Raw genomic sequence first — 72089 nt, 5'->3', positions numbered from 1 at the left:
CACTTTGGGAGGCCAAGGCAGATAGATCATTTGAGGTCAGGAGTTTGAGAACAGCCTGGCCAACATGGTGAAACCCCATCTCTACTTAAATACAAAAGTTAGTTGGGTGTGGTGGTGGGCACTTGTAATCCCAGCTACTCAATACACTGAGGTAGGAGGATTGCTTGAGCCCGAGGAGCAGAGGTTGCAGTGAACCGAGATCACGCCATTGCACTCCAGCCTGAAGGACAGAGCAAGACCCTGTCATTAAATAAATAAATAAATAAACTAAAACCTATGAATTGTTTATTTCTGGAATTTTCCGTTTAATATTTTTGGACCACAATTGACTGTGGGTAACTGAAACCATGGAAAGTAAAACCACAGATAAAGGGGACTACTGTACTCTGAAGCATCATTTTTGATCTTTCAGAGCCTTAAAGGATTTTACCCTCTGACTGGGTGCAGTGGCTCACACTTGTAATCCAAGGCTGGTGGATCACCTGAGGTCAGGAGTTCAAGACCAGCCCGGCCAACATGGTGAAACCCCGTCTCTACTAAAAAAAAAAAAAAAATTGCTGGGCATGGTGGCCTGCACCTGTAACTCCAGCTACTCGGGAGGCCGAGGCAGGAGAATCACTTGAACCTGGGAGGCAGAGGTTGCCGTGAGCTGAGATCGAGCCGTTACACTCCAGCCTGGGTGAAACTCTGTCTCAAAAGAAAAAGTAAAAAGGATTTTTACCCTCATCTTTCATATTTCTGCACCTTTCTTTAGTGCCCTGGATATAACCTTTGCTTGGGAGCAGTTAATTTTAGCATCTTTTGCCATCTGGAAAGACTGGGAATTTTCAAAACCAGCAGGTACTGGCTCTTGGCTCTTTTTTGTTTAACACTTCTTCCCTTAGCTTGTTTCTGTCCCCTCAGATTTTACTATAAGCAGCAAGAAGAAACCAGTCAGCACTTTCAGCATTCTGGCTGGAAATCTCAATTAGATGACTCAGGTACATTTTCTACTTTCACCCGACTAGGTGATAGTCACTAAACTTTCTGCCACTACGTAACTACGTAACCCCTTGTTCAATTTTCTAATAACATGTTCCTCACTTCATTTTAAGCTACACCAGAGCCTTCTCAGAGTCCAGTTTTCTACTAAGGCTTGCACTAACAATCTCCTTGAAGATTTTTTAGCTTCTGCCCACTGCCCAGTTTCAAAGCCACTCCTACATTTTAGGTATTACACCAGCACCTCCCTTCCAGGTACTAAAATCTGTATTAGTTACCTATTGCTGTATAATATATTACTGCAAACTTATCAACTAAAACCACCACTATTTGTTATCTCATGGTTTCCGAGGTTCAGGAATTTGGGGTCACTTAACTGAGTGGTGCTGTCTCAGCTTCTTTCATGAGGTTGCAGTTAAGATGTTGACTGGGGCTATATCATGTGAAAGGCTTGACTAGGGCTTTCAAACTCACTTGGGTATTGGCAGGAGGCCTCCCTCTGTTCCTTGTCATATGGTCCTCATGACATGTCAGCTGGCTTCCTACAGAATGAGTGATCCAAAAGAGAACAAGGAAGGCATTGCAATGTTTTTTATAATAGCCTTGGAGGTAAAATAACTTCACTCTGTTGTATACTCTTGATCACTCAGAGCAACCCTGATGCTATGTGGGAATGGACCATAAACAGATAGGAATACCAGAGGGTGGGCAATCACTGGAGGCCATCTTGGAAGTTACCACAGGGAAAATGGAACATTAGAAGTTTTTATGATACAAGGAAGGCAGCTAAAACTGAGTTAATGGTCATTGTGTTACCTTCCCACTCTCTGGTGTGCCATTGTGGCTGACACCATTTTGAGAGGATTCTTTTTAAAGTTCATTTATTTTAAAACATTGAGTATATAATATATTCACATTCTTCAAACATCAAAAAAGTAACAACTCAGATTCTTTTTTTAGCCTTTCAGATAGTTTCTTATTTTTTCTTTTTTTTTAAATAACCGATTTATATTATGCACAGTCTTCTGCACCTTGCTTTTTTTATTTGACGGCGTAACATGTTCACATTTTATGGCATATAAACAGGAAAATTATAGCCTGAGATTATGAAAGGGCTAATTAAAAATATTTCTGAAGTGTTTCCAAAGATTACTAAGAAAAATTGGGGGCCGGGTGTGTTGGCTCACGCCTGTAATTCCAGCGCTTTGGGAGGCCAAGGTGGGCAGATCACAAGGTCGGGAGTTCGAGACCAGCCTGGCCAACGTGGTGAAACCCCGTCTCTACTAAAAATACAAAAATTAGCTGGGCATGATGGTGGTGGGCCCCTGTAATCCCAGCTACTTGGGAGGCTGAGGCAGGAGAATTATTTGAACCCAGCAGGTGGAGGTTGCAGTGAGCTGAGATCGCGCCATTGCACTCCAGCCTGGGTGACAGGGCCAGACTCCATCTCAAAAAAAAAAAGATTACTAAGAAAAATCTCTAATGCACTATTATAAAATTGTTGTAAAGAAAAAAATCCCTGTCCATTTCACAAAGAATAAATATAGCTGATTAGTAAATAAATGCAAAATATTTAGTCTCCATAGCAAAAACAAAAATGGAAATTAAAGCAGTGGTAGCGTACTGATGAATATTATATAAATTGTAATGTTTACTGTCAGTGACGATGTATTAAAAGGAGTTTCAATTGGCATAAGCCTTTTTGGAAGTTATTTCAATATATGAATAAAAAGGTAATAATTTCATTTTTTTCATAGGATGCTTTTTTTTTTTTTTTTTTTTTTGAGACAAAGTCTCACTCTGGTGCCCAGGCTGGAGTTCAATGGCGCAATCTCAGCTCACTGCAACCTCTGCCTCCAGGGGTCAAGCAGTTCTCCTGCCTCATCTTCCCAAGTAGCTGGGACTACAGGCACCTGCCACCATGCCCGGCTAATTTTTTGTATTTTTAGTAGAGACAGGGTTTCACCATGTAGGCCAGGCTAGTCTCAAACTCCTGACTTCAGGTGATCCACCTGCCTTGGCCTCCCAAAGTGCTGGGATTACAGGCGTGAGCCACTGCTGGCCTCATGGGATGCTTTTAACATATCCAATAAAAATTTACAGAATGAATGTTTATGTATATATCCAAAATTGAGTATGTAAGATAATTCATCAATACTTTGGTTGTACTAATGTAAATGTAAAGTAGAAATAATTTTTTTTTTTTTTTTTTTTTTTTAGTAGAGACAGGGTATCTGCATGTTGGTCAGGCTAGTCTCAAACTCCTGATTTCAGGTGATGCGCCCACCTCGGCCTCCCAAAGTGCTGGGATTACAGGCGTGAGCCACCAGACCCGGCCAGAAATAATTTTAAATGCCTGGAAACTGAACAGTTTTGTACTTTTCATTTAATAGCTGCACAATCTACTTTTTTTGTTGTTTTTCGTTATTGTTGTTTTGGTTTGGTTTTTTTTTGAGGCGGAGCCTCACTCACTCTGTCGCCCAGGCTGGAGTGCAGTGGCACTATCTTGGCTCACGGCAACCTCCGCCTCCCGCGGTCAAGCGATTCTCCTGCCTCAGCCTCCTGAGGAGCTGGGATTACAGCCGCGGGCCCCCACGCCCGGCTAATTATTTTTTTGTAATTTTAGTAGAGATGGGGTTTCACCACGTTGCCCAGGCTGGTCTCAAACTCATTGGCCCCAAAGTGGTCAGCCGCCTCTGCCTCCCAAAGTGCTGGGATTATAGGCATGAACCACCGTGCCTGGCTGAAATAGCTGCACAATATACTTTTTTAAAAGAGATAGATTGCAGTAATGTGAAAGAAAACTAGCAGGAAAAAAATTTGTATACATTGTGATCTGAACTATGGAGAAAATATGTGAAAGAACAGCCAGGCGCGGTGGTTCACACCTGTAATCCCAGCACTTTGGGAGGCCGAGGCGGGGCAAATAACTTGAGCTCAGGAGTTCCAGACCAGCCTGGCCAACACGGAGAAACACCATCTCTACTAAAAATACAAAAATTAGCAGGCGTGGTGGCAGATGCCCGTACTCCCAGCTGCTCGGGAGGCTGAGGCAGGAGAATTGCTTGACCCCCTCAGGAGGCAGAGATTGCAGTGAGCCAAGATTGCACCACTGCACTCCAGCCTGGGTGACAGAGTGAGACTCTGTCTCAAAAAAAAAAAAAAGAAGAAGAAGGAAAAGAGACTAAAATTGGAACATCTAACTTCTGAACTATTTGGTCTTTACGGCGTAGTTAAATATGCTCCTTGAAAAAAATACTTCTAGGTCAGGCATGGTGGCTCATGCCTGTAATTCCGGCATTTTGGGAGGCTGACGAGGAAGGATAGCTTGAGCCCAGAAGTTCAAGACCAGCCTGGGCAACACAGGGGGATCCAGGCTGTACAGAAAATAAATAAATTAGCCAAGTGTGGTGGTACACACCTATGTTCCCAGCCACTTGGGAGATTGAGGTAGGGGAGGACAGCTTGAACCTGGGAGGTCAAGCCTGCAATGAGCAGTGATTGTGCCACTGCACTCCAGCCTGAATGACAGAGCAGGACCACATCGTAAAAATAAAAATAAAAAAAAAGAAAGCCAGATTTTATGTAGTAAACTTGCATTGTTTTGAAAAATTTTTTAGGCCGGGCGCGGTGGCTCATGCCTGTAATCTCAGCACTTTGGGAGGCCGAGGCGGGTGGATCACGAGGTCAGGAGTTTGAGACCAGCCTGACCAACATGGTGAAACCCTGTCTCTACTAAAAATACAAAAATTAGCCGGGTGTTGTGGCGGGCGCCTGTAATCCCAGCTACTAGGAGGTTGTAATCCCTAGGAGGTTGAGGCAGGAGAATCACTTGAACCCAGGAGGTGGAGGTTGCAGTGAGCCAAGATCATGCCATTGCACTCCAGCCTAGGTAACAGAGTGAGACTCCATCTCAAAAACAAAAACAAAAAAAAGAAAAGATTTTTATATAAAATAAGGAGCTTGTTTTCTTTGCTATTATCAGTCAGAATTACATCATAGAGAGATTTTTTTTTTTGAAAAAATATTTGACCATAAACTCTTCATCTAGTATACCTCTTATTGTTCCCTATGGATTGGAAAAATATTTGCATTCTATTTTTCCTAGACCCACTTTCTCCCAAAAGAAGGCAGAAGAATCATTCTAAAGGCTGATCTGAAATCTCCGTGAACCTGGGCAGTGACTGAGTGAGGAGGAGGAGAGGAGTCTAGACCATGGTGCTGAAGTTCCAAGGGCCCACTGGCCTCACAGCTAGTGTTGGACTCTCTAATGGCTCTTTTATGCCCTCCTCAGCTCTTGCATAAAGGTTAGGTATTTGTGGGACACATTATGCAAATCTGAGCCTTTTATCTCTCCCTACTTCTCCTATTCTGGTCTTTGTCCCAGGGAGCAACTCCATTGTCATGGGGAGGCCTAGGTGGCTGTGAGATCTGGCTTTGCCCTGTGGGAGGGAACAGCTGCTGTAACCTCTTGCAGGGCCTATGAGCAAGTGTCCAGGGTACCTAAAATATGAACAACCTGAACGTCAGGCTTCAGAGAGGATCCACAGCACCTTGCTGTGGTTTCCTGGGGTGGAGGATTGTAGTACCCCTCTCGTTCATTTAACTTTTTTTGACATTTCTACTGTATTTCCTAGGCAAGCCCACATTCATTGTTTGTCTCTTTGTTCAGTCCCTTTTGTAGTTATTGTTGAAAATCCACTGCATTGTCTGTATTTCATTTCAGTGTTATCCGTCTTGTTTATCTGAGTGTTTTGAATGACTAAAGAAGTTATATTCATGACCATCTGATTTGAAGTTATTTACTTTGAACCTCATGCTGAATAAACTGCTTGCTTAAGATGAGAATTATTTAAATAATTTACTTTAGAGTATCTTATTTTATTTTAGTTTTTTAGACGGAGTCTCCCTCTGTTGCCCAGGTTGGAGTGCGTGGTGCAATCTCAGCTCACTGCAACCTCTGCCTCCTGGGTTCAGTGATTCTCCAGCCTCAGCCTTCTGAGTAGCTGGGATTACAGGCACCCGCCGCCACCCCTGGCTAATGTTCTTTTTTTTTTTTTTTTTTGAGATGGAGTCTCGCCCTGTTTCCCAGGCTGGAGTGCAACGGTGTGATCTCAGCTCACTGCAACCTCTACCTCCCGGGTTCAAGCGATTCTCCTGCCTCGGCCTCCTGAGTAGCTGGGATTACAGGCATTTGCCACCACGCCCAGCTAATTTTTTGTATCTGTAGTAGAGATGGGGTTTCACCATGTTGGTCAGGGTGGTCTGTAACTCCTGACTTCGTGATCCACCCACTTCGGCCTCCCAAAGTGCTGGGATTACAGGTGTGAGCCACTGCACCCAGCCTAGACTACTTTAAATAGAAAATACAGACACATAACCAAAGACTGACTATGCTAGTCCAGCACAGACATTAGGCTCTGAGAGACCAAGACAGGGAAGGGAAATCTTCAGCATTTCAAAATGGAGAGGCACAAACTATCTCTGTTCTGACTTAAGACAATAGCAGCCCCTCCTAAAGGTGCTCATCAACAGGAGCCATCAGAGCTTTTGATGAGGTTTCCTGTAGGCTCTGCACCTCAGGAGCTTTTGCTCTGTGTGTATGTGTGTAAGGTCCTAGTTTGTGGATTACTCTATTATCTATTATTTTAATAAAAGACATCTAGAGTGTACTACTGTCGGTAGATCAGTTGGCCATGTCAGGGTTCATCTACAGGGTGAAAAGGGTACCCTAGAAAGGATGTATCCGCCTTTATGCACTTTGGGGGGATTTCAACTTAAGTACAAAGCAGGAAAAGCCTTACTTTGTGACTGGAAACATCTGTGAGGTGACTCCTATATTATTATAATTTATTACTATTATTTTCATTTAATTTGTAGCCATAGTTCTATGGTAAATAAAATCTGTACAAAATTTGGCATACTTGTGTTGAACCAGATATTTAAGTTTAGGGATTGTTGCAAAGTAAATGACTTGCTGTATGAATGGATGTAGTTTGAAAGAAGTTCAACAACATGTAGTTTATAATAGAGAAAACATAGAATCCCTGTAATACTATGAATAAGCAATGATCTAAGTAGCTTTATATACTTGAAAACATGCAGAGATGTTGATTATGTATTACTAAATGGGAAAACGCATCGTAAGATAAATTGCATTCTGACCCTTCTTTCCTTGCCTCCTCCCTTAACCCCTTTCCCTGTCCCGCCTCAACTAACATCTGACAGAGCAAATGCAGAAATCCAGAAGGGTATTTGTTGTCAAAATATATATAATGGTTATCTCTAAGTAGTGAGATATGGATAATTTTTGTTTTAAACTTTTTTTTTTACATTGGCTATTACTTTTGTTCTACACACTCTTCCTTTTTACATTATTTAACCTCAAAAGAAAGTTTGGGAGAGGGGCCAGGTGAGGCGGCTCATGCCTGCAATCTCAGCACTTTGGGAGGCCAAGGCAGGAGGATCATTTGAGGCCAGGAGTTCAGGACCAGCCTGGGTAACATAGGGAGACCCTATCTATACGACACATAAAAAAAAAAAAATAGCCAAGCATAGTGGCACATGCCTGTGGTCCCAGCTACTTGGGAGCCTGAGGTGGGAGATTTGAGCCCAGGAGGTTCAGGCTGCAATGAGCCATGTCTGCACTCCTGCCTGGGCGACAGCAGTGTTTAAAAAAAAAAACTGATCCTGGACAAGTCACTGGTGCCTACATCTTTCCTCTATGGCTCAACACAATTGGTCACTCAACACACAGTCATTGGTGCCTTTTATTTTTGGAGACGGAGTCTCAATCTGTCGCCCAGGCTGGTGTGCAGTGGAGCAATCTCGGCTCACTGCAACCTCCACCTCCTGGGCTAAAGTGATTCTTCTGCCTCAGCCTCCTGAGTAGCTGGGATTATAGGCTCCCACCACCACACCTGGCTAATTTTTGTATTTTCTGTAGAGATGGAGTTTCACCATGTTGGCCAGGCTGGTTTCGAACTCCTTGGCCTCAAGTGATCTACCTGCCTCGGCCTCCTAAAGTGCTGAGATTACAGGCGTGAGCCACTGCACCCAGCCCATTGTGCCCTCTTATAGCTTCCTTTCCTGTGTTTGCCAGGCTGTCTTAGTTCAGGCTGCCATAAAAAAAATAGCAAAGACTGGATGGCTTAAACAACAAACCTTTATTTCTCATAGCTCTGGAGGCTGGGAAGTCTAAGATCAAGGTGCCTGCAGATTTGGTTCTTGGCGAGGGTCCACTTTCTGGTTTGTAGATGGCACCTTTCTCTGTAGCCTGGCATGGCAGAAAGCTCTAGTCTCTTTTTCTTCTTATAAGGACACTAATCCTATCATGAGGGCTCCACTCTCATGTCCTCTTCTAAACCTAATTATTTCACAAAGGCTCTACCTCCAAATACTATCACATGGGGGGTTAGGGTTTCAATCTAAGAATTTTGGGGGAGACAGAAATATGCAGTCCATACTATCACACAGTCCCTCTGTTGGAGATGACCTCATTTCCTCCATACTTACTCTTCTTTTTCTAAGATCCCACATCCAAGGCAGACACTTTCTTGATATATCCAGAAAAGGGTGGTTGCTTTATTAGTCGAGCTTTCAAAAATCTGGTAATTCTCTGTAATAGTAATTAGCATAGAAGTTTCTATTTTATTTCTAGTATCTTCGAGTGTGTTCTCCTTGACAGAAGGAACCCTTCTCATTTGTCCTGTATTTATACCCTCACAGTCCAACCTAACATAATATGTCACCCAGAATGGGCCCTTAATAAATGTTTCATGGGCTGGGTGTGGTGGCTCATGCCTGTAATCCCAGCGCTTTGGGAGCCAGAGGTGGGCAGATCACGAGGTCAGGAGATCGACACCATCCTGGCTAACATGGTAAAACCCCATCTCTACTAAAAATACAAAAAATTAGCCAAGCGTGGTAGCTTGCACCTGTAGTCCCAGTTACTTGGGAGGCTGAGGCAGGAGAATCACTTGAACCTGGGAGGCAGAGGCTACAGTGAGTGGAGATTGAGCCAATGCACTCCAGCCTGGGCAATGGAGCGAGACTCTGTCTCAAAAAAAAAAATAAATAAATGTTTGATGGTTGAGTGAATGAATTGATGAATGTATGGATGGATGGATGAAAATTTGGGCCTGAGATATATTTGTGAAAAGAAGGTTTTAGATTATATTATTATTTTAATATTATTATTTTTTAAAAAATTTTCCCATACCTACTCATCTGAGAGAATTTTAGATTAAATGATTATTGCTCCCACCTATAATCCCAGCACATTAGGAGGCTGAGGTGGGAGGATTGCTTGAGCCTAGGAGTTTGAGACCAGCCTCAGCAACACAGTAAGACCCCATCTCTATACAAATTTTTAAAACTCAGCCAGGTATGGTGGCGCACACCTATAGTCCCAGCTACCTGGAAGGCTGAGGTGGGAGGACCACTTGAGCTCCAGAGGTAGAGGCTGCAGTGAGCCGTGATTGTGCCATTGCACTCCAGCCTGGATGACAGAGCAAGACCCCATCTCAAAAATAAATAAATAAAAATAAATGGATTAAATGATGATTAATTTTCTCCTAATATTTTGTTGTTAAAAAAATAAAGATGGGACTTCATGGGTGATAATGAGATAGAATTGGAAAGCGAAAGAAAATTAAAAAAAAAAAAGCAAATTTTAGGGCACCTTAAAATGTAGCCAAATGGTAGAATTAGAGAAAATATACATGCAATGCTTGGAGATTATAAATATTCATTTCTTTCCTTTGCTCTGAAAGTTCTTCTTTTATCTGACAATTTAATACGCACCTGTAATTTTCTTTGACTGATAGGATGTTGGAGAATATATAAATTTTTAATTCTTAATTTTAGTTTTATTCAGTGCTTTAATTATAGCAGTTATTTCCAATTTTAAATAAACATATCCATCTTAGACAATAGAAGAATATAAATAAATCACCCACGTAGCCCGATCTGTCATCACTCTCCCAGCTGCCTCCAGGGAGGCACTTCCAAGTTTCTTGGCCTGTTAGGATGCGTCAGGGCCAGCATAAAAGGAAGAGTTGTTCAGATGGTTGTGCTCACTGCCCTGGTATTAGACTTCTCCACTGCTCTTGGAATTAGAGAAACTGCACCAAATAAGAATCATCCTCTTAGTTGAGTTGGTAATATTGATGACTGCCCTCTGCGGGAGAGGAATCTACATACATACAAGCCTGAGTGTTTTCACTCACCACACCAATATCCAGTGTCTGCTTTATGTTAGATGTATCATTCATATATTGCTATGTAACTGTCACAAATATCAGCATTTATTACTCACACGTGTTTATTTGGAAACCCAGCCTGAAGGGCCAAAAACTATCCAGGACAAGATCTTAGTAATGAGAGTTGCAAAAGAGGGCAAACCAAGTGGTGCAAGGACATTTAAACTTAAGCTTGCATAAGGTCCACAAATGTTCCATTACTCAAAGTGAGTACAGGGCCAAGCACAAAGTCAAGGGGGATAAGTCACATGACAAAGATACACAGACACAGGTAGGAGTAATGTTGATAGGAGTAATATCAACAGGTGATATTTGGTTACATGAGTATGTTCTTTAGTGGTGATTTGTGAGCTTTTGCTGAACCCATCACCCGAGCAGTACACATTGTACCCAATTTATAGTTTTTACCACTTTCCCTCCTTCCCACCCTTTCCTCCTGAGTCCCCAAAGTCTATTGTGTCACTCTTATTATCAGGGGAAGCCACCCCTGATAATTCAATGTGGGTTCTTTTCTATTTTCCCTAAGTGTTGGCCGGTCTGAGAAATAAAGGGAAGGAGAGAAATTTTAAAGTTGGGTGTCTGGGGGAGACATCACATATCGGCAGGTTCTATGATGCCCCCCAAGCCGCAAAACCAGCAAGTTTTTATTAGTGATTTTCAAAGGGGAGGGAGTGTATGAATAGGGTGTGGGTCACAGAGGTCACATGCTTCACAAGGTAATAAAATATTACAAGGCAAATGGAGGCAGGGCGAGATCACAGGACCAGAGTGAAATTTAAAATTGCTAATGAAGTTTCGGGCACGCATTGTCATTGATAACATCTTATCAGGAGACAGGGTTTGAGAAAAGACAGCTAGTCTGACCAAAATTTATTAGGCGGGAATTTCCTCATCCTAATAAGCCTGGGAGCGCTGCAGGAGACCAGGGCTTATTTCATCACTTATCTACAACTGTAAAAGACAGACATTCCTAGAGCGGCCATTTCAGAGACCTACCCCTAGGAACACATTCTCTTTCTCAGGGCTGTTCCTTGCTGAGAAAAAGAATTCAGTGATATTTCTCCTATTTGCTTTTGAAAGAAGAGAAGTATGGCTCTGTTCCACATGGCTGTCAGGCAGCCAGACCTAATGTTTATCTCCCTTGTCCCTGAACATCGCTGTTATCCTGTTCTTTTTTCAAGGTGCCCAGATTTCGTGTTGTTTAAACAATTTGTGCAGTTAACGCAATCATCACAGGGTCCTGAGGTGACACACATCCTCAGCTTACAAAGATGATGGGATTAAGAGATTAAAGTAAAGACAGGCATAGGAAATCACAAGAGTATTGATTGGGGAAGTGACAAATGTCCATGAAATCTTCACAGTTTATGTTCAGAGACTGCAGTAAAGACAGGCGTAAGAAATTATAAAAGTATTAATTTGGGGAACTAATGAATGTCCATGAAATCTTCACAATTTATGTTCTTCTGCCATGGCTTCAGCCGGTCCCTCCCTTCAGGGTCCCTGACTTCCCACAACACTTCTGCCTTTGCATTCTCATAGCTTAGCTCCTACTTCTTTTTTTTTTTTTTTTTAGATGGAGTCTCACTCTGTCACCCAGGCTGGAGTGCAATGGCATGATATCAGCCCACTGAAAGCTCCGCCTCCCAGGTTCACACCATTCTCCTGCCTCAGCCTCCTGAGTAGCTGGGACTACAGGCACCCACCACCATGGCCAGCTAATTTTTTTGTATTTTTAGTAGAGACAGGGTTTCACTACGCTAGCCAGGATGGTCTTGATCTCCTGACCTTGTGATCCACCCACCTCAGCCTCCCAAAGTGCTGGGATTACAGGCTTGAGCCACCACGCCTGGCCAGCTCCCACTTCTGAGTGAGAACATGCAATGTTTTCCATTCTTGAGTTACTTCATTTAGAATAAGTCTCCAATCCCATCCAGGTTGCTGCTAATGCCATTAATTCATTCCTTTTAATGGCTGAGTAGTATATCATCATATATATATTGTTTCTTTATCCACTCATTGAGTTGTGGGCATTTTGGTTGCTTCCACATTTTTGCAGTTGTGAATTGTGCTGCTATAAACATGTGTGTGCAAATATCTTTTTTGTATAATGACTTCTTTTCCTCTGGGTAGATACCCAGTAGTAGGATTGCTGGATCAAATGGTAGTTCTATGTTTAGATCTTAAAAAAATCTCCACACTGCTTTCCACAGTGGTTGTACTAGTTTACATTCCCACCAGCAGTGTAGAAGTGTTCCTTTTTCACTGCATCCATGCCATCATCTATTATTTGTTAATTATGGCCATTCTTGCAGGTGGTAAGGTGGTATCTCATTGTGGTTTTGATTTGAATTTCCCTGATCATTAGTGATGTTGAGCATTTTTTCATATGTTTCTTGGCCATTTGTATATCATCTTTTGAGAATTATCTACTCATGTCTTTAGCCCACTTTTTGATGAGATTTTTTTTTTCTTTCTAGTTTGTTTGAGTTCTTTGTAGATTCTGGATATCAGTCCTTTGTCAGATGTATAGAATGTGAAGAATTTTCCCCATTCTTTAGGTTGTCTGTTTACTCTGCTGATGCTCCTTTTGCCATGCAGCTCACCAGTCACTGTCTGTATTCACACATCCATGTTCTGATTCCCAGACACCGATTTCATCATTCTATAAGTGATTATTTTGATTTCTTTAGTTCTTTAGCTCTTTAGTTTAATTAAGCTCTTTTTTTCTTTAGCTCTTTAGTTTAATTAAGTTCCACCTATTGAACTTTGTTTTTATTGCATATGCTTTTGGGTTCTTGGTCATGAAATCCTTGCCTAAGCCAATGTCTAGAAGAGTTTTTCTGATGTTATTTTTATAAGTTTTATAGTTTCAGATTTTATATTTAAGTCCTTGATCCATCTTGAGTTGATTTTTGTATAAGGTGAGAGATGAGGATCCAGTTTCATTCTCCTACATCTAGCTTGCCAATTATCCCAGGGCCGTTTGTTGAATAGGGTGTCATTTTCCCACTCTATATTTTTGTTTGCTTTGTTGGATATCACTTGGCCGTAAGTATTTGGGTTTATTTCTGGATTCTCTATTCTCTTCCATTGGTCTATGTGCCTATTTTTATACCAGTGTCATGCTGTTTTAGTGACTATGACCTTATAGTATAGTTTGAAATCAGGTAGTGTGATGCCTCCAGATTTGTTCTTTTTGCTTAGTCTTGCTTTGGCTATGTGGGCTCTTTTTTGGTTCCATATGAATTTTAGGATTGTTTTTTCTAGTTCTGTGAAGAATGACAAGAGACCATCACTTCTTCAACGTAGCCCACATCTACACTTGTGCTAATTGTAAATGGCCCCTGAATTTCTAGACTTACAAGGTGCTTTAGTAAATAATCTAGAATCAGGTCACTCCCTTCCTTCAGACACTGTCTCCTCAAGGCATTCAGAGAGATGCTTCTCATTCAGATGTGGCATGTCACTCCCTGGCTTAAACACCTTCAGTGGCTCCTTGTTGTTTATATAAAACCTGAACCCTGTGGCCCCAGCAGCATGACCTGCACGTTGTGGCCCCTGCACACTCCCATGGCCCATCTCACAGCCCCTCGTCCTTCTGCTGCGACTCCGGCCTCACTCACTTCTTTGTCCTGGGAAACGCTGAGCTCCGGTCCCTTCCATAGCCTCCACACCAGCTCCTCCTTTCCTGTTGGGAGAAGATGGGCTTCAACTTGAAGTCAGAATGTAAGCTTACATTTTGTCCATGTTGTTAAAAGCAGATTATATACCACATTGTTAAAATCAGGTTACATACCAATTAAAAGCAGGACGTATACCTCTCACCACAGACATGGATTTTTTTAGACAGCGATTATCATGGAAATTTTTGAGTTATATAAATATACTGAGAATTGTCTAATGAATCCTTGGCACCCATCAGCTAGCTTTGACATCATCAGTGTGACTCATCTTGTTTAATCTTTCAACCCTTTTTACCCATCATCTTACTCCATCGCTGGATGATTTTATAGCAAATCACAAACATGATCACTAATGCCAACATTAGTGATCAGCCTTGTTCTCATCCTGGAGCCCAGAGATGCTCAGGAAGGCCTTTTTGGAAAACTGATAGCTTGAGAATCAGTCCTACATCCCTGAAGGTGTATATTGGCTTCTATGGATCAGAGGTTTGGGGACACTTCCTGTTCATTGTTTGTACCAGGACACAATCCCAAGACCCTTATTGCTGCTGCTTCCAGTGCAGGAGATGGTGACTGGTTTAGCCACAGACAGACTGTGCAGGTTACCAAGTGAGTTCTGACTGCCCAGGACCCTGAGAGTCAGGAGAGAGACACAGGGTGAGGGAGGTGGCTCAGTAAGCCAGGGGAGCAAGGAAGAGCCCTGGTCCTCCCAGTGCCATCCCTGCCTCCCTGTCTCCAGCTACTACAGGAGTTATTAATAAATAATTTTTAGGCAGCAAGAAAGGGTGAAAGTTCTTGGTGGAATTTTCTTTTAATAAAAAGCGACCCCCAAACCATTTCTTTGCTAACAGAAAGCGGCTTGAAACACCAGACTGGCAAGCATTGATACGCAAATGCTGGTGGCTAGAAGCCAGGTCCACCCAATATGGTGGCTTTCGCCCTCTTCTCCTTGTCACCACATGTGCCAGGTGTCACGGCAGCTTCCACATAAAAGCCACATGTGCAGGACATCATGGCAACCTGAATTTGCATATTAAAAGGCTAGGGTGGGAGGGCCAGTTTTTTTACAGGCTGCGTGAATGACACACCTGGTCAAACTCATTCCCTGGGCCCTGTGCAAATCAGACACTGCCTCCTCCAGCCTCCCAGTATAACCAGCTGCTGTCCACCGCATGTGGGGTTTTCCGTTCGGAGCCCTTCTCCCTCTCTATGGGGGAGCTGTTTTTCTTCTCTCTTGCCTATTAAACTTTCCACTCCTTAAAACCACTCCACATATGTCCATCCATGTTGCTAATTTTCTCAGAATGAGACAAAAGACCCTGGTGTTTCTCCAGTCATCAGAGCCGTATCCTTTCTGGTGCCTTCACTGGGAATCCAAGGTACAACATTCATCGACGTAGTGATTAGAGGAGTGAACTCAAAGTCTGTTCTGTCATTCAGAGGTTCTTTGTCTCTATTTTAAAATCAAAAATCAAATCAATTATGGGCATCCATTGGCTGTCTAGATAATGCTTATCATGGCTGTTGTTCTAAAGACTTGAGTGTTAGGCTTGCTGGTAAGAACACGGAGAACCCGCAATACTCACGGGTCTTTGGGAATGTTGGTCATGCTTCAAATCAGTTTCTTTTCATGGGGAAACTTAGCCATCGCGTGAGGCTGGGAAAAGTTCTGAAGCAACTGAGAATTTCTGGCCAGGGCACACCCTGGTGTTATTCAAAGGTTTCTGGACTGGACCCAGCCTCCAACAGCCTGCTCTGGATGTTGGTAAAGGATCCCTAGCTATCCTGTCGCAGAACCTTCTTCCTTTTTTATCCGTGGTCGTTATGTCTCTTACTCTCTCTGTGTGTCAAATGTGCGGGAATTTTTACAGCGTAGGGAAATAATCCTAGTAGGCAAGATCAGAAAATGCTGTAGTAACTGGGGAGATAGCTCAGGAAAATGCTATTGCAATCTTCTAGGTACAGAAGTCTTCCTTTGCCCCTCAGTGAGGTTACTCCCTAAAATTCCTCTGGTGAGCACATGGTATTTCTAGGCCAACAGCGCCACCTAGTGGAAATAAAAATCCTCTTTATGCGACACATTGCTGATCTCCGCGGTACACCGCAGCTTCTCAATTTTTTCTTTTTGCACCTTTCTACTGGAAACCAGGATTTATGCTGCTCCTGTGAACGGGAAAATTCTGCTTTTAACTATTAGGAGTAAAATTCCTCTGCAGCCAAATTTGTGCCCCGATACTGTCCCATCAGCAGGAAAGTCGCCATTAGGTCCTCGCGTTCCTTTAAGACACCTGTTCTCTCTCCGATTAAAACAGTACTTAATTAGTAAGGAGATTTTAAGTCTGGAAGTTAACTGGAACCATTTTTCTAAGGGTAAATGCTTTAGCACAGGCCATAATAGCAGGCAATCTAGCACATTCCCTCCATTAAAGGAGCCTTTCCTTCCATATAGTTTCTGCCAAGATCTATTTTTTGGGGGGTGGGGGTGGGGTGAGACACACAGATCACACAAGTCTAGGAAGTCAAAGGGAAATCATAGGCAGAGGACTAGAGCTGCTTGGGGTAGCGCGACTAGGCCCACAAGCTTAGTTCCTCTGGTGCCATGGCTTGGAGGGTCACGCTTGCAAACATGGGTGGCACATTTAACAGGGTGCCAGGACCTGGGTGATTCTGGAAATTGAAGGAAAGTAGACGTCTTTCTAAATACTAAAGCCAATCTCTCTCTTTTCTTCTCTCTAATCCAGGCCTCCCCTCTTCTCATAGCATCACCATAAGGAGCATCTCAGGAAAAACTCTAGTACAATATTTTTCTCAACCTTAGTTGCAGTTAGGAGGACCTATTTACACATGCTTCCAAGCCATTGTCATGATAGCTTTACAGTTAGAAAAGCCTCCAAATTAATCCTGGGAAAGAACTTAACTGTTTACACCCCACATAATGTGGCAGGATTACTGTCCTTTAGGGGGCTCTTTTAACTAACAGCCGGTAAAGCAAGAAATACATAAGGCAGGATAAGCAGTAGTCACTCTAAATAACATCTCTCCCCAGACACAAGCACTTAATTAGCTGAACTAATAGCTCTTACGAGAACACTTCAATTAAGCAAGGGAAAGGTAGCCAACATTTACACGGACTCCAAGTATGCTTTTTTAGCTCTCCATACTCATGCTGCCATTTAAAAGGAAAGACATCCTCTTACCACTAATGGATTTCCTGTAAAATATCACCAGAAAACTAGCAGGCTATTATCTTCACTTTTTATGCCGTGAGAAATAGCAGGGATACATTATAGGAACACCAAAAGGCAGCAAATAAAGTAGCCAAAGGAAATAGATTAATCAGGCAGCTAAGTCAGAGGCAAGGAAGCCTCAAGGCATTAACACACTTCAAGCCCCCTTCTGATCTAGGAATGCTGCATAACAGAAATTAAACCTCAGTATTTTCCTGCAGAAACAGAATAGGCCACTTCTCAAGGGTATGCTTTTTATCTCTCAGGATGGCTACAGCCAGAGGATGGCAAACTCCATTTGCCAGCCTCCAGCCAATGGAAAGTTCTTAAAATCCTTCACCAAGCTTTTCACTTAGGAAAGGATAAAATTTGTCAATGTGCTCAGAGACTGTTTTCAGGCAGAAAACCTATAAATTGGTTAAGCATGTAACCTCTCTACCTCACTTCCAACAGAAATTGACACAACTGGCAGAAGCCCAACCCCAGGAAATAGAACCACCTTTATTTAACCCAGGAAATTTGGTACTAGTGAAAACTCTCACCTCTCTCTCCTTCCCTAAGCCAAGCTGTGAAGGGCCCTACACTGTTCTCTTTCAACCCCCTTGGCAGCAAAATTACAGGTGTCAACTTCCGAATACATCACACTCAAGTCAAAGCCTGAATGCCTGAGGGAGCAACCCCTGACAGCCCAGAGGAACGTCCTGAATATCAAAGTGGAGAAATAGAAGATCTTAAGCTGAAAATCATAAAAGATAAGTAACTGAGTGAGGGCTACTCATCCTACTCAGTCCCACTCCTACCTCACCAGATGCTTTTTATTTATTTATTATTTTTGAGACAGAGTCTTGCTCTGTCACCAGGCTGGAATACAATGGCATGATCTCAGCTCACTGCAATTTCTGCCTCCCGGGTTCAAGTGATTCTTCTGCCTCATCCTCCCTAGTAGCTGGGATTACAGGCGTGCACCACCACACCCAGCTATTTATTTATTTATTTATTTTTTGAGATGGAGGCTTGCTCCATCGCCCAGGCTGGAGTGCAGTGGCGCGATCTCGGCTGACTGCAAGCTCTGCCTCCCGGGTTCATGCCATTTTCCTGCCTCATCCTCCTGAGCAGCTGGGACTACAGGCGGTCTCGATCTCCTGACCTCGTGATCCACCTGTCTCGGCCTCCCAAAATTTTTTTGTATTTTTAGTAGGGATGGGGTTTCACCATGTTGGCCAGGATGGTCTCAGTCTCTTGACCTCGTGATCTGCCCACCTCAGCCTCCCAAGGCGCTGGGATTACAGGTGTGAGCCACCATGCCCGGCCACTTTTTATTATTTCTACCCCTTCCTCTAAAAATTTGCCACCAAATATTAGAACTTCTTTTTAATGCATATTCACAGGGAGATTTTGATTATTCATAGAATTGCATTTGTAACCTTGTAGATTCCCAAAGGGAAATGTTATATCTTGGCAAGTAAAGTTTTCAATGGAAATTATTTACTATGCCAGTCTTGTGGGAATTGTTACAGTCACACTACTATTTGCAATAGAACTATACACTATGGCACTCACAATGTGGAATTCTGGTTGTAAAATTCTAATTGCTGTAACATCTTGTCTAATTATCATCCTTATAACAGGATTAACAATTGCAGGAAAGATTTAGTCAAGGCTGTTTTGCTTATAGCAGGAGTAATAGTTATGGATATAGCATGAAAGTTTTTACTATCATTAAGTTTGATAGGATTTTTTATTGAAGACTGGTTGTATGGTGCACTCTAAGCTATAGAAAGAAGGTTATAAAAGAAGGAACTTTATATAAGAAAAGATCTTGTGTGGGAAATTCTTGTCCTAAAAGCAAATGACTGGTTATTTAAAGGAAGGATGTTTAGGACAAGTCGGAAAGTTTGAGTATGTTGTAAGAGGGTCTGTGAAAGTCATGAAAGAATTTAATAATTAAAGAAAAGGAATTGTCAAGATTAACACTAAAGTTAATTTAGCCACCCAATAATGTATTTCTCCCAATTATATTGCAAGTTATAAAAATGGTCTAAGCCTAAAACTATTCACTAATGGCAAGTAAAGGGGGAAATGTATGGTTTTCTCAAGGAAAAATGTCACTTTCATATTCCTCTTTCTGGTAATATTCAGTGACATCTAGTGGAGACAACCCAGTATTACAATCCACTGGTGTAACTAACAAGTATCAAACTCTGCTGCCATAGTTGTGGTCTATAGTACCCCCACTAACGGTGGTAATCTTAATACTCATATTCTAACCCTATATTTTAAACCTTCTTGTAAGATTTATCTCTTTTCACCTAGAAGCAATCAAACTCCAAATAATGCTGCAGACAGAGCCACACATGGACATGCCATTCTTCAGAGAACACTTAGATCAACCTCAGGAGGAGGCCCAACTGCTGTCCCCTTACATGACGCCCCTTTCCAGAAGGAAGTAGCCAGAAAGAATTGTTGTCCAATATCCCCTAACGACAGTTAGGTTTACTTCTCCTGAGGGGGGAAATAATACAGGAGTCATTAAGAAATAATTTTTAGGCAGCTAGAAATGGTGTAAGTTCTCAGTGGAATTTTCCTTTAATAAAAAGCGACCCCCAAACCATTTCTTTGCTAACAGAAAGCAGCTTGAAAAACCAGACTGGCAAGCACTGATATGCAAATGCTGGTGGCTAGAAGCCAGGTCCACCCAATATGGTGGCTTTCGCCCTCCTCTTTTTGTCACCACGTGTGCCAGGTGTCATGGCAGCCTCCAGATAAAAGCCACATGTGCAGGACATCATGGTGACCTTCATTTGCATATTAAAAGGCTAAGGTGGGAGGGCCAGTTTTTTTACAGGCTGCATGAATGTCACACCTGGTCAAACCAATCCCCTGGGCCCTTTGCCAATCAGACCCTGCCTTCTCCAGCCTCCCAATGTAATCAGCTGCTTTCCATTGCATGTGGGATTTTCCATTAAGATCCCTCCTCCCTCTGTATGGGGGAGCTGTTTTCTTCTTTCTTGCCTATTAAACTTTCTGTTCCTTAAAACCACTCAATGTGTGTCCATGTCACTAGTTTTCTCAGTGTGAGACAAAGGACCCTGGTATTTCTCCAGTCATCAGAGTCATGTCACAGCCACCTTTGCAGAGACTCAGGAAGGTGAGGAAGAGAGGGTCCAGGCCATGGTAGAGATGTCTGTAGTGCTCTGCTTCCTGAGCCACATAGATTAGGCGGAACAACCCCTCTTCCCTGGTGTCTCTTAGGGGAGGGGACTCAGTGGAAATCTATCCTGACCCCTGGCTGTGCCCCTCACATAAGATGCTGAGTCTGATTTTTCTTTTTGAGGAGTAGGTGGGTGGGAGGTAGGAGGGTGTGGTCAGTGATGCTCCAGGCACCCTGGGAGGACACAGCTGCTGGGCCCTGTGAATGCTAAACAGCAAACGGCAGACAGGTGTCTGGTGTTCCAACTGAGTGCATCCATGAACTCACTTCCCAGGCTGCATAGAAATCCATGGGTCTCTCTTCCTATTTGATTCCTCACTAGATCAGCACATAAGGCAGAATGGTGGGGATTGGAGAAAATTGGCTAGTATATTTGTGTGGTTCACTGGATTTGTTAGAAACAAGAGCTCAGAGTCACAAGGAAAATGAGCACTCAAACAGGATTTCTTGGCAAGGCAAATTTACTTCTGCAGAAGGGTGCCACTCACATCTCTGGCTGCTGCGAGAGCACACCAAATGAAGGATGGAAGGGGTTTTCATCCCTAACGTGGTTAGTCCCTGCTTCTGTGTCCTGTCCCCATTGGCTGGAGTTGTACTGCACAATCTACACTGACCTGATTGGCTACTATTTAAAATTGAATATGGCTAATTAGGTGGGAAGGGAGAGGCTGTCTGTAATGGTACAAGGTATGTTTGGGCAAGTCAGGGTGTGGCAAAGGCGGGAAGGGTAGTTTCGCGGGAGGGTTAGTTTACAGAATGGGTAGCCAGGAGTAAAAGAGGACTCTTTCCAAATAAGGAAGAGATGTGAGTTACAGATTGGGACTGGTGGGAGAAGTTGTTTACAGAGCAGGTAGCTTAGGAGAAGGGACAAGGAAGTTGATCTCAGGAAGAAAGAACAAGGAAGTCAGAAATTAAGCCTTTTAAGAGGAACTTACTGTATCTGACAGTTTCCCCCTTTTGATTTTTATAATTCTTCCTCTTCAAACCTTTTTAACATGCCTTGACTCTGTTGTTCTGCTTGGTTTTCTAAGAGTAGGAGCTTATCTGAATAAGGTGGGGGGGCGGTGGATTTGAAAAAGGTTTTAGTGAGAGTTGTTTCAATAAGCCTTTGTAGTAGGCCTCAGGTGCAGGGTATGATACAACATTCTACAAGAATAAGCAAACCTATTACAATGTCAAGAGAAGTAAAGATTGAGGACATAAGTCTTTTCCATTTGCTGAACCATTTCTCCATTAAATTAGTGAAGGGATCATTTATTCCTGAATTTTTAGCTAGTTCATTGGATAAAGCAGTAAGACCTTGTAATGCTTTTGTTATGGTTCCATCAGGAGCAGTATTACTAGGTATAAAAGTACAACATTGAGTTCCAGTCATAACACAGACTCCACCTTTCTCTGCTAGTATCATGTCTAATGCTATTCTATTTTCCCAAACCATTTGGCTGGTGGGTCCTAACTGTTTAGCTATCCTTTTAATAGCATCTCTAGTATAGTTAACAAATCCTTGCTGGTTGTAATAGATGTAATTTATCCAATCTACATTTTTATTTACAGTCAACCACCAGAATAGTATGGACTCAAACCCTGCAACTATCTGATTTTGGGGCTTAGATTCATCTGGCACTCCTCTCTGGACTCCAATGACATCTATATAAGCATGAGAGTCAAAGGACCCATGAGGAGCATCTTTTGTTTTATGATGCTTTGTCTTTATCCTTTTTGGTTGACAAAATGCCAGAGTGAAAGGGATGGCCAATTAGATCAGAGTGCAAGTGCCGCTCCAGTTACTTGGAAGTGTCTAGTAATGGTCCGCAGCAATACCACCATACATCTGCTCAGGGATGGATCAGGGCAGACTGATTGATCAGCTCTTGGAATGGCTTAAGCTCACTGCATCCCTTTAGGTCTCCAAGAAATGCTAAGTTTTCCCCTTGTCGTGAGAGACATGGGGTGAAACTTGCATTGGGAGACAGAAGCTGGATGGCCCTCAGGGGCTAACCCACAGGGTGCTGGCCTTCAGGAAATAGCAGAGAGAGAGCTCAGCATAATTCATTACCCCAGGCTGTGGGGTGTTGGAAGACAGCTACCATACAGTTCATGCCTGGTTGGCTGGAGGACCTTCCAAGTGGAAAGGGGACAATCAGGGCCTCTGGCCTGCCATGTGCACAAGTGTAACAATTGCTTTTGTTTAGAGTGTGGACAGGATATTTAATCCATTCCAGCCAGGCATTTGCATCTTTGTACCCTGTCTCTAGAGCTATAGTCTGCTTTAAATCTTTTACCTCCACAACCATTACCTTAGTTGGGTCATTCTGGAGATGGGAAGAGAATGCTGAGCCTGATATGTTTGGGGAGAGCATTGGCTCCCATAGGTTCCCTGGACTCTGGGTCTGGATTTCTTTATTGTTTTTAACTGATGGTCTAGCCAACCTCAGAAAGAAGATTCCTATGGGGTCCTGTCCTGTAACATCTGCTCCTAACCCATATCATTCGAATATGGAGGGTTCTTGGGTCATTGTTTGGGGATTATCTATAATTAGCAATAAGGGGTTACACTGCAATGACTTACAGTTTGGTGGGGTGGTACCACGAATAAGTTGGAGTTTCTGTTTCAGTCCTCAGAATTGTTTGAAAAAGGGGGCCTGGCTGTCCACCCTCCATATTGGGTGGTCCACCAAACATCTCTCCAGTCACCACAGGGACTTTTTAAGGCTCTATACTTATACTTGGTTGACTCACTACGGTATGGACACAGATACTTATCTACATTTGATAGCTGCCTTTGAGCTCGTTCGTCTCTACATGAGGTGACTGAACAAGCATCGAACTGGAGGGTTAAGGGACGATTAGTTTGAGTCACACTGATGATGAGGTGACTTTCTGTTGGAAAGAAAAGGGAAAATAAACAAATGATTATTCAGCCCTTTTTAGAGTTAATTTGGTGCGGTGGGCCCTGGGGTGACGGCCCATTTTTCTCTCGCTGTGAAAATCACTCCTTTCACTTGTGCGTGGGGTGTCCATCCCCTTTCAGCTGTGCGGACAGCGATTTCTGTAGTTAGAAGCACTAGATAGGGTCCTTCCCAAGCCGGTTTGAGTTTTCCTTCTTTCCAGCTTTTGATGAGAATGTGATCCCAGGCTGATGCTGATGTGCTGGGAGCTCCAAGGGTGGTGTCAGTGCTAAAAGGCCTTTAGTTCTGAGGGAAGAGAAAGTGGAAGACAGACCAATTATATAGTTCTTGAGAAATTGATCTTTAGTTTCAAATGTAGGAATGTCAGCAGTGGAGAGTAAATAAGGCAACCCGTATAGCATTTCATAAGGAGATAAGCCAATATCTTTCCGAAGGGCAGTTTGGACCCTCAATTAGGTAATAGGAAGGTAGTCAAGTCTCTAAAACTAGTTTGATTAGGTGGCTTTTTAGGATTTGGTTCATTCTTTCTACTCTTTCTGATAAAGGTGGGTGCCAGGGATATGGTATTCCCATCTTATTTCTAATACTTGGGCTAGCTTTGTAATGACATGTGCAGTGAAATAGGTTCCATTATCTGAATCAATATTTTCTATTAATCCAAACCTAGGTATAATATTTTCAATTAATGTCTAAACTATATTACTGGTGGCTGCACTTGAAAAGGGAATAGCTTCTACCCAGCGAGTAAGGTGATCCACTATTACTAGTAGATACTTTAGGTGACCTATTGAGGCCATTTTGGTGTAATCTATCTGGATGCTTTGGAATGGCCTTAATTTCCTGGGTTTCTTCCTCCAAAGGATGGTTTTCTTAGGGTTTGCTTATTAGTTTTTTTGCATATTAAACAACTATCTGTAGCTTGTTTTGCTAGAGTATAAATTCCTATACATCCATAGTCTCTAAGAACTGCATCACACATAGCTTGAGGTCTCCAGTGGGTTCCTTGATGCAGCTGAGATAAAACCTCCCTCATGAGAGGTTTGGATAGCATTTCTCTTTGATCTGGTAACACCCATTTCCCTTCTGAGTTTTCCTTGGTTCCTATTCTTATTAATTTCTCCTTTTCAGCAGGGGAGAAGATGGCAATGGCGGTTGGGGGAGAAAGGCAAGGGGTGAGGTGAAACATGGGCGTTTCAGAGGAAATGGCGGCTTGTTTGGCTATTTGGTCTGTGAGGTTATTCCCTCAGCTTTCAAAAGAAAGATTTTGGTTTTTTACTACCTCCCCAGGAGTTTTTAATTTGGGCTTGATTGGAGGAACTCTAATTTCCCCCAATTTTCTTCTTTTGACCATGTGTCAGGATGGATATGCTCTTCATCCGTGGTGGTGAGTAGGTTTAAGGAGATGAGAAAATTTCCCTGATTAATATAAAGGCCTAAGCCAAATTTTAGCATTAAATCTCTCCCTGATAGATATGTTCCTGCCTCTGGAATTAACAGAAATTTAATATTAGCTGATCTGCTTTTATATATGACTTTTGTTTCTTTTTCCCATTCAGGACATTCTCTTTTGAAGTGACCTATTTTTTCACATTTGAAACATTTGTTTCGTCCTCTTTGTCTCCCTCTGCCTCTCTTTCTCTCCCTCTCTGTCTGGGTCTCTGACTTTTCCTCACTGTCTCTCTGCCTCTCCACCTATCTGCCTCTCTGTCTCTCCCTCCCTCTCTCTCTTTCTGCCTCTGTATCTCTCCCCCCTCTCTCCCTGGCTCCCTCTGTTCCCTCTGTCAGTCTTTCTCTCTCCTCTCCCTGCCCTCTTGTTCCCTCTATAGGCCGATATTTCCAGGTCTCTATTTTCTGTAATTTCTTCATGATATCTGGCCAACTATTAGTAACAAAATGGAGCTTTAACATCCCCTGCCTAAGGGGATCCTTTATGTTTAAGCCTGCCTATTTTCTCATCTGTTCCTTGAGTCTGTTTAAAAACTCCATGGCTCCATGGTCTTTTCCCTGCTGTATATTAAATGCTCAGGAAATATTTTGGGTTTGAGGCACTGATTCCTGAATCCCTTTAACTACCATTTCCCTAAGGTCTTTCATGTTTTCTCAGTTGGCTGCATTGTTATTATCCCATTGGGGGTTTTGGGCCAGAAATTTTTGTTCTGCTGCAGGCGTATTTTGACCGAGAGGATATTTGCACTCCCAGGCTATCATAGTAGCCTTCTGTATCATGGTTCTTTCCTCCCCCAGAAAGAGAACACTTAAGATGGACATTAGCTCAGCCTAAGTGTATACTTGTGGTCCTACAAATTGGTCAATTTGATCCACGACCCCAAAAGGATAATCTAATAGTGGTTTAAGTTCTTCCCTCAGGTTTCTGACCTCTGAACTAGTTAAGGGGGCATTTACAAAGCCAACTCCCTCTCCTCCTAGAAACACTTCCCTTAAGGGAAAAACGGTTGGGGCAGACTCTTTTGAGGAGGAGGGGAAAGGGAAGTTTTGAATGTCCTTTTTACATTGTTCTGTCTCACGTTGAAGCCTTCTTGGGGGAGGGCGTTCAGGTTGGGGACAGCCCTAACAGTCAGGATTATAAGGAGGGAGAGCATAATGTGAGCAGGGGAAGGGTCTGGGTGGCTGCTTGAGAGAAGTTAGGGGTATCTGGTGGAGGCAGATGGTCTAAGGGATCCCACATGGATTGCTCAGGGGTGGGGCCTTAGTTCCTATAGGGGAATTAGTTTCTGGCTTATCCTTACTAGTTTTAAGGGGGTAGAGGAGGACCGGCCCCTGCCACCAAGACACAGCAGAGTCTATTTCCTCTTGGGAAGCAGGACTTTTGTCATTTACATACTCTATTAAAAGTTGATAAATCCAACTCTCATTTGATCCAAACCTTGGCCAGAAAACTGAAGGTTTGAGAATAGGTTCTTTCGTCCAAATAAAACAATTCCCATATTTGATCATTTGTTGCTTTTTCTTGTGTTTAGTCCTTTCATTATCCCTCCAATATTTTAACATGAGACCTAGAAGGCTATCAGAGGGAATTGTGTTATCTCCTTTGCCGTTTGTAGTTCTTGTTTTACTCGGGTATTTCATATCCTGGAAGTTAATGGGGGCTCATATCTCTCATATTAGAGATTTCTTGCACTCCCGTCTTGGAGGTTAATGGGGGCTCAATCTCTCGTATTAAAGATTTCTTGCACCCTTTTCCCTGGAGGCTCAATCCCCGCTACTGGAGGTTTCTCGCTCTCCTTTCCCTGCTGATTGTGTGTGGGGCTCAACCTCTCCTACTAGAGATTTCTTGCACCATTTCCCTGGGGCTCAACCTCTCTTACTAGAGATTTCTTGCACCCTTTACTTTACTCCACACTCACTTTGCACTTAATTGTGCATCTCATTCACACATTTTCAACCTGCAGAATGTCCTGACCACTAAGGAAGTACTTCACTGCCCTAGTGGTTTTTCTTACCTTTGTCTGTGCACAGTTACCTGTTCGCCACGGTAACTGTAGGCCTTTTCTTCCTGTGTTGCTGAGAGTCTGGGTTTATTTATCATGCTGGGTGGGTCCTGATTCCTTACCCCTGAGGCCACTGCAATGAAGCAGTGGGATGCATCTCCTCCTAAGAGGTGATCAGAGGCCCTTCCTCAGAGGAGAATGGGAATCCCAGATGACCCCCTATTTTGTTAGAAACAAGAGCTCGGAGTCGCAAGGAAAATGAGCACTCAGACAAAATATTTCTCAGCAAGGCAAACTTATTTCTACAGAAGAGTGCCGCTTGCACTTCTGACCACTGCAAGAGCACACCGAACAAAGGAGGGAAGGGGTTTTCATCCCTAACGTGGTTAGTCCCTGCTTCTGTGTCCTGTCCCCATTGGCTGGAGTTGGACCACACAATCTAAACTGACCTGATTGGCTACTGTTTAAAATTGAGTATGGCTAATTAGGTGGGAAGGGAGAGGCAGTCCATTATGGTACAAGGTATGTTTGGGCATGTCAGGGCGTGGCAAAGGTGGGAAGGGTAGTTTTGTGGGAGGGGCAGTTTACAGAATGGGTAGCAAGGAGTAAAAGAGGACTCTTTCTAAATAAGGAGGAGATGTGAGTTACAGATTGGGACTGGTGGGAGAAGTTGTTTACAGAGCAGGTAGCTTAGGAGAAGGGACAAGGAAGTTCATCTCGAGAACAAAGAGCAATGAAGTCAGAAATTAAACCTTTGAAGAGGTACTTACTGTGTCTGACAGATTCACTGGAAATACAGAGAACCCTGGAAAGGAGAAGAAGAAGGTGCTGGCTGAGGTGAAAAAACAGAATCAATCAACTTCGGGCTTCTTCAGTTCTAAGCGTATCTGAGAGGTTCAAGAAAGAGATAAAAGTATGAGTGTCAATTTCAAGGACAGATGCAGAAAAAATGCTAATGAGTTTCCTGTTATAAAGCCCTTGATAATTAACTCAGGAGATTAGAGGGGAGAAGTGGGTGGTAGCAAAGGGAGAGAGAACAAAGAAGGGAATTCAGGAATCAGAGATGTGGAAGGGGAGAGGGTAAGGATGGGCCACATTATAGGAAAGGCTGAAGGAGGAGCCAGTAAGAGTGTTGGACAGGAGCCAGAGGGAAGGTCAGGTTTGTTGTTTGTTTGCTTTTGTTTTTGCTCTCAAAGAAAGGGGAGCCTTTCCTAGCTTTGCAGCTGTCCTCCCTGGTCATCTCCCTCCATGGAGTGTGGGGTTCTTCTCTCATGCAAGCTGGTAAATACCCTATGTCAGAGATTTCTCCTAGGTTCTTGCCTGCCAAGGATTCTCCTTATTTGATACTAGTCTTATGGATATGTTGTCGTTTTTCTTATTATTATTAGAGACAAGGTCTCACTCTGTTACCCAGGCTCGAGTGCAGTGGCATGATCATAGCTCACTGCAGGTTTGAACTCCTGGGCTGAAGCTCTCCTCCTGCCTCAGCCTCCTTAGTACTTAGGGCTACAAGCATACAGCACTATGCCTGGCTAATTCATTTTTTATTATTTAAAAAAAACTATAGAGAAAATATCTTGCTATGTTGCTCTTGGCTGGTTTCAAACTCCTGGCTTCGAGTAATCTTTTTGCCTCAGCTTCCCAAAGTGCTAGGATTACACATATGAGCCTCCACTCCTGGCTGGACTTGTTATTATTCAAATATATGTGTGGATTTTGTGTGGCAGGCACATGTGAGAAATGCAGAGATTGTGTCCTCACTCCAGACCCACTGAATAAGAATCTGCATTTTATAAAATCCCCAGGTAATTTGTATGCACAATAGAGTTTGGGAAGTACTGTTCTAACACATGCATGGAGACATTGACGTAGTTTTCAATATAAGTTGTTCCTCGTACCTGAATCTATTATGCTCCAGCAAACATGAGCGGGAAATTCTTGTTTCTCTATTTTCTGCATTGTGAAGTCAGGCATAATGTACTCAAGGCTTTCCATAGAAAATTGCAGGCATTTTGTTTGACTTCACTAAATCCACAGAGAAGACCAGGAGCATTTTAATAATAGCCCAGTGTCACATCTTTGTCTGACAAGCAAACAATTTGAATTACCCCAAATTATAATTTTTCATTGGTATTCAAATAAAAATAAAATTAGCAACTACTCAAATATTTTACCCTTTCAAATAAATGGAAAACTACTTACATTAACATTAAATGACAGAGCAAAAAGATGTATAAAACCAGAGGAATGAGCACAAGGTTTGATAACCATTGTGAAAATATTGACAACAAAAATGAGAGAATGCATCCAAATGAAGAAATGTACTTCTATTGATTATCTGGGATAAGGTAGCTTTGCAGAGAACTTGGTGATTTTTAATACTTTCTGATTTCACATAATAGGCATGTATTGCTTTGAAAGTAACTCAATAAAACAAACTTTAGAAATATACAAAAGTAGAGTTTCTTCTCTTTACTCTTAGCTCAGAAACCCCATACTTTGAAGATGCTTCTTTCTGGAGGAAATGCATTTAGCCTCAGCCTTTAGATCTGATCCAGCTGTTAGTGTTCCTTTTAGAATACAAAGCAATAAACTTCTGATTTTTTTTTGATCCAGTTCTTCCCAGATCATTCTCACATTTCCTTCACTTCAGGGCTTAAGCAGGGATAGGAATCAATTCAGATCCTTTCCTTCCCCTTTCTATGGCTGGTCCACATGTAGGCTGCCTTGAGAGCTGGTGTGCGTGATCATATGATCTTCATATCACAAGGGCCTAGGGAGGTTTATGTCTCGGTTCCTCTTCTGAGTCTGTCACTGTGCCAAGCACCACTATGGTGCAGTAAGCAGTAGTACTCAGCTTCATCTCTCGGGCTGCACACCCAAGAGTGTCTGGGCAGCTTTGTTCCCAAGGACTGAGCCTGAGAACCGGGCAGGGGTCCAGGAGTGTTTGTTGCCTGCATGATAAATCAGTGTCCTGGGGGCCTGGCCAAGCTTCTGCTGGAACCAGTAGGGATAATGACCCCCATTGACTGCTCCAGTGCTGGAGCCATAGGTGAGAGTGACTGTCCCTCCTGGGGACACAGTCAGTGAGGGTTCCTGAGTCATCACAGCCTGAGAATTCGACCCTGAAACAAAAAACAGACACATGTTAGGAATTAGAAAGGGAGACACAGGAATCCCTCCAAAGGCTGGTATTTGAAATCTCTATTAACCTTGGCAGCAAGTGAGGAGGTACACGGGGAGAAGGAGAAGGAGAGGAGTCCAGGCCATGATGCTGATATTAGAAGGGACTCCTGGCTCCAGAGTTGGGGCTGGATTCTGATGGCTCTTTATGTCCTACTGAGCTCCCTATGTGGAGAGGGTGTGTTGTGTGGTACTTTATGCAAATCTTTACTACTTTTAGAACCACTCAGGTTCTTAGCCCTGAGGGCATCTACACTGTGAAGCGCCAGACCAGGGTGACTGTGTGCTGTGGATTTGCCGAGTGGGAGGAAGCAACTGCTCTAGCATTTTACATGAGCCAGTGAGCAACTGTCCAGGGTTTATTAAGTTTGAACCTCTTGAACTTCTTAAGATGCAGAAGACTCAGACTGCCCTGTGATGGCTTTCCTGGACTGAGAATGCCTGGTCTTTCACTTATTTAACAAATAACAATTGATTTATCTTTTTGACATTACCATGGTATTTCCCAGGCCAGTTCACACCCATTACTTGTCTATTCTTTGCTCATTCCTATTTGCACTACTTTTTCTTGCCATTGCTGAAATCCTGTCCCTGTGACTATAATTCAATTTTTGTATTACATGGTGTTAATTTTTATCTGAATGGTTTGAATGACTGAAGAAATTGTTTAATGACCTACTGACTTTTTGAAACTGTTTATATTGAGCCTCATATTGGATAAACAGCTGTCTTAAGTGAGAATTTTAATAATAATTTACTTCAGAGAATTTTTAAAAAGAAAATAACCAAAGATTGAAGTTTTAAGTTTTATTGTTAATTCAATGGAAACTCAAGTTAGCTTTGAGGATGATCCACAAGGTCTACATAATAACCCCACTCTCACTCAGACCACCCCTTAAAAGCCCTCTGGACACCAAGCTTGGGTGAGCTTTCCTGGTTGGCTCACCCAGGAAATAGGTGTTTCATACACAGAATCACACATTGCTGTGAGCAAAATGAAGCATTGTCTATTTCTCCAGTGGGAGAGGACAACTGAGTGAATGGTCCTTACTGAACAGCTGTGTACCAACCACAGGGCAGCCCCACAACATCCGACGCTGGTCCCAGGACACACACTTTCCCATGGCTCAGAGACTTCAAAACCCACCTGGTCTCTGCCACTCACCAGTCACTCTCTGGATTCACATATCCTTGATCTGATTCCTAGACACTTCTATTATGCTATGAATTACTAGTGTGATTTCTCACTCCCAGTAGTAGTCCTGGTCTGTGGGATGTGCAGACATGTACATATATAACTTTTACAGGTGTCAACATCACCGCAGGGCATTCTAGAAAAATCTAATTGCCCACATGTGCCATTAGGGTGGGCATTATGGAAAAGGGGTCAGCTGAGGAGCTGGATTGAAGGGCAGCTGGGGGCTGTTCAAAAGGACGGTGAATAATGACACTTTTCCAGGAAAAATAAAAAAAATTCTTGACATGTTAAAGGCAGCAATTTAGCAAAAGTTATATATGCAATGGTTTCATATGTTTTATAGGGATTTGACTCAATTTAGTAATATAGGAAAACTAATAGATTTGGTAGACTTACCTTTATCAGCGAACAATGATGTATTTCTCTATTTTATGAAGTTAGCCATTATCTCCCTAAGTAAAACTTGTCATTGTCTGCACAGTTGTGTCATATTTTTTGGTCAAGAATTTGTCCTAGATGTTATACTATTTCTTTGTAATGTGATGTTGCCACATGTATTTTCTGACTGGATGTTTTCAGTTTATTAGAAAGATCAGTATGTATTTTGCCCTCAAAGTTCTCTTGCAAGTGAGTTGGATGTCTCAGGAGACACAGGCAGAGACCATCACTTCTCAAAGTACCACGTCTACTCTTGTACTAACTGTGCAAATGGCCCCTGAATTTCTAGACTCACGAGGTGCTTTAGCGAATAATGTAGAATCAGGATCACTCACTTCCCTCAGGCACTCTCCTCAGGGCATTCGGAGAGATCTCTCTCATTCAGATGAGGCAGGGAGGGCACTCCCTGGCTTAAACCCCTTCAGTAACTCCTCATTTTTATAAAACCTGAGCCCTGAGGCCTCCACAGCATGCCCTTCACACTGTGGCCCCTGCACACCCCCACAGCCCAACTCACAGCCCCTCCTCTTCATTTGAGGGCTCCAGACTCACTCGCCTGTCTGTCCTGGGAAACCCCGAGCTCCTGTCTTTTCCATGACCTCCACCCCAGCTTCTCCTCTGCCTGTTGGGAGAAGATGGTCTTCTACTTGAAATCAAAGTGTAAGCTTGCATTTTGTCCACATTGTACACCTGTTAAAAGCAGAACACAACCACCTCATCATAAACAAGGATACTTTCAACACTGGTTATCATGGAAACTTTTGAGTCACACAAACAGACTGATAATTTTCTAATGAATTGTTTGTACCCCTCAGCCAACTTTGACCATCATCAATGTGGTTCATGTTGTTTAACTTTTCAACACCTTTTACCCATCAACTTAGCCCCTGGCTAGGTGATTTTTACAGTAGACCAATGAAGCTGTAGCGTATCATTGGCATATAAATTAACCAATATATACATGTGAAGTACTCCCTAATTTTTGTGCATTAAAGCAACAGATTTCAAGGATTCTCACATTAATTGATTTTTTTGATCATCCATGTCTAAAGTTAATTTATTGTAATAATTGGGAAATTGAAGGAAGTACAATGAATGCTAAGATTTGCAGATACAGGACTCACAGCATTGCATATTGGATTAGAATATAGTCCAGATGGGCACCTACATTCCTAATTATTTATCAGCTTTACCAAGTCCTCCTAGTGCAGAAATATCTCTTCTGTGGACACAGAGCTCACAAACCCATCATTCTTCCCTCAAGAATTTCCTCAACAAGCCTATTATGGGACTTCTGGTGGATGAGTTTAATGTTTGAATAGCATTGATCATATGGCTGATTTAAAGCTCTGTGATGAATATTGTGTTGAAGGATATCTAATGTAAAGTTTCTTAGTTGTATAAATATTACCAGAAATTTTCCCAATTCACCCATATTCTGCAGTTTATTTGCTCTCGAGGGAATTCTGTCCCCAGAATTTGCTTTATGATCTACTTGCTTCCTGTGGTTTCTTTAAGCAGGACTGGGAAAGCCCATCACATCCTCTCCACTTTCTCCACATGAACCCATGGGATCCAGCACATATGGATCCATGGGAATCAGACCACAAGTGAGTGAACAGAGGCCATGATTGGCAGCTGCAGAGATAAGCTGGGCTCTCAAGTCTCTGGGCCATGGGGCAGTGTGTGTGATATATATGTATTTTTATATCCATATCCTTCTCCTGCTAACCAAATCCAAAGGCAAAAGTTCTTGCTTAATATCTTCTATTGAATGAACTTGGAATCTCAAACACAAAATATCCAGAATTTTAAAAAAATTATTATCTTGACCTCAGATCTGTATCTCTTTTTGGAATTCCAATGTAGGTGAACTCACATATTTAACAAACATGTATTGAGCCTGTCCTTAGTGCCAGGCAGTGTTTTCGTCTGTAGGTACAGCAATGACAAGATAGAAAACAGCAACAACTACAGTGAAGAATCTCATGGAGGTTGGATCTCAGCAGGGGAAACACAGTGAATACAGTCACTAACTGTAAAGAAACCTCTTCATGTGGCTGATCCCACCCTGACCCATTAGTCACCCTGGGGACTTGAAGCCCATTGCTGACAGCTGAGAGACATGCATTTCTATAATTCTGAAGAATGGATTGACGTGCTTAGAACTTGATGGTGTTGTTTGACTATGTGTGTTATAAATAATCCTGTGTAAGCAGAATGTGGCCATTCTTCTTGGCTTCATTAATGGCTGAGATCTTACTGTAGGTCAGAGATAAAACAGAACATTCCCATCTTCCAGAGGAATTCCTCAGGGTAACTAGACAACTGAGTGTGAGGTGATAGCTTTGCCATCAGATAACCTCCCTACTGCTCTCTTTGTGGCAGAGGAAGAGCAGCAGAGACACCACAGCCCTGGAAGCCTTCCCTGGGAAGGTGGCAGGGAGGAAGGAAGGTAAAGAGAAGGGTGAATAAGGATGCCTGGGCGGGGGCTGGACCTCCTTTCCTTGCCCAGACACAGAATCCTGCCTTTCCACTGCTCTCCAGCTTTTTAATTGACCTTTACCCCCACCTATCACTGAGGAGGCTACAAGCGCCCTGCCCCATAATGACACCTTGGGAGCCATTTGCCTGTGCCGGGCCTCAGTCCTCAGTCTCCTGCACCTGCACATACCACAAATCAGTGTGCTCCCAAATCAGCGTGCTCCCAAATCAGCTACTTCAGCACTGACACCTCCCGTCTCATGGTTTCTGACAAAGCTCTGGGAGGTTTGATTGTGAGCTTTAACAGCAGCCCCTTGAATGTGTAGGACATCATCCCATGAGCTCTACAATGCTCTGTCCTGACCCTTGGGGCTTTTGCTCAATAGAAAGTAACCAGAGAGGTGGTTTGATCGCATGTGAAGTAACCGCTGAGCTAAATGCAGCACACCCAGCATGGTGCATGTATACATATGTAACCAACCTGCATGTGGTGCACATGTACCCTAGAACTTAAAGTATAATAAAAAAAATTCAGAATAATATAAATAAAAGCAGCATATATATATTATATATATAAGATATATAAATATATGCAAATATATATCAATATCAATATAAAATATATATATTTGCATATATATATGCATATATATATATATAAATAAAAGAAAGTAACCAGGTCTCTTTTCAGGTGTGTAAAGTGATGGTTCGCATTAATCTTATTGATAGGAGGGAAGGGCAGCAATGAGTCCTGAGTCCTGTGAGCTTTCCAGAGAGAAGAGGAGAGTGACACACTCGATCACAGTTGCAGGCTGTTGTCAGGTTTCCATCACAAGGACAAGCTCAGGGCCTCAACCATTGGCCTCCTTCCTCTAGTCCTTCTCTCCATGGTGTGAGTCACACACAGTCTTCCCAGCTCAGCTGCCACATTACTTGCCAGAAACCTCATCTCTCATGTGTACAAAGCCACCATGTCCTAACTGGACCATCTGCCTTCACTCTGTCCCTTCCTTTTTCATCTTCCTTAGAGAAGCTGGACTTTGCCTCCTGAATCTCAAACCAGAGTCTGTATCTCCTTGCTTACAACCTCCTAATAGCTTCTTGTTGCTCACTGTCTTCTGGCCCATGTCAACCATTTTATACCTCACAATATGCCTTATTCTCATTGATTTGTTGGTGCTCACTCTTTTGTGAGGCATTATCCCTGTAAAGACAGGAACCCTGTCTGTCTTGTAAACTCTGTATCCTGAGCACTCTCCTGAGACTGGCACATAATAGGTGTTCAGTAGACAATAAGGATGAACAGACCTTTGCGTTAGTGCACATGCCTGAGACAGACCCAGCTGGATTCTGTCCCTGCTTACCCTGACTCATCTTGAGTCTGTCCCCAGGGCAGCCTGTTCCTAGAATCAAAGACTTTCTGATTTTTTTGAGGCAGTCTGACAATGCTGTTGCTAAGGGCTTCTTCTGAGGGCTGGCTCTGAGAGAACAAAGCTGTATTCTCTAGATCACTGTCCCCGAACTAAGTCTTGGGCCCTGGTTAGTGGCAGCATCAAGAAACATCCACACAAATGGTAAACAGACCAGCTGTCCTAGTTGTGGGTGGTGCCGTTGGAAGGTCATGCTCCTAGGAGACCTGGCATGTTCTCATCTCACTTTCACAGACTGCAGCACTGTTTGGACCTCCAGGGGGCTGTCTGAAGCCAACAGGAGTGATCAGCCTTGTCCTCAGCCTAAAGCCCAGAGATGCTTAGGAAGGCCTCCTTGCAAGACTGGTAGCCTGAGCGTCTGTCCTGAATCCCTGAGGGCAGATATTTACTTCTATGAGTCAGAAGCTTGGAGGCACTTGCTGGTCATTGTTGGCACCAGGTCACAATTCCAAGAACCTTATTGCTGCTGCTTCCAGTTCAGGAGATTGTGGCTGGTTTAGCCACAGACAGACGGTGCAGGCTACCTGATGAGCCCTGATTTCCCAGGACCCTGAGAGTCGGGAGAGAGACACAGGGTGAGGGAGGCAGCTCAGTGAGCCAGGGGAGCAAAGCAGAGCCCTGGTCCTGCCAGTGTCAGTCCCTGACTCCCTGTCTCCAGCCACCTGTGCCGCGACTGAGGAGGGTGAGGAGGAGGGGGTGCAGGCCATGGTAGAGATGTCTCTAGAGCTCTGCTTCCTGAGCCACATAGATTAGGGGGAACAGCCCCTCTTCCCTGGCCCCTCTTAATTGAGGGGACTTAATGCCAATCTATCCTGACCCCTGGCTGTGCCCCTCACATAAGATGCTGAGTCTGGTTATTCTTTTTGAGGAGCAGGTGGTTGGGAGTTGGGAGAGTGTGGTCCATCACTGTCCAGGAAACCTGGAAGGACACAGCTGCTGAACCCAATGAACACTAAAGGGAAACAAGGAGACAAGTGTCTGGTTTGCAAGCTGAGGCCAGCCATGAACTCACTTCCCAGGCTGCCAGAAATCCATGGGTCTCTCTTCCCATGTGATTCCTCACTAGATCAGCACATAAGGGAGAGTGCTGGAGCTTGGGAAGAATCAGTTAGCCTATTTGTGTGATTCACTGGATTCACTGGAAATGCAGAAAACCCCAGGAATCAGGAGAAAGTGCTGGTTGAGGTAAAAAAAAAAAAAAAAGATAAATATAAAAGTATTAGCCAACTTTGAGCTTCTTCAGAACTAAGGGTATCAGAGAGTTTGAGAAGTACACTTCTAATACATGCCTGAAGACATTGTATGTAGTTTGGGGTATAAATTGTTCCTCGTACCTGAATCTCTTATGCTCTAACTAACATGAGCAGGAAATTTGTGTTTCTCTATGTTGTGCATTGGGAAGTCAGGAATAATGTACTCAAGGCTTTCCATTGAAAAGCACAGGCATTTTCTCTGACCTCACAAAATCCACAGAAATGACCAGGAGTGTTTTAATGACAACAACATATAACATCATTGACTAGCAAACAATTGAAATTACCTAAAAGCTAGAATACTTCACTGGTACTCAGTTCAAAATGCAATGATCAACTATTAAAATATTTTATCCTTTTAAATAAATGGAACACTACTTACATTAACTTTAAATGACAAGAGCATAAAGGTGGATCAAACCAGAGGAATAAGCACCAGGTTTAATCACCATTGTGGAAATATTAAAAACAGAAATAAAAAATGCATCCAAATGAAGAAAAGTACTTATTTTGATTGCATGGGATAAGGTAGCTTAGCAGAGAACTTGGTGATTTTTAATACTTTCTGACTTTATATAATAGTCATGTATTGCTTTGAAAGTAACTCAATAAAATAAACTTTAATAATATACCCATGGAGAGTTTATTCTCTTTGCTCTTAGCTCAGAAAGCCCATCATTTGAAGAAGCTTCTGTCTGGAGGAAATGCATTTAGACTCAGCCTTTAGATCTGATCCTGCTGTTTCTGTTTTTTTTTCATATAAAACAAATAACTTTTGCTTTGTCTGATTCAATTACTGCAAATCACTCTCACATTTCCTCCACTTCAGGGCACAAGGAGGGATAGAAATCAATTCAGACCCTTTCCTTCCCCTTTCTATGGCTGGTCCACATGTAGGCTGTCTTGAGAGCTGGTGTGTATGATCACACAATCTCCACATCACAAGGGCCTAGGAAGGTTTATGTCTTGGTTCCTCTTATGAGTCTGTCACTGTGCTGAGCACCACGATAGTAGAGCAAGCAGTAATACTCAGCCTCGTCCTCAGGCTGCGCACCTGACAGTGTCAGGGCAGCTTTGCCCCCAAGGAGGGAGCCTGAGAACCCGGCAGGGGTCCAGGAGTGTTTGTTGCTTGTACTATAAATCAGTGCCCTGGGGGCTTGTCCAGGTTTCTGCTGGAACCGGTTTGGATAGTAACCACTGGTGACTGCTCCAGTGCTGGAAGCACAGGTGAGAGTGACTGTCCCTCCTGGGGACACAGTCAGTGAGGGCTCCTGAGTCACCACAGTCTGAGAATTGGACCCTGAAACAAAAAACAAACACATGTTAGAAATTAGAAGGGGAGACAGAAGGATCTTTTCAAAGGCTGGTATTTGAAATCTCTCTTAACCTGGGCAGCAAGTGAGGAGGAACTGGAGGAGGAGCAGAGTCCAGGCCATGGTGCTGATATTGGAAGGGACCCCTGGCTCCAGACCTGGGGCTGGATTCTGATGGCTCTTTATCTCCTATTGAGCTCTCTCCATGGAGGGGGTGTGCTGTGTGCTGCTTTATGCAAATCTTTACTGCCTTTATCACCACCTGGGTCCACAGCCCTGAGAGCAGCTACACTGTGAGGGGCCAGCCCAGGGAGGCTGTGTGCTGTGGATTTGTCCTGTGGGAGGAAGCAGCTGCTCTAACATTTACATGAGTCAGTGAGCATCCGTGCAGGGTTCATTAAGTTTGGACCTCTTGAGCTTCTTACAATCCAAGAGACCCAGACCACCCCCTGGTGGCTTTCCTGGACTGAGAATGCATGGTCTTTCACCTGTTTCACAGATAACTGTGGATTTATCTTTGGACATTGCCACAATATTTTCCAGGCCAATTCACACTCATTAATTGTCTATTCTTTGCTCATTCCTATTTGTGCTACTTTCTCTTGCTGTTGCTGAAATCCTGCCCCTGTGACTATAATTTGATATTAGTGTTACATGGTGTTCATTTTTATTTGAATGACTAAATTAATTGTTTTAATGACCTACTGGCTTTCTGTAACTATTTGTGTTGAGCCTTATATTGGCCAAACAGCTGGTTTAAGTGAGAATTTTTTTAAAAATTTACTTTAGACAATTTTTTTTTAATGACAGTTTTGCAGAAGGATTACAAGATCCTGGGGTCAGTAGCTATTGGTTTATGGCACAGAATATAAGAGTAGTCACTGGAAGTAGAAGAAGAATGATGATGAGCAGGGAGTCTCTCACAGTCTTACTCAGCCTTTTAACTTACGAAATCAATAAGCTATGCTCTGTAGTATCTTTGAGAGAACATTTGAGACCATTCAAAAACAACAACAGCAAAAGCCATTCAGTATTATTTCCCAGAACATCTATATTTGTGAAAGACTGTACTGTTTCCACTGAAAAGTCTTGACAACCTTGTTTAAAATTATTTGACTGTATAACTAAGAGTTTTTTTTCTAGGCACTCAGTTCTATTTTATTTGTCAGTATGTATGTTACATATATACCACTCTGTTTTGATTAGTGTAGCTTTGTAGTATGTTTTGAAATCAGAAAGTGTGAGACCTCCAACACTGGTCTTCTTTTACAAGATGACTTTGACTGTTTAGGTTCCCTTCATACTCTATATAAATTTTAGGTTTAATTTTTTTCTATTCTTGCATAAAATATTACTGGAATGTTTTCAGAGATTGAAATGAATCTGTCAATTCCTCCTGGTTTGTTTTGCTAGCATAAAAATATTGAGTTTTCCAGTATATGAACAAAGGATTTCTTTCCATTTATTTGTGTATTCTTTAATTTCTTTTAGCAATGTTTTATACTTTTCAATCTACAAGTCTTTCACCTCTTTGAATAACTTTATTCTTAAGTATTTTACTGTTTTATTTTTATTTATTTGTTTCTTTGAGACAATGTCTCACTGTCACCCAGGCTGGAGTACAGTGGCAAGATCTTGGCTGACTGCAACCTCTCCCTCCTAGGCTGAAGCAATTCTTGTGACTCAGACCCCTGAGTAGCTGGGATTACAGGCATGTGCCACCACAGCTAGCAATTTTATTTTATTTTATCTTGTAGGAATGAGGCTTTACCATATTGATGAGGCTGGTCTTGAACTTCTAACCTCAGATGATCCATCCAAATCGGCCTCCCAAAATGCTGAGATTGCAGGCATGAGCTACTGTGCCCAGCCATATTTTACTCTCTCTAATGATGTTGCAATTTGATTTGTTTTATTAATTTTGTTTTGGGTTTTTTCCTGTGTCCTTGTTTAAGTATTGAAATATAAGAGATTTTCTAAGTATTGAAATATAAGAGATTTTCTTTCTTCTTTCTTTCTTTCTTTCATCTCTTTCTTTCTTTGTCTCTTTCTTTCTTTTTTCTTCTTGAGACAGGGTCTTGCTTTGTAGCCCAGGCTGTCCTTGAACTCTTGATCCCAAGTAATCTTCCCACCTCAGCCTCTCAAAGTGCCAGGATTACAGGCGTGAGTCACCATGCCCAGCCATGAGATATTTTTACATGGTGATTTTGTATTCTGAACATTACAGAATACATTTAATCATTCTGATAAAAGCTGTTTTGTGGAACTTTTAAGGGTATTCTACATATGACATTAAATCCATTGAAAACAGAGATAGTTTTACTTTTTATTTCTAATTGTTATCCTATTTATTTATTTCTCTTGCCTTATTGCTGTGGCTAGGTCTTTCAATACTGTTTTGAATAGAAGAGGTGAAAGTGTACATTGTTGCTATGTTCCTGATATTACAAAAACATATCTTTGGTCTTTAAGATTATGTATGATGTTGGCTGTGGATTTTCACAGATAGCCTTTACTGTGTTAGGGTAGTTTCTTTGTATTCATAGTTCACTGAGTGTTTTTATCATGAAAGGGTGTGGAGGTTTGTGAAATGATTCTCTGTAGCCAGGGTCTTACTGCTTTGCATCTGGAAGAACCACTCTGTTCTACGCCCACCAAACCCCCTCCAATATATGCCTGGTGTTAGAGAGGAATAAATACTTTGTGTTCTCCTGGGACCAGTGGCCAGTGGCCACTCCACCAGACCCACAGCAGTGGTCACCTGTGTGAGGGGACTGGGGAGAAAAAGAGGCCCTCATGGGTAGAACTGTAGACTCGGCTTCAAGCCATAGCAGCTGTTACTTCTGTATAGATGTTGACTGGGATGGAACTACCCCTGATACCCTGGACTCAGACATGGGCAAGGGGTCCAGGGAAAACAGAGGCATGCACCAGAATCAGAAACAATAAGGTGAGGGGACTAGGCTCAGGCTCCTGTGAGTAGTTTGGGGTGACTGTTATAGCAAGTGCCCCATTTTCCCCAGAGTTGGTGGCTGTGCTGATGAGTCTCTCAAGGAAGCCAGTTTCTGCCTCACTCTGACCACCAGCTGCTGATGGCCCCTCATCCTGTAGATTGATCAGGAATGACTCCTTCATAACTCCCAAATTTAGGAGACCAGCTAGACTTGTATGGGTGGCCTCAGAGTTTCCATTAATAGGTTTTAGATGAAAGGAAAGGGTGTGCAATGGTTTCTTCAAGCAAATCAGTCCCCTCTTCTTATCTCCCAACCCCTTCATAGAACCTCAGTTGAAACAGTCACTGGAATACATTCCCCAGGTTGGGTGGAGAAGGCCAGGTTGATTGAATCTGGTTATTTGTGAGGACATAGCTGCTGAGCCCAGTGAGCAGTGAGCAGATGATGCAGGATGACTTCCCAGGTGTCAGCATCTGTAGACCCCTCAAGGACAAGCTTATAGCACCCAGTGCTGCCCCAGTTCCAGACCTACTGAGTCCTTCGGTTTCTCCCTGCCATTGTCTATTTTCTCCTTCACCAAAGATACAACTGTGAAGGCCCCTGTTAAGTTGCATTTGTACTTATTGCTCTGCACAGAATTCAAGTACCATGACATACCTTTCTGGTCTGTGCTGCTATTTTTAGTTAAATCCTGGAATCTTGGTCTTACTGAAGGAGATTCTCTGATAGATATCACAGCAGGGAGCCCAGTTTGGTGAAGGAGAAGCCACCAGAAGAGCAGCCTGTGCCCAGAGATGCCTGCTTCTTCCACACTCAAGAGTATAGCCCCTATTCAGGCTGCCAAGTCTTGTCCTGAATACTCGGAGCTCTCAGGGTGGGGCTCCTCTTTCTCTCAGCCCACCCACCTTCAGAATCAAAGAACCCTGGAATTAGGTGTCTCACTGCACAGAGGGAGAGCCAGGTTGAGTTCTTCTGTCTCTTACATGTTACTTATGCACTCCTGGCTTAAGCCCCTCTGTGTGGGGACTGAGGAGCACCCTTGCATCTTGTTTTGAAAGACATATGAGGACCCTCATTCAAAATCCTGGCTGCCACAATGTTTCGGGAGGTCTTGAGTCTGCAGATTTGAAGAATAATAGAAAGAAGAATTAGAAAAGTGAGTAGGCATTATTGATTGGGCATCATATACCGTGTATTTAGTGCTAACCGATGTGCTCACTTGAGGGTAGCTGTGTTACAGAAGCCCTGTCTTTGAGGTTCAGCTCATAGACCTGGCATCAGGAAGAGAAGACCAGCTCTAACTCTGCCTCTTCCAGGCTTTGAACCCTGTGTGCAGTTGGCAGATGAACTACAAGGTAAGTTTGTATCTCAAATGAACAATATTGTGTGGGAGTTACACATACTAATTCTTTGTCATTGTTTTACTGAATTCAAATTTAACTGACCTTCGGTGTTTTTATTTGATAAACTGGAGAACCTTCCATCCAGGCCACAAGCACTCCCTCTCTAATCACGGCCTACTGAATGAAAAGCAATCATAAAGCTGTTGTCAGGATTAAATGAGGTCACTCTCTTAGGAATTCAAAAGCCGTTGGCCAATAGTAAGGTTGCAGTTGTACTAAATCCTGATAAAACCTATCAAAACCTCTGGGATACAGCAAAAGCAGTGCTATGAGGAATGTTTAGAATTAAATACGTACATTACAAAGTCTGAAAGAGCACAAATAGACAATCTAAGGTTACACCTCATAGAAATGGAGAATCAAGAACAATGCAAACCCAAACCTAGCAGAAGAGAGGAAATAGCAATATCAGACCAGAACTAAATAAAATTGAAACAAAAAATGATAGAAAAGATAAATGAAACAAAAACCAATTCTTAGACAAGATAAATAAAATTATACATACCACTAGTGAGATTAACCAAGAAAAGAAGAGAAAAGATCCACATAAGCTGGATCTTAGTGTGGATCACCTCACCTGAGGTCAGGAGTTCGAGACCAGCCTGACCAACATGGTGAACCCTCATCTACACTAAATACAAAAAATTAGTGGGGTGTGATGGTACATACCTGTAATCCCAGCTACTTGGGAGGCTGAGGCAGGAGAATTGCTTGAAACCAGAGATGGAGGTTGCAGTGAGCCATGATTCTGCCATTGTACTTTAGCCTGGGCAACAAGAGTGAAACTTTATTAAAAAAAACCCCCACAATATTGCATCTGTGGAGGGATTGCAGAGATTAGTGATACCATCAAGGACTTGGAAAATGCAGGGGTGGTGATTCTCACAACATCCAGTTTCAACTCTCCCATTTGGCCTGTGCAGAAGATAGATGGATCTTGGAGAATTATAGTGGATTATCGGAAGTTTAACCAAGTGGTGACTCCAATCGCAGCTGCTGTACCAGATGTGGTTTCCTTGCTTGAGCAAATTAATGCATCTCCTGGCACCTCATATGCAGCCATTGACTTGGAAAATGCCTTTTTCTCCATTCCGGTCCATAAGGCCCACCAGAAGCAATTTGCGTTCAGCCGGCAAGGCCAGCAATATACTTTTACGGTCCTACCTCAGGGGTATATGAGCTCTCCAGCTGTGTGTCATAATCTTATTCAAAGAAATTTTGATTGCTTGTCTCTTTTGCAAGATATAACACTGACCCATTAAATTGATGACATTGTGCTGGTTGCATCCAGTGAGCAAGAAGTAGCAAACACAGTGGACTTACTGGTGAGACATTTGCATGCAAGAGGATGGGCGGTAAATCCAACTAAAATTCAAGGGCATTCTACCTCAATAAAATTTCTAGGTGTCCAGTGGTGTGGGGCCTGTCAAGACATTCCTTCTAAGGTGAAGGATAAGTTGCTGCATTTAGCCCCTCCTACAACCAAGAAAGGCACAATGGCTAGTGGGCCTATTTGGATTTTGGAGGCGACATATCTCTAATTTGGGTGTGTTACTCCAGTCCATTTATCAAGTAACCCAAAAGGCTGCCAGGTTTGAGTGGGATTCAGAACAGTAGAAGGCTCTGCAACAGGTCCAGGCTGCTGTGCAAGCTGCTCTGCCACTTGGGCCATATGACCCAACAGATCCAATGGTATTTGGGGTGTCAGCAGCAGATAGCAAAGCTACTTGGAGTCTTTGTCAGGCCATTGTAAGTGAATCACAGTGGAGGCCTCTAGGATTTTGGTGCAAGGCCCTGCCATCTTCTGCAGATAGCTACTCTCTTTTTGAGAGACAGCTCTTGGCCTATTACTGGGCTTTGGTGGAAACTGAACATTTGACTATGTGTCTTAAAGTCCCCATGCAACCTGAACTGCCTATCATGAAGTGGGTGCTTTCTAACCCATTTAGCCATGAAGTGGATCATGCACAGCAGCATTCCATCATTCAATGGAAGTGGTATATATGCATTTGGGCTGAAGGCACAAGTAAGTTACATGGGGAAGTGGCTCAAATGTCCATGACCTCCACTCCTGCCACCCTGCCTTCTATCCCTCAGCCTGCACTGGTGGTCTCAGGGGCAGTTCACTATGATCAGCTGACAGAAAGAAGACTAGGGCCTGGTTCACAAATGTATCTGCATGATATGCAGGCGCCACCGGAAAGTGGACAGCTGCAGCACTACAGCCCCTTTCCAGGACATCCCTGAAGTACAGCGGTGAAGGGAAATCTTCCCATTGGGCAGAACTTTGAGGAGCACACCTGGTTGTGCTCTTTGCATGGAAGGATAAAGCTCCAGATGTGTGATTATATATGAATTCATTTGCTGTAGCCAACGGTTTGGCTGGATGATCAGGGACTTCTTGGAGGCCGAAAGAATGAGGGTCGTGACCAACTCAGTATACCACTGGAGCAAACAGCAAGCTGTTCTCATGAATGCAGGTTGTTGGCAAACGACAAACTGCATCTACCACCAGAACGAATGCTGAGAGCTGTCATGCCCCAAGCACAGTGTTTCTTTTGATTATCTGCAGCACATCTGAAGTATGTTGTATAAAGAAAGCAATCCTGTGAACCTGTGATAAATCAAGCAGCTGACCAACTGTTACCTCCTCCTCCCTGTTCTTTCTACCTAATAAATATGAAGGATTGCAGTAGCTCAGGGCCCTTGCTCACTAGAAGCAAGGAGCTCCCTGACCCCTTCTTTAAAACAGATCCCTTTGTCTTTGTCTTCATTTTTGTGTTAGTCCCCCTTCATTCTGTCCTGTAGTAACTGTCACAGGAACTAGGAAGAAGTATGATTGGAAAATTGATGACAAAGAAATTTGGGGAAAAGACATGTGGATGGACCTCTCTGAGTGGTCAAAAACTGTGAAAGTATTTGTATCCCATGTGAGCACTCACCAACGGGTGACCTCAGCAGAGGAGGATTTTAATTATCAAGAGGAGAGTATGACCAGTTCTGTGAACACCACACATCCTCTTTCCCCAGCCACCCCTGTCATCGCCCAATGGGCCCATGAGGGAAGTGGCCATGCTGGCAGGAATGGAGGTTACACATGGGCTCATCAAGATGGACTTCCACTCACCAAGGCTGACCTAGCTACAGCCACTGCTGAGTGCCCAATTTGCCAGCAGCAGAGACCAACACTGAGCCCTCGATGTGGCACCATTCCTTGGGGTTATCAGCCAGCTACCTGGTGGCAGGTTGATTATATTGGACCTCTGTTGGGATTCACTCAGGATGGTGGCAGAAATATTAAAGGGAAATATTAGGGAAAGTTATAGGGAATAATCACAAACATTTTGGAAGGCTAAAATGTTACACAGCTTGTAATAATTGTACAGGCTGAAGGCAGCTGGTTCTTACCTTAGAGCATTAGGTCATAGGGTAAATGCTAGGGACAATGGAGGCTTTCCCAGTTAAGCCTGTTTACCCTACCTCCATTAACTAAACTTTGAGCCAGATGGCCCTCTCAGTGGGAGGTCAACCAGGGATATTGCCCCGTTATGGTATTTACTTTAGACCAGGGTACCTGAGCTTTAATCATTCGTAGAACTACTCTCTTAACCATGTTAATTATCCACAAGTGTGTTTACTCAAAGCTTCTGTTGTTAATTGTATACTAAATAAATGCCTGGAGTACCAGCTGCTCAGGGCCCACCACAGTGACAAACCTCTCCTGGTGTGTATGTTGTCGGACACTCAGAATCAAAGAACCCAGCCGGACTGGCCAAACAGAGTATCTGTGTGTCAGTGTCCGTTTTTATTCATCCGTCGTTTGAGTCAGGGTCTGCAGGCAGACCCCCGCAGCTAATGCTGTCTTCTGAGGAGCAATATCTCAACTGGTGCCCCGTGTGAGGAGAAATACAACAGACCTCTTCCATCACAGGAAGGGCAGAGGTTTGTCTTAACTGAAATAGACACTTATCCTAGATATTGGTTTGCCTATGAGACTACCATCCGTGTACTCTTGGAATGCCTCATTCACTGTCATCATATTCCACACAGCAATGCTCTGACAAAGGCTCTCACTTTATGACTAAAGAAGTGCAGCAGTGGGCTCAAGCTCACAAAATTCACTGGTCTTACCATGTTCCCCATCATCCTGAAACAGCTGGATTGATAGAACAGTGGAATGGCTTTTGAAGTCACAATTACATTGCCAACTAGGTGACAATACTTTGCAGGGCCAGGGCAAAGTTCTCCAGATGGCTGTGTATGCTCTAAATCAGCATCCAATATATGGTACTGTCCCTCCCGTAGCCAGGATTCAAGGATCCAGGAATCAAGGGGTGGAAGTGGAAGTGGCACCACTCACCATCAACCCTAGTGATCCACTAGCAAATGTTTTGCTTCCTGTTCCTGAGACATTATGTTCTGCTGGCTCAAAGGATTTAGTTCCAGAGGAAGGAACACTACCACCTGGAGACACAACAATGATTCCATTAAACTGGAAGTTAAGATTGCCACCTGGACATTTTGGGCTTCTCCTACCTTTAAGTCAATGGCTAAGAAGGGAGTTACAGTGTCGGCTGGGGTGATTGACCCAGACTATCAAAATGAAATCAGTTTACTACTCCACAACGGAGTTACTGAAGAACATGCATGGAATACAGGAGATGCATTAGGGCATTTCTTGCTATTACCATGCCCTGTGATTAAGTTCAATGGGACCCTTCAGGAATGAAGATTTGGGTCACTCCACCAGGAAAAAAACACGACCTACTGAGGTGCTTGCTGAAGGCAAAGGGAATACAGAATGGGTAGTAGAAGAAGGTAGTCATCAATACCAGCTATGGCCAGCTGCAGAAACGAGGAGTGTAATCGTCAAGAGTATTTCCTCCTTCTTTTGTTAAAAACATGTTTGTGCATCTATAAACTCGTACTAAGAAAATATCTTCATTTTATTTCCTTTCTGCTTTATCATATAACATAAGATTTATTGACTTCACATCAGCATTTAAGTATCGTTAACTTGATGTAATAGTATTTGTGTTAGAGATTCGTGCGTTCTGGTTGTACGAAGGATAATTGTATTATGTTAGGTGTAATTATGACTTTATTATTGTCTTTATTTGAAGATTATGTATGATATCACAAGTTGTATATGGGTTCATGCTGAGAAGGAGTGGACTTGTGATGAGTAATACTGAGCGTCAACTTGATTGGATTGAAGGACAAAAAGTATTGGCCGGGTGCAGTGGCTCATGCCCGTAATCCCAGCACTTTGGGAGGCCGAGGCGGGCAGATCACAAAGTGAGGAGATCGAGACCATCCTGGCTAACACGGTGAAACCCCGTCTCTACTAAAAATTCAAAAAAATTAGCCGGCCATGGTGGCGGGCACCTGTAGTCCCAGCTACTCAGGAGGCTGAGGCAAAGAATTGCTTGAACCCTGGAGGCGGAGCTTGCAGTGAGCAGAGATCATGCCACTGCACTCCAGCTTGGGCGACAGAGCAAGACTCCATCTCCAAAAAAAAAAAAAAGTATTGATCCTGGGTGTGTCTGTGTCTGTTGAGGGTGCTGCCAAAGGAGATTCACATTTGCGTCAGTGGGTGGGAAAGCCACACTCACCCTTAATCTGGGTGGGAACAATCTAATCAGCTGACAGCATGGCTAGAAAATAAGCAGGTAGAAAAATATGAAAAGAGAGATGGGCCTAGCCTCCCAGCCTACATCTTTCTCCCATGCTGGATGCTTCCTGCCTTCAAATATGGAACTCCAACTTCTTCAGTTTTGGAACTCGGACTGGCTCTCCTTGCTCCTCAGCCTGCAGACAGCCTATTGTTGGACCTTGTGTTCATGTGAGTTAATACTTAATAAACATTATATATATATATATATTCCATTATTTGTGTCCCTCTAGAGAACCCTGACTAATGCATTAATCCACAGGAAGGAAAAAAGGGGGACTCCTTCCTAAATTATTCTATGTATCCAAAAGCTATCAAAAACATAGTCCACAATGATCAAGTGGTTTTCTTTATTTATTTATTTATTTATTTATTTATTTTTTTATTGATCATTCTTGGGTGTTTCTCACAGAGGGGGATTTGGCAGGGTCATAGGACAATAGTGGAGGGAAGGTCAGCAGACAAACAAGTGAACAAAGGTCTCTGGTTTTCCTAGGCAGAGGGCCCTGCGGCCTTCCGCAGTGTTTGTGTCCCTGGGTACTTGAGATTAGGGAGTGGTGATGACTCTTAACGAGCATGCTGCCTTCAAGCATCTGTTTAACAAAGCACATCTTGCACCGCCCTTAATCCATTCAACCCTGAGTGGATACAGCACATGTTTCAGAGAGCACAGGGTTGGGGGTAAGGTCACAGATCAACAGGATCCCAAGGCAGAAGAATTTTTCTTAGTACAGAACAAAATGAAAAGTCTCCCATGTCCACCTCCTTCTACACAGACATGGCAACCATCCGATTTCTCAATCTTTTCCCCACCTTTCCCCCCTTTCTATTCCACAAAACCGCCATTGTCATCATGGCCCGTTCTCAATGAGCTGCTGGGTACACCTCCCAGACGGGGTGGTGGCTGGGCAGAGGGGCTCCTCACTTCCAGTAGGGGCGGCCGGGCAGAGGCGCCCCTCACCTCCCGGACGGGGCGGCTGGCCGGGCAGGGGGCTGACCCCCCCCACCTCCCTCCTGGACAGGGCGGCTGGCCGGGCAGAGGGGCTCCTCACTTCCCAGTAGGGGCAGCCGGGCAGAGGCACCCCTCACCTCCCGGATGGGGCGGCTGGCCAGGCGGGGGGGCTGACCCCCCCCACCTCCCTCCCTGACGGGGCGGCTGGCCGGGCGGGGGGCTGACCCCCCACCTCCCTCCCGGACGGGGCGGCTGGCCGGGCGGGGGGGCTCCTCACTTCCCAGTAGGGGCGGCCAGGCAGAGGCGCCCCTCACCTCCCGGACAGGGCGGCTGGCCGGACGGGGGGCTGATCCCCCCACCTCCCTCCTGGACGGGGCGGCTGGCCGGGCAGAGGGGCTAACCCCCCCCACCTCCCTCCCGGACGGGGCGGCTGGCCGGGCGGGGGGCTGATCCCCCCACCTCCCTCCCGGACGGGGCGGCTGGCCGGGCAGAGGGGCTAACCCCCCCCACCTCCCTCCCGGACGGGGCGGCTGGCCGGGCGGGGGGCTGATCCCCCCACCTCCCTCCCGGACGGGGCGGCCGGCCGGGCGGGGGGCTGACCCCCCCACCTCCCTCCCGGACGGGGCAGCTGGCCAGGCAGAGGGGCTCCTCACTTCCCAGTAGGGGCGGCCGGGCAGAGGCGCCCCTCACCTCCCGGACGGGGCGGCTGGCCAGGCGGGGGGCTAACCCCCCCCACCTCCCTCCCGGACGGGGCGGCTGGCCGGGCGGGGGGCTGACCCCCCCACCTCCCTTCCAGTCGGGGCGGCTGGCCGGGCGGGGGGCTGACCCCCCACCTCCCTCCCGGACGGGGCGGCTGGCCGGGCAGAGGGGCTAACCCCCCCCACCTCCCTCCCGGACGGGGCGGCTGGCCGGGCGGGGGGCTGATCCCCCCACCTCCCTCCCGGACGGGGCGGCTGGCCGGGCAGAGGGGCTAACCCCCCCCACCTCCCTCCCGGACGGGGCGGCTGGCCGGGCGGGGGGCTGATCCCCCCACCTCCCTCCCGGACGGGGCGGCCGGCCGGGCGGGGGGCTGACCCCCCCACCTCCCTCCCGGACGGGGCAGCTGGCCAGGCAGAGGGGCTCCTCACTTCCCAGTAGGGGCGGCCGGGCAGAGGCGCCCCTCACCTCCCGGACAGGGCAGCTGGCCGGGCGGGGGGCTGATCCCCCCACCTCCCTCCCGGACGGGGCGGCTGGCCGGGTGGGGTGCTGACCCCCCCACCTCCCTCCTGGACGAGGTGGCTGCCGGGCGGAGACGCTCCTCACTTCCCAGACGGGGTGGCTGCTGGGCGGAGGGGCTCCTCACTTCTCAGATGGGGCGGTTGCCAGGCAGAGGGTCTCCTCACTTCTCAGACGGGGCCGCCGGGCAGAGACGCTCCTCACATCCCGGACGGGGCGGCAGGGCAGAGGTGCTCCCCACATCTCAGACGATGGGCGGCCGGGCAGAGACGCTCCTCACTTCCAGGATGTGATGGCGGCCGGGAAGAGGCGCTCCTCACTTCCTAGATGGGATGGTGGCCGGGCAGAGACGCTCCTCACTTTCCAGACTGGGCAGCCAGGCAGAGGGGCTCCTCACATCCCAGACGATGGGCGGCCAGGCAGAGACGCTCCTCACTTCCCAGACGGGGTGGCGGCCGGGCAGAGGCTGCAATCTCGGCACTTTGGGAGGCCAAGGCAGGCGGTTGGGAGGTGGTTGTAGCGAGCCGAGATCACGCCACTGCACTCCAGTCTGGGCGCCATTGAGCACTGAGTTAACGAGACTCTGTCTGCAATCCCGGCACCTCGGGAGGCCGAGGCTGGCAATCACTCGTGGTTAGGAGCTGGAGACCAGCCCCGCCGACACAGCGAAACCCCGTCTCCACCAAAAAAATACGAAAACCAGTCAGGCGTGGCAGCGCGCGCCTGCAATCGCAGACACTCGGCAGGCTGAGGCAAGAGAATCAGGCAGGGAGGTTGCAGTGAGCGGAGATGGCAGCAGTACCGTCCAGCTTCGGCTCGGCATCAGAGGGAGACCGTGGAAAGAGAGGGAGAGGGAGACCGTGGGGAGAGGGAGAGGGAGAGGGAGAGGGAGAGGGAGAGGGAGAGGGAGAGGGAGAAGGAGAGGGATCAAGTGGTTTTCAAACCAGGGAATGCAGAGATGGTTTAACATATGTGAGTCAATAAATGTGATATACCACATAAAAAGCATTAAAAACAAAAATGACATGATTATCTCAATACATGCAGAAAAAATACTTGACAAAATCCAGCATCACTTCATGATTAAAACTCTGCAAAATTGACATAGAGAGGACATAAGTTATGTCCTCTATTAAGCCCTCTATTACAAACACACAGTCAACAGTGTATTAAACGGAAAAAAGTGGAAAACATTTCCCCTGAGATCTGGAACAAGGCAAGAATGCCCACTTTCACCACTTCTATTCAACATAGTACTGGAAGGCTTAGCCAGAGCAATCAGACAAGAGAAACAAATCAAAGATATTCAAATTGATAAAGAGGAAGTCAAACTGTCACTATTTGCTGATAATATGACCATATACCTAGAAAACCTTAAAGACTCATCGAAAAAGCTCCTAGAACTGTAAATAAGTTCAGCAAAATTTCAAGATACAAAATTAAGGCACACGAATCAGTAGCTCTGTTATACAATGACAGCAAAAGAGCTGAAAATCAAATCAAGAACTCAACCCCTTTCGCAAATAGCTGCAAAATACATACTTAGGATATACCTAGCCAAGAAGGTGAAAGACCTCTACAAGGAAAACTACAAAACACTGCTGAAAGAAATCATAGATGACACACACAAACAAATAGAAACACATCCCATGCTCATGAATGGGTAGAAACAATACATTGAAAATGATCATACTGCCAAAAGCAAGTTACAAAATCTATGCAATTCCCATCAAAATATCACCATCATTCATTAGAGAATTGGAAAAAATAATCCTAAAATTCATATGGAACCAAAAAGAGCCGGCATAGACAAAGCAAGACTAAGCAAAAGGAACAAATCTGGAGGCATCGCATTACCCAACTTCAAACTCTAGTAAAGTTTGACTCCATAGTCACTAAATCTGCTTGGTACTGATATAAAAATGGGCACATAGACCAATGGAACAGAATAAAGAATCCAGAAATGAAGCCAAATACTTCCAACCCACTGATGTTTGACAAAGCAAACAAAAACATAAAGTAGAAAAATGACACCATATTCAACAAATGGTGCTGGGATAATTGGCAAGCCAAATGTAGAGGAATGAAACTGCATCCTCATCTCTCACCTTATACAAAAATCAACTCAAGATGAATCAAATAGTTAAATCTAAGGCCTGAAACCATAAGAATTCTAGAAGATAACATCAGAACAACCCTGCTAGACATTGGTTTAGGCAAATATTTCATGACCAAGAACCCAAAAGCAAATGCAACAAGAACAAAGATAAATAGATGGGACTTAATTAAACGAAAAAAAACTTCTGCACAGCAAAAGAAAGAATCAGCAGAGTTAACAGACAACCAACAAAGTGGAAGAAAATCTTCACAATCTATACATCCAACAAATGACTAATATCTAGAATTTACGAAGAACTCAAATTATCAAGAAAAAAATAAACACTTCCATCAAAAGTGGACTAAGGATACGAATAAACAATTTTCAAAAGAAGTTGTACAAATGGCCAACAAACATATAGAAAAATGTTCAACATCACTAATAATCAGGGAAATGCAAATCGGTACCACAATCTGTGATACCACTTTCCTATCGCAAGAACAGCTATAATAAAAAAATAACAGATGTTGGCATGGATGTGGTGAAAACAAAACACTTTTACACTGGCGGTGGGAAGGTAAACTAGTACAATCACTATGGAAAACAGTGTGGAGATTCCTTAAGGAAACAAAAATAGATGTACCCTTTGATCCAGCAACCTCACGACTAGGTATCTACCCAGAGAAAAAGAAGTCATTATACAAAAAAAGATGCTTGCACATGCATGTTTATAGCAGCACAATCTGTAATTGCAAAAACATGGAACCAGCTCAAATGTCCATAAATCAACAAGTAGGTAAAGCAAATGTGATGTATACATACACATACCAGGGAATACTACACAGCCATAAAAAATAAACAAAATAATGGCATTCACAGCAACCTGGATGGAACTGGAGACTATCATTCTAAGTGGAGTAACTCAGGAATGGAAAACAAAACACTGTATGTTCTCACTCATAAGTGGGAGATAAGCTATGAGAACCCAAGGGCATAACAATGATACAATGGACTTTGGGGACTCGGGGGAAAGCATAGGAGGGAGGTGAGGGATGAGAGACTACTCATTGGATACAGTGTACACTGCTTGGGTGATGAGTGCACCGCAATCTCAGGAATCACCACTAACGAACTTATATATGTAACCAAGCAACACTTGTTCTCCAAAAACCTATTAAAATAAAATAACAAATTTTAAAAATAATTAAAAAGGGAAAATCACTAAAACCCTTAAAAAGCCCCCAAAATAAATAAACAAATAAATAAATAAAAGATGAGAACCTCTTCCACTATAGAGAGAGCCAAGAAAAGAACTGAAGAAGCAAGAATCCTGACAAACCATCACAGACTCTCCTGTCACCTTAGATGAACATCACCCATAGAGTTTGTTTGATGAACAATAAATTCAAACTTTAAAAGAAATACATGAATAAAATCAGAAAAAAATGGCCTAAGGACCCTTAAAGATAGTAATGAGCCCTCTATGGGATGGGTGCAATTCAGCGACAACAAGGATAATCTCAAAGCAAGTGTGCAGGGTGAAAGAAGCCTGAACAAATGGGAAGATAATGTTTGATAACACTGATACATTCCAGAAAAAAGAAACCAAACAGTAGTGAGAGAGGCAGATCTGTGGCTTCCTGAGAGGCCATTAGGGGAGGGAGGGAGGAGACAAGCATCAGGACGAGCTGCTGGGATGGTCACAATAGCTCCCGGGGATGGTGATGTTTTCAAGGAACCAGAAAAATGCCAAAATTTGTCTAATTTCCTATTATAAATATGGATAGTTTATTAGATGTGCATAGTTCCTACATGAAAGGAGTTTTATTAAAAAAGAATAGGCTGGAGACAAAGGAAACACAGGGACTCACACTGAGGAGCAGGGGGAGGAAGACACCACTCTGGAAACTGCTGGAAATGGGAAAAGGAGGATGACGGAGACACGGGTTCCCCATCAGAGGTGGGTCTGAGATGACACAACTGGACCTGCCACCTCAGCCCAGGACTTCAGTGCAGAGACCCTGTGTCCTAAGCTGCAGGGAGGAGGATGTTCTGTTTCCTGGATGTCCTGTTCCTGACTCTGAGGACTGAAGGGGAGGAGGAGCCTCCACTCTCAGGCAGGGCCCTGGATGCCCCTGGACCCATGAGGGAAGCTGCAGCAGCAGAAGCCACAGGCCAGGCCTGAGCAGCAGCTGCCGGGGCTCACCCTCCTGACAGAGGAGGAAGGGGGTTCTTGTCTCAGTTCCCCCTAGGCCTGGAGCACTGTGGGACCATTCAGGCTGTCATCCCATGCTGCACAGTAATAATCAGCCTCATCCTCGGACTGGAGCCCACTGATGGCCAAGGAGGCTGAGGTGCCAGACTTGGAGCCAGAGAATCGGTCAGGGACCCCTGAGGGCCGCTGATTATTACTATAGATGAGGAGTTTGGGGGCCGTTCCTGGGAGCTGCTGGTACCAGTTTACAGTATTACTTCCGATGTTGGAGCTGCTTCCAGAACAAGAGATGGTGACCCTCTGCCCGGGGGTCCCAGACGCTGAGGGTGGCTGAGTCAGCACAGACTGGGCCCAGGACCCTGGAAGTGAGAGAGACACAGACATGGTGATTGACAAGAGACAAAAGGAGACAAGAGGAGAAAGCAGGGCCCCATGGGCTTCCCAGGGCCCCTCTCTTGGTCCCCATCCTGTCACCTGCACAGTGAGTGAGGAGGGTGAGGAGGAGAGGGAAGCTGGCCATGCTGGAGATTGTCCTGGGTCCTGTCTTCTCTACCCACAGCTGAAGCTGAGCCTCCCCCAGATCTCTCCCTCTCTTCATACTCTGAGAGGGGGAGAGTCCATCCATGCAAATCAGACCCCCCAGCTTTGTGACCCCACCCTGAGCCCTGGGTCAGGCTCCTGGGCTTGAGGATGTCAGGGTGTGGCAGGGGTGGAGCTCTGTGGTCCCAGGGGGTGGGGAGGACACAGTTGTGAGCCCTGAGCAGAGGACAACAGGCAAAACAGATGGCCGGTTCTGCTCCCATCACGGCCCACCCCCGCCCCCCCATGCGTCTTCTCAGAAATGGTCCCCCAGCGTCCCCTGGTGTCCAGCCAAGGTAAACCATTCTATGATAAGGTGACCAGAGCCTCTCATTCACACCGCTGCCTCCCCTCTGTTCTGTCCACTGCCCCCTCTCTCAGGTCCAGGCCAGCTCAAGTGACACCTGTGTCTTCCCGCTGTGACCTCAAGGCAGTCTTCACGCTCTACTGGACTCCTCAGGAGTGAATCTGTCCATGGCTGTACATTGCAGAGGACTCAGGTGGTGTCTATACAGAGTCCTCTTATGTCAGGGTCAAGCCCAGAGCGGGGACCGGCCCCATGGACTCACTTCCCCACCTGTGTGGGACACCTGGTCCTCTCCTCTCATGTGGCTCCTTCCTGGTGGCCAGAGCTCTCCTTCCTCTGTGGATCCTGTGGAGCTGAGGAGAAAGGGAGCTCTTCCCTCTAGGGTGCCTTGGGAAGACATTCCCAGAGGGTTTTTCTGGTAAATCTTTGTTCTCTCTCTACTTCCCCAGGTTTGCAGTCAAAGTCATTTGGATACTGTGACCAGGGATCTTGCCTAGGAGTCTGTACACTGAATGCCCATCTACAGGGGATCCTGGCAAATGACTTTGGAGTGTTTCACTTATGAGCAAAAAGAGCAAAGATGCTCAGTCTTTGAAGATGGGAAGAATTAAAACTTCAACTTGGTTTAACCAGCGTCTGTCCTCAGGTGAGCCTGATACGTGGCAGCTCTTACTATCGAGCCGCCAACGAGGATTTCTAGGAGAAAATTATGGTTCAAATTCAGTAGTGAGTGTTGTGGGGGTGGCGTAAAGATGATAGAAATTTTTCATCTTTGATCTGTAATGACGTCGAGAATCTAATAAACTAAAAACAACAAGCTTAACAGAAAACATAATTCCGTTGATCAAAATGAAAAATGAAACAGGTTATGTCTGTGACTGCCTGAGTCCTGGCATGATACACCCTGGGCTCTTAATAAATATTTGTTTAGGGAATTTTAAGGGGATACAGAAAAACAGCAAGATGGTTATGTTGATATAAGTTGTAATACAATAAGATTTTAAATGCTCCATTTAAACAACCAAATAGTGAAACCTAATACAGACATTTAAATAAAACCAGTCCATACATGGAACTGAAATAAAATGTATGCTGTGTTTTGGGATTGCATTTCAACGGTGTTGTTATTTTAAATGTTTCTTTTAGTGTAAGCCATGTGCCTTTACATAATTTTTATAGTTTTTAAAATATGTTTGTTGTATTTACATAACACATCAGGCATATTAAGTTTTATTTATTTCCAAGTAGAAATAAACTATTAGAGCTGGGCTTCACTTCCTGTTTTTTCTCATTGCTTTTTCTTTGATGATGCATAGATGTTCACAGTGAATTTTGTTTTCCTTTCCTCCCACGTTAATGAACAGGGGGTCACCGAGTCTGAGCAGTGTCTCACATACAGGACAAGGCTGCCCACGGCCTCCTCCCTGCCCACGGATGCGCTTCCTGGTGGATGCCCCATCAGCTGTTAGGTTGAGGGCACAGAGAAGAACAGGTCCAAAACTACAGGATGTGGACACCCAGAGGATCCGGGAGGGACAACAGCTGGGACAGCGAGCCTTGGACAGACGACACTGACTATGGATTTTTTATGTGATCCTCCTGAGGGACCCTCAGGGACAGACCAAAACCCCAGTCTCTGTGTGTCCTGAGGGCCCAGGTCCTTCCAGGTCCTCCTTTTGTCACTGCTCTGGGCCCCGGGCCTCCTCCTCCTATGAGTCACAATGGACAGTCTCCTCTTCAGGCTGCACCCTCCTTACCACACCTGACCCCACACCGTCTCCTCATTCCCCCATAAACCATCCCCTGCTCACTTCCATTAGCATTTTTGCATCCTACTGAGATCACAGCCTCCCAAGGATGGCTCTGCAGGATATCCATGTTGCAGAGAGCTCAGCCCCTTGACAGGACAGCTGGGCCTGGGCCACCCAAGGCTGAGCATCTCTCTTGCTTCTCTTCTACACCAGCTCTAGGCCAAGCCAGATCCAGACCTTTCAGAATGCTGATTCCACCTTTTCTTAAGCATCAGACTACCTCTCTCACATCTGTGGGTCACACAGGCTGGACTCGCCTTTCTTATTATCACTCCCACAGTTTCAGAGCTCAGCAAATGGCCAGCATACCTGTGCAAAAAGGAGGGGACACCTGTGGGACCAGGCCGAAGGCTCCTGGACTTCTGGGTCACACTGATTAGATTCTTTCTTTTCCTTTTTTCTTTTCTTTCTTTTTTTTTTTTTGAGATGGAGTCTCTGCCTGTTGCCCAGGCTGGAGTGCACAGTCATGATCTCGGCTCAACGCAACCTTCACCTCCCTGGTTTAAGCGATTCTCCTGCCTCAGTCTCTTGAGTAGCTGGGATTACAGGCACCAGCCACCATGCCCAACTAATTTTTGTATTTTTAGTAGAGACGATGTTTCACCATGTTGCTCAGGCTGGTCTCAAACTCCTGACCTCAGGTGATCCACCCACCTCGGCCTCCCAAACTGCTAGGATTACAGGTGTGAGCTGCCATGCCCAGCCAGGCTGGATTCTTTCTTGTCATTTCCACCTCATCCTCACCCACCATGTGTGGGCAGCTTATTTTACTTCTTGAAACAAACTGATTCTCTTTCCATTGGGGAGACCAGTAAGAAAAGAAGTTATCGTCCCTGAACCCTTGCTCTGCTTTCAGTAACACAACTGACAGCAGAAGTCTAGGCATGAACTGGTGTTGGTCACAGGCAGGGATAAAGGAGGGATGTGGAGACAGAGAAGTGGGGCAGATCTTCTATCATTTCCCCATGGAACAGGAACCCTCGGTAACATGGAGTCAGGACGCAGCTGTGTGACACTGATAACCAGCCAGGTCCTCAGGCTGGAGCCCAGAGGTGCTCCAGGAGGCTGTGTGGATAAACCCAGAGCAGGAGAAGCAGGCTGGGACCCCTGAGGGACCATCACTATTGTCCTAGCTCATAAACTTAGGGGTTCTCTCTGGGAGGCCTCATAGCCATTTCCATGGGAATGGCCAATGTTTCTGCTGCTCCCCATGGAGAAAAAGATGACCTTCAGATGTGGGCCTCCTCAAGAGTTTCCCAGGGAGGAGTCACTTGAAGCAAATATTGGGCAGTTTCTGTATCCAGATGTTCCACAGACTCACCACTAGACCTGATTCAGTGAGAAGCTCCAATGGTGTAAGAGAGCAGAAGAGAACACAGTCAGGCCCTGAGGGATCAGGAAACCCACCCTCAGCAGTCCCCGTGGTCCTGAGTGGGATGAGCTACAGGAGTCACATCCCTGGGATCTACTTCCCCCATGGCCAAGGAGCAGCCTCTGGCTTGTCTCAGCCATGGTGGAGCCTCCCCTTGACTCTCTCATGTCCTACATAGAGGTTTACTGGCATCGGGCCCACAGTTACCCTAATATCTAACGCCATCTCCTGACATTGCCACTGAAATGCAGGTACCCAGGACTGAGCCAGGTCAGCACTATATCCAGAATTCCTCCCTGACCTGTGTCCTCATGCAGCATTTCATATTTGAGTGCCTTGTTTCTGGGACATAGTGAGCCACAGACAGCCCTGAGAACAGACTACTGGGGATGGAATGGGAGGTCTCTGCTTGTATGCTGGAAGAGCAGAGTCCATGCTGCAGGGCACTGTTCACCTGCTATGTTGTCCCCAGGCTCTGACCATGATGTGAGCTAGGAAAGGCTCATTTTGCTTCTTTCAAGAAAAAAATGTCCAGCTCCACAGGCACTGGTGTTAGCACATATGGACAACCAGCCAACACTTCAGGGTCATCAGGTGGTTTTGTTTTGTTTTGTTTTGTTTTGTTTTGTTTTACTGAGACTTCAGAAAAATGGATAGAAAATTGAGAGAAGAGCCTTTTACAACTAGAAAGTACCTCCAAATATAGTTTGTGCCTAGGCCAGTTATTTTAAAATTTAAAAATTGTTACAGAGCAAGACCCAGAGCAGGGTGAGGTTTTTGTCCCACTTCCCCATCTGTGTGTGTCACTGTGAGAAGCATTGCTTGGCCAAATCATACAGTAATAGTCAGCCTCATCCTCAGACTGGAGCCCAGAGATGAGTAAAATCCCTGCATTGGCCGAAGCATCTTTGGATCCAGAGAAGCGGCTGGGGACTCCAGAGCCCTGCTGCTTATCTGAGTCTGATTTGTACCTCAGGAGATACCGGGGAGGACTCCCTGGCTTCTGCTGGTACCAGTATATCCTGTAGGTACCAACATTGATGTCACTGCGCAAGGTGCAGGTGAGACTGGCTGATGCTCCAGGAGATGCAGAGAGGGAAGCCGGCTGAGTCACCAGAGACTGGGAGAGGGAACCTGGAAACACAGACATTAATGGGTGCTAAGGCAGAAACCAGGGTAAAGTTTTTCAGGGATCTTTGCCAGAAGAGTCAGAATCAGGCTGGGCGGCTGACCCTGGTCTCTGAAGTCTATTCCTACCTGTGCAGTGAGAGAGGAGCAGGAGGAGGAGAGGAGTCCAGGCCATGGTGGACACAACCTCTTACCCCACAGTGGGACTGGGCTGCCCCAGGCCTCCTTTTCTTCCCACTCTTGCAGAGGAGGGGCTGCTCATGCAAATGTGTTTCCACCCAGGGACTGCCCAGCCCCTCCCTGAGACCTGGGGATGCAGCTCAGCTCACTCTGCAGACTGAGCAGGAGGAAGGTTTGCTTTTCTTTTTGCAAGGCCGTGGGAGGAAGCACCTGTTGAGACCATACGCAGGTCCCTGCTCAGGGAACTCTGCCAGGCCAGAGGGGACACAGCTGCTGAGTGTCCATCAGTGAGCACAGGGCCCAGCCCCCAGGCCTAGATTTCTTGGAGTGAATGCTCCTTACTGAGCAGCTGTGTCGGAACCACAGGGCAGCCCCAAAAGATCTGATGCTGGTCCCAGGAAACACACTTTCCCAAAGCTCAGAGACTTCAGAACCCAGCTGGTCTCTGCAGCTCTCCAGTCACTGTCTGTATTCACATATCCATGGTCTGATTCCTAGACACTGCTTCTATCATGCTATGCATTATTACTGTGATTTCTCACTCTCAGAAGTAGTCTTGGTCTGTGGGATATGCAGACCTGTACATACATAACTTTTATAGGTGTCAGCACCCCAACAGGGCATTTTAGAAAAATCTATTTGCCCACATATGTCATCAGAGTGGGCATCATGGAAAAGGGGTCAGCTGAGGAGCTGGGTTGAAGGGCAGCTAGGGGCTGTTCAAAAAGATGGTGAATAATGAAAAATTTCCAGGAAAAATAAAGGATCAATGACATGTTAAAGGCAGCAATTCCTTTGGGAGGCCAAGGCGGGCGGATCACGAGGTCAGTAGATCAAGACCATCCTGGCTAACGCGGTGAAACCCCGTCTCTACTAAAAATACAACATATTAGCTGGGCGTGGTGGCAGGTGCCTGTAGTCCCAGCTACTCGGGAGGCTGATGCAGGAGAATGGCGTGAACCCAGGAACCCGGGAGGCGGAGCTTGCAGTGAGCCGAGATTGGGCCACTGCACACCAGCCTGGGCGACAAAGCGAGACTCTGTCTTAAAAAAAAAAAAAAAGGCAGCAATGCAACACAAGTTATATTTACAATGGTTTCATACGTTTAAAAGAGATTTGACTCGATTTTGTGATACAGGAAAACTAATGGATTTGCTAGACTTACCTTTACCAGTGAACAGTGTGACATATTTCACTATTTTATGAAATTAGCCATTATCTCCCTAAGTAAAACGTCATTTTCTGCACAGTTGCATCATATTTTTTGGTCGAGAATTTGTTCTAGCTGTTATACAAATTGCATTGTGATATTACCACGTGTATTTTTTTACTAGGTGTTTTCAGTTTATTAGAAAGATCAGTATGTATTTTACCTGCAAAGTTCTCTTGCAAATGAGTTGGATGTCTGAGGAGACAAAGGCAGAGACCACCACTTCTCAGTGTAGCCACGTCTACTCTTGTACTAACTGTGCAAATGGCCCCTGAATTTCTAGACTCACGAGGTGCTTTAGCGAATAATCTAAAATCAGGATCACTCACTTTTCTCAGACACTCTCTTCTCAAGGCATTCGGAGAGATCCCTCTCATTCAGATAGGGCAGGCAGGGCACTCCCTGGTTTAAGCCCCTTGAGTAACTCCTCACTGTTATTATGAAACCTGAACCCTGAGACCTCAGCAGCATGCCCTTCACATTGTGGCCCCAGAACACCCCCACAGCCCAACTCACAGCCCCTGCCCTTGCTTTTAGGGCTCCAGGCTCACTCACTTCTCTGTCCTGGGAAACCCTGAGCTCCTGTGTTTTCCATGTTCTCCACACCAGCTTCTCCTCTGCCTGTTGGGAGAAGATGGGCTTCCACCTGAAGTCAAAGTGTAAGCTTACATTTTGTCCACATTGTACACCTGTTAAAAGCAGAACATAAACATCTCATCGCAAAAAAGGATATTTTCACTGGTTATCATGGAAACGTTTGAGTCATACAAATATACAGAGAATTTTCTGATGAATTGTTTGCACCAATCAGCCAACTTTGACCATCATCAATATGGTTCATCTTGTTTAATTTTTCAATCCACTTTACCCATCAACTTACTGCCTTGCTGGGTGATTTTTAGAACAGATCAATGAAGCAGTATTTTATCATTGGTACATAAATTAACAAATATATACATTTGAAGTGTTCCATAATTCTTGTGCATTAAAGGAACAGATTCCAAGGACTCTAACATTAATAGATTTGTCTTTTAATCATTCATGTTTAAAATTAATTTATTGTAATAATTGGGAGACTGGAGGAAGTACAATGAATGCTACGATTTGCAGATGCAGAGCCCACAGCATTGCATATTGGATTAGAATATAGTCCAGATGGGCACTTACATTCATAATTATTTAATGGCTTTACCCAGTCCTCCTAGTGCAGAAATATCTCTTCTGTGGACACAGAGCTCACAAACCCATCATTCTTCCTTCAAGAATTTCTCCATCAAAGTCTATTATGGGACTTGGGACTGATGAGTTTAATGTGTGAATTGCATTGATCATATGACTTATTGGAAGCTTTAGAATTAATATTTTGTTGAAGGATATGTAATGTAAACCTTCTTCGTTATATAAATATTGCCAGAAATTTTCCCAACTCACCCATATTCTGCAGTTTATTTGCTCTTGAGAGATTTTGTGCCCAGAATTTGCTTCATCATCAACTTGCTTCCTGTGGTTTTTTTAGCAGGGCTAGGAAAGCCCATCACCTTCTCTCCACTTTCTCCACATGAGCCCATGGGATCCAGCATGTATGGATCCATGGGAATCAGACCATAAATGAGTGAACAGAGGCTGTGATTAGGAGCTGCAGAGAGCAGCTAGGCACTCAAGACTCTGGGCCATGGGGAGGTATGTGTGATCCATTTGTATTTTCATATCCATATCCTTCTCCTGCTAACCAAATCCAAAGGCAAAACTTCATACTTAATATCTTCTATTGAATGAACTTGGAATCTCAAACACAAAATATCCAGAATTTTTTAAAAAATTATTAACTTGACCTCAGATCTGTACCTCTTTTTGGGATTCCAATGTAGGTGAACTCACATATTTAATAAACATGTATTAAGTCTGTCCTTAGTGCCGGGCAGCATTTTGGGCAATGACAAGACAGAAAACAACAACAACAATAAACAGTCTCATGGAGGTTGGATCTCAGCAGGGGAAACCCAGTGAATAGAGTCACTAACTATAAAGAAACATCTTCATGTGGCTGACCCCACCCTGACAAGTTCGTCACTCTAGGGATCTGAAGCCAATTGCTGACAGCTGAGAGACATGCATTTCTATAATTCTGAAGAATGGATTGACTTGTTCATAAGTTGATGATGTTATTTGAATACATGTGTTAAATATAATCCTGCTTCAACAGAAAGAGGTCAATCTCCTTGGCCTCACAAATGGCTGGGTTCCTACTGTAGGGCAGAAGTAAAACAGAACATTCTCATGATGCAGAAGAATTCCTAAGGGGAAGCAGATAACTGAGTATGAGGAGGGAACTTCATTATCAGATAATCTCCCTACTGCTCTGCTTGTGATGGAGACAGAGCAGCAGAGACACCACAGGCCTGGAGGCCTGCCCTGAGAAGGAGGCAGGGATGAAAGGAGGTAAAGAGAAGCGTGGATAAAAATGCCTGGGAGGGAGCTGGACAAACTGCAAATTAGTGTACCCTGAAATCAGGCACCTCAGCACTGACACCTCCCCTTTCATGGTTTCTGATGTAGCTCCGGGGAGGTTGGATCACGAGCTTTAACAGCAGCCCCTTTAGTGTGTAAGGCATTATCCCATATTCTGCAGAATGTTCTGTCCTGACCCTCAGTGCTTTTGCTCCATACAAAGGAGCCAGGTCTCTCTCTGGGTGTGAAAAGTGATGTTCGAAATGAATCTCACTGAATACGAGGGAAGGGCAGCAATGAGTCCTGAGTCCCAGGAGATATCCAAAGAAAAAAGGTGTGTGAGACACTCAATAACAGCAGGAGGATGTTGTCAGGTTTATATCACAGGAACAAGCTTTGGGCCTCAACCTAGAGACCTCCTTCCTTTGGTCTTACTCACCATGGTGTGGGTCATGCATATTTCACCACCTCAGCTGCTTCATCACTTGCTGGAGACTTCATCTCTCATATGGAGAAAGCTACCATCTCCTCATTACACCCTCTACTTTCACTCTCTCCCCTCATTTTTCATCTTCTTTGGAGAAGCTGGACTTTTCTCCTAAGTCTCCCATCAGACTCCGTGTCTTCCTTGCTTACAACTCCCTAAGGGCTTCCCATTGCTCTCCCCCTTCTGGCCAGTGTCACCTCTTGGATACACCACAATATGCCTTACTCCTATTGACTTGTTGGCCCTCACTTTTCTGCATGGTGTCAGTCCTGTGCAGACAGAATCCCTGTCTTGTCACCTCTGTATCCTTAGCATGAGACCTGAGCCTGGCACATAGTAGGTATTCAGTAAACAATAAGGACAAACAGAGATCTTTATTAGTGCACATGCCTGAGACAGACCCAGCTGGATTCTGTCCCTGCTTGCCCTGGCCTATCATGGTTGTATTCCCAGGGCAGCCTGTTCCAGAAATCAAGGACTTTCTGATTCTTCTGAGGCAGTCTGACAAGCTGTGGCCAAGGGCTCTCTCTGAAGTCTGGCCCTGAGAAAACAAAGCAGCATTCTCTAGATCACTGTCCCTAATCTGAGCCCTGGGTCCTGGTTAGCAGCAGCACCAGCAAACATGCACACAAATGGTAAACAGCCCTGCTGTCCTGGTTGTATGGTGCTGTAGTTAGGTCATGCTCCTAGGAGACCTGACATGTTCCTTTCTCGCTCCCCCAGACTGCAGCACTGTTTGGGCCTCCAGGGGGCTGTCTGAAGCCAACAGTTGAGATCAGCGTTGTCCTCAGCCTGGAGCCCAGAGATGCTTGGGAAGGCCTCCTTGCCAAACTGGTAGCCCGAGCATCCATCCTGGGTCCCTGCAGGCAGATATTTGCTTCTATACATCAGAAGTTTGGAGGCACTTCCTTGTCATTGTTGGTACACAATTCCAAGAACCTTATTGCTGCTGATTCCAGTGCAGGAGATGGTGACTGGTTTAGTCACAGACAGACTGTGCAGGCTACCAAGTGAGCCCTGACTGCCCAGGACCCTGAGAGTCAGGAGAGAGGCACAGGGTGTGGGAGGAGGCATAAAGATGTGTAAAACCAGAGAAAAAATGCACAAGGTTTGACCCCCATTGTGGAAATATTGAGAACAAAAATGAAAGAATGCATCCAAATGAAGAAATTGGATTGTTTCTGATGAGACAGCTTTGCAGTGAACTTGGTGGTTTTTAATATTTTTATTTTATATAATAGGCATGTATTGGTTTGAAAGTAAATCAATAAAACAAATTTTAGTCATATACAAAAAAAGAGTTTCTTCTCTTTGCTCTTAGCTCAGAAAGCCTATACACTGAAGATGCTTCTTTCTGGAGGTGTTGGTTTGAAAGTAACTCAATAAAACAAACTTCAGTAATATGCAAAAAAAGTTTCTTTGCTCTTAGGTCAGAAAGCCTATACACTGAAGATGCTTCTTTCTGGAGGAAATGCATTTTGACTCAGCCTTTATATCTGATCCTGCTGTTAGTGCTCCTTTTAGAATAGAAAACAATTAACTTTTCCTTTTTTTTTTCTTTTGATCCAGTCACTCCCAAATCATTCTTACATTTCCTACACATCAGGACTTAAGTAGAAATAGGAATCAATTCAAACCCTTTCCTTCCCCTTTCTATGGCTGGTCCACATGGAGGCTATCTTGGGATCTGGCGTGTCTGATCATGTGATCTCCACATCACAAGGGCCGAGGGAGGTTTATGTCTTGGTTCCTCTTATGGGTCTGTCACTGTGCCAAGCACCACTATAGTGGAGCCAGCAGTAATACTCAGCCTCGTCCTCAGGCTGCGCACCTGACAGTGTCAGGGCAGCTTTGCCCCCAAGGAGGGAGCCTGAGAACCGGGCAGGGGTCCAGGAGTGTTTGTTGCTTGTATCATAAATCAGTGTCCTGGGGGCTTGGCCAGGCTTCTGCTGGAACCAGTAGGGATAATGACCACTGGTGACCGCTCCAGTGCTGGAGCCACAGGTGAGAGTGACTGTCCCTCCTGGGGACACAGTCAGTGAGGGCTCCTGAGTCACCACAGCCTGGGAATTGGACCCTGAAACAAAAAAACAGACATATATTAGGAATTAGAAAGGGAGAAAAAGGGATCCCTCCAAAGGCTGGTATTTGAAATCTCTCTTAACCTGGGCAGCAAGTGAGGAGGAACAGAAAGAGAGGAGTCCAGGCCATAGTGCTGATATTGGAAGGGACCCCTGGCGCCAGAGCTGGGGCTGGATTCTGATGGCTCTTTATCTCCTATTGAGCTCTCCGCACGGAGCGGGTGTGCTGTGTGCTGCTTTATGCAAATCTTTACTGCCTTTATCACCACCTGGGTCCACAGCCCTGAGAGCTGCTACACTGTGAGGGGCCAGCCCAGGGTGGCTGTGTGCTGTGGATTTGTCCTGTGGGAGGAAGCAGCTGCTCTAACATTTACATGAGTCAGTGAGCATCTGTGCAGGGTTCATTAAGTTTGAACCTCTTGAGCTTCTTACAATCCAAGAGACCCAGACCACCCCCTGGTGGCTTTCCTGGACTGAGAATGTGTTGTCTTTCACTTCTTTAACAAATAACTATTGATTTATCTTTGGACCTTGCCACAATATTTCCCAGGCCAATTCATACCCATTACTTGTCTATTCTTTGCTCATTCCTGTTTGTACCACTTTCTCTTGCTGTTGCTGAAATCCTGCCCCTGTAAGTATAATGCGATTTTAGTGCTACATGGTGTTCGTTGTTATCTGAACACCAGATAACAACGTTTGAATGACTAAATATTTAGTTTGAATGACTAAATAATTGTTTTAATGACCCACTGACTTTTTGAAACTATTTGCGTTGAGCCTCATATTGGATAAACAGCTCGTTTATGTGAGACTTTTAAAAATAATTTTCTTTAGAAAATTTTTTAAAAGAAAATGACCAAAGGTTGAAGATTGAAGTTTTATTGTCAATTCAGTGGAAACTCAAGTGAGCCATGAGGATGGTCATCAAGGTCTACATAACAACCCCACTCTCACCCACCCCACCACTCAAAATTTTTCTGGACACCAAGCCTGGGTGAGCTTTGCTGGTTGGCAATGCTTCCCACATAGAATCACACATTGTTGCCAGCAGAACGCAGCGTTGTCTATTACTCCACTGGGAGAGGACAAATGGATGCTTGTGCTTGGAATTCTCCTGACCTCTGCCCATGTGTCTCTTTCCTTGAATTATTTTAATCTGTATTATTTCACTGTAGAAAAAACACATTAATGAATGTCACAGTTTTCAGTGAGTTATGTGAGTCCTTCTAGGGACTCATAAGAAGTGAAGGGCTGTTAGGGGTCCCTGAGCTGAAAATTAGCTTCAGAATTGAGAGTGCTCCTGGGAATCTTCAGACCTCCCAGTTTCCAATCTTGCATTATTCTTTTTTTTAACTTCAAAACAAATTTTATTTAGAAAGAGTTTTTCATTTTGTTGATGATGCAAGCAAGCTTTTTTCACAATTACACTTCTAGAGATCTAGTAGTTTCAGAGATCTAAGTCTTCAAAGGTATGTTTTAAAATTAATAACAAAACCAAATCCACACCGACAAGACATCACTTTTTGCTTGGTTTGGAAGGGACAGCCATTGATACCAGGTGTTCTCAGAAATGGGCTCACCACTTCCTTGGAAAACAGATAGCATGGAATCAGTGTCCACAGAAGGAAATGTCTTTAAATATGTTTGTTATTGGGACAAGATTATTTATTCCTGGAAAATGCAGTAAGATAAAAAGTCCCAGCTGGCAAGGTATGCAGTACAGCACCAGTTTTACAGAGGGATCACAAGATCTTGGGATCAGTAGCTGTTGACTTATGGCACAGAATATGAGCAGTCACTGGAAGTGGAAGAAGAATGATGATGAGCAGGGAGTCTCTCCCAGTCTTATTCAGCCTTTTCACTTGCCAAATGGATAGGCTATGTTCTGTAGCATCTTTGGGAAAACATTTGAGACAGTTCGAAAAACTACAACAACTACAGAAGCCGTCCAGTATCATTCCCCAGAAAGTCCATATTTGAAAAGAAAGAGGGACCTGTTCAGGGTTCCCATGGAGGACTGCGCCTCCATCCACTTCTGTCTCCAGGAGATACAAGACATCAGCCAGAGTGTGCTCTACCACAGCATCCCAGCCCATGTAACTCATAAGGGAGTAAGTGAGATCCTTTGGAGGACACTTGCAGCACAGTCCAAAGTTAATGCAAACCACGCAGTTGTTTTCCTGTGAGATGGCTGGAAATCAACCCCCTCAAAAATACCTTTTTATTCAACATATTAATTGACACCATTTTTATAAAATATTATTTTCCTGTGCAGAATCTGTTTTAGGCTCTTCTGTGCTTTATCCAAAATGTCTTTTTCCTCAAAATACAAATAATTCTTGTATTTTATCAAAGCCCTATCTTTGTAAGTATCAGGCAATAACTTGGCTGTCTCTGTGTTTTCAGGAAGATTAATATAAAATCCCAAGACCTGTCCTCATCCGTAGCTAGAAGAGTATTATTTGCCAGTGGACAGGTGGAACTTGGTTCCCTTTTGCTCTGCCAAGAATAGCTAAGTTTATCATAACCTAAGGGAGATTGATGGTTACCTTAGGACTGAGACCAACCCCATCGGCAGTGGTGTCTGGTGACAACTCATCCTTGATGATTTCAAAGTCCCAGGTCCCTTTCCATACCCCATGAGAGGCCTGCATCATAGAGTAACCCTTCTTTCCAACCACAGTCAGCCAGCTGGTCATTGGAGATCTTTACCTGGAGAGCTTAATTATGTTAGACTAACAAAACCTGTTCACAGAAACAGGCTCCGTAGAGGTCTTCAGGAATAACTTCTCCTGCCTAGCAGTCTTCAACCTTCTGAGGACCAAGGGTGTGTGGCTCAGGCTCGGTTGGAATATACCAGTAGCCATCCTTGTTAAATGGGTGTTTTAAAAGGTGTAAGGGGCAAGGCACTGAGCAGAAAACAAACGGTCACTCTGGGCCTTCTTGGTGGTCTCTGAGATCTCATCTTGCTGTTTGCACTGAGCTCCTCTTCCTCTTTTCTGCTGCTTCCTGTTCAGTTGCCCCATTCAGATTCCCACTCACAGACAGGGCACTGCTTTGCTTTTGGTTGTCATAAACAGGATCAGTTTTACCAAAGTCCTGATCCAAAAGTCCAAATCTTGGGCAATCTTCTTTCAGGTCTTTAGTCCCTGGATCCAGGTGGTCCTTTACCAAGAATAAATCTCTCTCTTTACTCATTGTTTTAACGATGTTATTCAGCCTAGTCATTTTCCCAGGTGTCTGAATGGTCATCATGCACTCCCAGTATTTATCAATAAATGGTATAGCATTCATCCTGTGTTCGGGACTGCCATGCCAGGTTAACCAAAGCACTATGAAAACTGTAGTTGGTCATGAAATGTAGACAGGATGACATGTCTTTGCCAGATATATCAACTATGAGCCATTTTCATAGGACAGCAGATGTCCCTCTCCAGCTGGAGAGGCTGCTACCATTGCCACCAGCTTCATCTCCCCTTCTTTGGCCGTTGTTGCACTAGAGGCTGCTCCTGGACTGGGTCAGGCACCCACTGCCACCATCATGGCCATTCTCAGACTTTCTCATGTTATTTTGTGTCACCTGTAATGAGGCACCTCCAACTCTATTGGTCTGTTAGGATGCTGTGGGGCTGGCACAGAAGGAAGGGTGTCCTGGCTACTCAGGCACACTCTCCTAGTCCTGTATATTTTTATTGTTCTTGTAAGTAGAGAAACTGCACCAAATATAGATCTTTTTGTTTTTGACAGTGGTAAATTATTCAAACACAAAATACATATTTTAACCATTTTCAACCACACGCTTCAGTGTCATTAAGTAAAGTAATATTGTTGTACAGTCACGTACCACCATTCGTCTCCAGGAATTTTTCATCCTCCCAAACCAAAATTTCATGCCTGGAAAACATCATTCTACTTCTTGTCTCTATGGATTTCACTGCTCTAGGTACCTCATATAAGAGCAAACAGACAACATTTGTCCTTTTGAAACCAGCTTATTTCTGCTGGCATGATGTCTTTAGGGTTCATCCATGCCATCGCATGGGTCAGAACTTTCTTTTTAAGGTTGAATACTATTCCCTTGTGTGTGTATACGGTATCCCGTTTATCCATTAGATGACACTTGGGCTGCCTCCACCTTTTAGCTATTGTGAATGATGCTGCTACGAACAAGGGTGGACAATTTTGAGATCCTGCTTTCAATTCTTTGAGGCACATGCCCAGAAGTGAAAATTCTGATAAAATGGTAATTCTATGTTTAGTTTTCTGAGGGACTGTCATCAAGGCCACCACAGTGGATGCATCATTTTATAGTCCCTCCAGCAATGCATAACAGTTATAATTTCTATACATCTTTGCTACGACTTATTATTTTCCATTATTTGGGTAAAGCCATCCTAATGGGTGTGGGTCCTGATTTTGTTTTGGGTTGTTTCCTATTTGCTCAAGTATTAAAATGTAAGAGATTTTCTTTCTTTCTTTCTGTCTTTCTTTTCCTTCCTCCTTTCTTTCTGTCTTTCTTTCCTTCCTTTCTTCTTTCATCTCTCTCTCTCTCTCTTTTTGTAGAGACAGGGCCTTGCTTTGTTTCCCAGGCTGTTCTTGAACTCTTGACCGCAAGCAGTCCTCCCACCTCAGCCTCTCAAAGTGTTAGGATTATATGCATGAGTCACCATGCCCAGCCGTGAGATAATTTTACATGGTGATTTTTGTATTCGGAAATATTACCGAATACATTTAATCATTCTGACAAAGTTTTCTTTTGTGGGACTTTTAAGGGTATTCTACATATGACATTAAATCAAATGAAAACAGAGATAATTTTACTTTTTATTTCTAATTTTTATTCTGTTTATTTCGTCCTCTTGCCTAATTACTCTGGCTAGGTCTTCCAATACTGTCTTAATAGAAGCGGTGAAAATGTGCATTGTTGCTTTGATCCTGATAGATATTACAAAAACATATCTTTGGTCTTTCAGATTGCATGCGATGTTAGTTGTAGGATTTTCATAGATGGCCTTTACTATGTTGAGGAAGTTTCCTTCTATTCATAGTTTGTTGAGTGTTTTTACCACGAAAGGGTGTGGAGTTTTGTGAAATGATTTCCTGTAACCAGGGCCTTACTGCATTATATCTGGAAAAGCCACTCTGCTTCACACCCACCCTTACCCCCTCCACTATATGCCTTGTGTTAGAAAGGAATAAATACCTTGTGTCTTCCAGGGGAAAGGGTCAGTCCATCAGAAACATAGCAGTTGTCACCTGTGTAAGGGGATGGGGGAGCGGGATAGGCCCTCATAGGTACAACAGTGGACTCTGCTCCAAGCCATAGTAGCTGTTACATATATATAGATTTTGACTGAGATGGAGCTACCCCTGCCTCCCTGGACTCAGACGTGGGCAAAGAGTCCAGGGAAAACAGAGGCATGGACCAGAATCAGAAGCAATAAGGTGAGGGGACTAGGCTCAGGCTCCTGTGAGTAGCTTGGGGTGACTGTTACAGCAAGTGCCCCATTTGTCCAAGAGTTGGTGGCTGTGTTGATGAGTCTCTCGAAGCCAGTTTCTCCCTCACTCTGGCCCTCTGCTGCTGATGGCCCCTCTACCTATAGATTGATAAGAAATGACTCCTTCATAACTCTCAAATTTAGGAGACAAGCTAGACTTCTGTGGGTGGCCCCAGAGTATCCATTAATGGGTTTTAGATGAAAGGAAAGGGTGTGCAATGGTTTCTTCATGCAAATCAGCCCCCTCTTCTTGTCTGCCAGTCCCTTCATAGAACCTCAGTCCAGACAGTCACCGGAATACATGTCCCAGGTGGGGTGGAGAAGGCCAGGTTGGCTGAACCTGGTTCCCTGTGAGGACACAGCTGCTGAGCCCAGTGAGCAGTGAACAGATGATACAGGGTCACAGCAGGATGGCTTCCCAGTTGTTCTTACCTGTAGATGCCTCAAGG

General features: G+C 44.5%; 1 pseudogene and 5 gene segments (V, D, J or C); all 6 read right to left on the bottom strand.

Moving 5' to 3' along the window:
* Nucleotides 1-29554: 29554 nt before the first annotated feature.
* On the bottom strand, nucleotides 29555-29996 carry LOC101152540 (immunoglobulin lambda variable 7-46-like). The segment is given in 2 exon segments: nucleotides 29555-29851; nucleotides 29939-29996. Coding segments are annotated over 2 exon segments (324 nt in total).
* Nucleotides 29997-37671: 7675 nt separating this feature from the next.
* On the bottom strand, nucleotides 37672-38246 carry LOC134758187 (immunoglobulin lambda variable 7-43-like). The segment is given in 2 exon segments: nucleotides 37672-38012; nucleotides 38100-38246. Coding segments are annotated over 2 exon segments (390 nt in total).
* Nucleotides 38247-54569: 16323 nt separating this feature from the next.
* Nucleotides 54570-55164, bottom strand: LOC101144853 (immunoglobulin lambda variable 1-44-like). The segment is given in 2 exon segments: nucleotides 54570-54895; nucleotides 55011-55164. Coding segments are annotated over 2 exon segments (477 nt in total).
* Nucleotides 55165-59322: 4158 nt separating this feature from the next.
* Nucleotides 59323-59919, bottom strand: LOC134758166 (immunoglobulin lambda variable 5-45-like). The segment is given in 2 exon segments: nucleotides 59323-59739; nucleotides 59863-59919. Coding segments are annotated over 2 exon segments (453 nt in total).
* Nucleotides 59920-65794: 5875 nt separating this feature from the next.
* Nucleotides 65795-66297, bottom strand: LOC101150239 (immunoglobulin lambda variable 7-46-like). The segment is given in 2 exon segments: nucleotides 65795-66135; nucleotides 66224-66297. Coding segments are annotated over 2 exon segments (387 nt in total).
* Nucleotides 66298-68140: 1843 nt separating this feature from the next.
* LOC101149869 (set1/Ash2 histone methyltransferase complex subunit ASH2-like) lies at nucleotides 68141-69436 on the bottom strand (annotated as a pseudogene).
* Between the last annotated feature and the right edge of the window lie 2653 nt (nucleotides 69437-72089).

The sequence above is a fragment of the Gorilla gorilla genome, chromosome 23 (assembly GCF_029281585.2).
Source record: "Gorilla gorilla gorilla isolate KB3781 chromosome 23, NHGRI_mGorGor1-v2.1_pri, whole genome shotgun sequence".
NCBI lineage: Eukaryota > Metazoa > Chordata > Mammalia > Primates > Hominidae > Gorilla > Gorilla gorilla.
Note: the sequence above shows the minus strand (reverse complement) of the source record. Positions and strands in the feature narration are given on the sequence as shown.